This window comes from Triturus cristatus, chromosome 8 (genome assembly GCF_964204655.1).
Source record: "Triturus cristatus chromosome 8, aTriCri1.1, whole genome shotgun sequence".
Taxonomy (NCBI): Eukaryota; Metazoa; Chordata; class Amphibia; order Caudata; family Salamandridae; genus Triturus; species Triturus cristatus.
The window spans coordinates 1610236384-1610308297 of record NC_140591.1 but is presented as its reverse complement, the minus strand read 5'-3'; positions in this window follow the sequence as shown (position 1 = coordinate 1610308297).

The following is a 71914-nucleotide window of genomic DNA, read 5'->3' as shown; positions in this document are numbered from 1 at the left end:
AGGAATGTTGCTGCGCTGCCCTGCGACAAAACTACAAGGCAGGAATGCGGACCATCAATAAGATAGGGTGCATTCCTGGGCCTCATTCATGAAAATTGCTGCATCGCTGCGACAAAACAGTGTTGCAACACTTTTCACTACGCCCTTCTTGTGACACTATGGATGCGCTGTACTCACTGTATGGCACTTCATGTCTCAATTAATGATAGATACATCTGGAATCCTGACGTGTCTGTCAGCACTAAAGTCCCAAATTGCTGCAGTTGTGTCACAAGCATGACGCAACTCTAGCAATGCATGGGGCCAGCCTACCCATGTGGCACCGTGTCACCCTTACGCCTGCCATGAGGCAGGCATAAGGTACTGACACAATGGCGTCCTACAATTGTTGCAGTGAAATCTGATGGATTTCACTGCACCACTCCTAAGAGGCTTTGTTGCGTGGGAACACCCACCCTGCATACATCATACCTGATGCAGGTAAAATGTGGCATAGGGCTACACAAGGTCACACATATGCCTAGATGCGTCACATTAAAAATACAGCGCAACGTGGTGCAAGAATCACGCTGCAATTACATTAAGAAAATGATGAACTGGTGGGGTGAAACTGTCAGAAGGGGCTCCCCTTGTCTTTTTCCCCTACATTGGCGCACAATGGCTGCCATGCGCCAACGCAGGCACCCTTGCGCCATTGTGCAAGGGCGACTGTGTTGCAGAGTTGATTGATGTTTTGGCTCCATCTCTTCTTGAGACTTCTGAAGGTGGAGCTGGACAAGTGGAGGGCGGGAGTGAACCAGTGGGCTTTCTTGGAGTGTTGTTTGCCTGGTCTTTTCTTGAGGGGTGCCAGGGTGTTGGCACAGTTGGAGATCCATCGGTGGACGTTGCGTGCTGCGGTGTTGGCGTCTGTAAGAGCTGGCGGAGTGGTGGTGCTGAGGGAGTTGACGGGAAGTTCTTTGTGGCCTTGATCTAGCTGCGACAGGGGGGGCAATGATGGCGATGGTATACGGTGGGCGTGGTTAAGATGTGATTTAAACAATGATGGTCGGTACAGGAGAGTCCTGTGGTGTGGATGTAGTTGAAGTTCCTGTTGGTGGAGAAGATGGGCTTGAGCGTGTGTCAGGCTATGTGGGTTGGTGCGGTGACTAGCTGCTTGAGTCTAATGTTGGCGAGGTTTCTCAGGATGGTGGTGGTGTTCTGGCCACTGGGATTGTCCAGATGGAACTTGAGGTCTTCGAGTAGGATGTAGTCAGTGGACGTGAGAGCCTGGGGTGCGATGAGGTCTACAATGGCATCGGTGAATGGGGGTCCATGGCCCGGAGGGCCTGTAGATGAGAGTGCCGCGGAGGGTGGTGTTGGGGTTGGTCCGTATCTGGAAGTGGAGGTGTTCCATGGTCACCGTCAGGTCATTAGAGTGCATGGTCAGTCGGAGTGTGCTTTTTTAGACAATGGCAATGCCTCCTCCTGGGCACTCAGGGAATCCGTGTGAGGGAATTTGTAGCCATCGTGGATGGTGATGGCGATATCCACTCCGGAGAAGGGGTTGGTCCATGTTTCTGTGAAGAAGGCGATGTCTGAAGAGGTGGCGTCAAGGATGTCCCAGATTTCTGTTACGTGTTTGTGGAGAGACCGCACATTGAGGAGGATGCAGTTGAGCCGGTCGGCTGCGCTGTTGGTTGGCTGGGCGGTAGAAGGCGTTGGTGTGGCAGAAGGTGCATTTGCAGTTTCAACAGGGTGCAAGAGATTTCTACAGTATTGCTAGATGGCAGGCGGTGTTTCGTTCAGGGTTGATGACGAGGAGGGTGCTGGCGTCATAGCGGTGAAGTGTCTGAGAGGAAGGGTTCTTGTTGCTGGGCACGGGTCAGCGGGGACAGATGTAGATGGGCTTGCCTTTGGCGCACCAGTGGTATGCCCGCTGCACATTGCTGTACAGGAGCTGCCATTAAGTAGTGCTGCGGGGGGGACTGTACAGCTGGGAGACGGGAAATGCCGGAAAGGACACTGGAAGGGGCAGGGATGGTGAGGCACGAGCAGGGGTTGTAAATAGATTTTTTTAAATTCTTACCTCGAGGCCCGGTCCCGCGTCTTCTGTGCTCCTGCTCTCCTGTGCCTGCTTCCAGAACCAGGAAGCAGGCAGCCAGGCTCCCTCCCCTGAGCCTTCACAATGCTGCACTGAGGTGTGATTGTTCTTGAGCGCCATGACAAGGCGTTCAGCCAGGGGCTGGAGGGGTGGGCATTGCACACTTGAGTGGGTATACCACTCCGCCACTGCCCTGCTCCGTGAGTAGAGCAGCCCCACCCGCCCGCCCGCCCGCAATGGAAACAGCATGAGTACATCAGAAAGTTATCATTATGTTATGTTTCCTCTTCTTGCACTGCTTGAAAGCAGTGGGGTGACACTCTTCCGCCAGAGCGGATGAGCTGCCACCAGGGTAGCGTCACCCACAAGTGCTAGGCCTGGGCCCGACTTGACCCACATGCATTTTCCTCTACGCTTCTCACCTTCTCCTCACCTGGACATTGACAGCGTGGAGCAATCCACTGCACTCTCTCCAGATCTGTGACTCAGCCAGCAGGAGCTTCAGCCTGGCGAGATTTCACAAGCCTGGGTGCTGCAGTCGCCACCAAGTCCGCCGGGGAACCTACCAATGCAGGTGATGCATTAGGGCCCCCTTAGGCATGAAGTTGCAGCACTCCCGCCCCACAAGTTCAGTGCAGCTCAGGGGCCTCACCCTACACAGCGTCCGCCCAGCGCAACATCCTCTGGCCTGTGAAGCAGAGAGGCGCAGCCCACCATTGGTAATCTCCTTCATCACCCCGGTGTAGTGGTGGCATGTGGTATGTGATGCAGACCTCCTTACATTGGTGCGCAAGGGTGCCTCCACCGTTCACAGCTCCAAGGGGCACCAGGCGATCTTCTCACTCAGAAATGTGTCTCCATGCTACTTGGCAGACTTCACCAACAGGTAAGGGCAATCGCCGATGCCTCAATGTCTACCGCCATGGCCAAGAAACTCCAAAGCACCTCTGCATCCCACTCTGGGTCCCAGACGTAGGCCCAGTGAGGCCTCCGGGCAACGGGGACTGTCTGCGCTTTCTAGGTTTTGAATGCCATGGTGTTACAAGGAGTGCACAATGATAAGTGATTTATGGTTTTGCCCAGCGATGCACCTCTTTTCATAATTGTAGCCCTGAGACTCCGGCTGGTTATACTGGCTGTTGGGAGGTTTGGGGGGGGGTTGTTGATCTGTGCTGCACTTGGTCCTGGCTGCTCCATTCTGCATTCCATTGGTTTTGTTTCCTATTTTTCATTGGAGGTGGTCTTATAGGCTATTTTTGCCACATTGGGCTGACTAACGTGAGTGTTTTTTGCTGCCAATGGGCCTTTCATCAGTTTTCTCCCGCTAACGTCAGAATTTGTATTGCCTTCACGCTAGTGTTTGATTCTGTCGGGTGAAAAATTCCTTAGCAAGGAACAGACAGCCTCTATGGACAGAATGATTGGATAATGAGTGGGGTGTGTTTCACATGAGCATCATATGAAACTGTTGGTCAACAGACCTACCAGGGGCAGTGGTGTTGGATCCCACTTGAAGTCCTATAGCCAAATTAAAGATGCAAAATCCACCGCCGGGTTGGATTCTGGAAAGAAGCGAATAAAGAGGGGATCAGAGTGATTGAATTATGAGAGGGGTCTGTTTCACGTAAGTATCTTTGGAAACTGATGGTCACAAGACCTACTAGTAGTAGTGGTGTGAGATACCACATGTGGTCTTCAAAATAATTAAAGATGCGAAATCCACCGTCCAGTTGGATTCTAGAAAGTCCACCCTTTATTCGCTTCTTTCCAGAATCCAACCAGACAGTGGATTTCACATCTTTAATTCTTTTGAGGACCACACCCCACTCATTATTCAATCATTCTGTCCATAGAGGCTGTCCGTTCATTGTCGCAATCAGGCACAATCTTGGGTTGAACCATCAACAGATTCTGACAATCCATACCCTACATTCTCCACCCCACGGAAAATAACAGGCTTCAAAAGAGAGTCTGTGGAGATTTGCGCTCCTAGAGACGGATGTCTATTGGTTCTAACATTTTAGTTAGCAGCAGTTCTTGAACATATACCCCTTAGTTTGGGAGCTGGATTTGAAGTTGGGATTCTAGGCTCAATTCGCCGTTTTTTATTGTAATTTTGTGGGTTATGCCTTGCTCAGATGGAGGTGCCACATATTTGCAAAAATATCTATGTGAAAAGACCCAAGATGGCTGGGTCCAAGACTTACACTGGGTCTGAACAGTTCAGTTGGATAGTTTAAAAACTATATTTCCTGCTTTATTCCATGGTGAAGAAGCAGGGGGTGTTCAACTGCTGATCTCACATGGATTTGGGGGCTCCTGTGAATTTAGGGGTTGTCAAGATGACTGAAGCTGTTTGTGGTAATTGGGGCAAATGATGTATAAGAGGAGTCTGATGCTGCAGTGAGGTACCAGGATGACATCAGCCACAAACAAGGAGGGAGGAGAGGTGCAGGTGAGGTGTGGGAGGCAAAGGAGGGAGGAGAGCTGCAGGTGAGGTGTCAGCAGCAAAGAAGGAGGGAGGAGAGGTACAGGTGTGTGTTGGACAGGCCTCACAGACGACTTGCTCCCTCCCCGCTCGACAGGGCCCGAACTCCGGCCCACCTGGCATATCCCCACGACAAGCACCTGTACTCCGTCTCCCGACGGACCCTCTGCCCTCGGACCCCTACTCATCACGGGGTCCAGCCCCACCGGCTTCCCCGGCCGGGTCAAGCCGCCATCGGGGGCCCTGCACCACGCGGCCGCATGGCCTCCCCTCGACCCTAACCCCGGGCCTGGCCGGCCCCGACATCCCGGCACCACCATCCACCCAGGAGGTGAGCGGACCACTTGGCAAGTCAATGGGAGAACGAACTGTCAAGGGCTCTCCCCCGCCAGGTGCCGATCGCCCCCAGCTCCCCCAGGCACTGGATCCACCCCCTGCTGGGTGTCTGGACACCTTCATCCCGGACCCTCCGACCTCCAAGTGCGAGGGTCCGGACATCAAAGGGCACCAGCCCTATAACTGAGGCAGCTCCGGAGCAGGAAGGCAGTTGTATCCTGGAGTCGAGAGACACCGAGTGAACTCAACCTTGACGGTCTACTGGCGCTGCCGTAGCCCGCTCTTGTGAACCATCGTCCTGCCTGCTGGCGCTGCCGCGGCCTTCTGCAACAGTCATCTTCCTGGGACCTGCTGGCGCTGCCGCGGCCCGTTGTAACGACCATCCTCACCGGGACCTGCTGGCGCTGCCGCGGACCGTATATCTCCCGGGGACCTGCTGGCGCTGCCGCGGCCCGTTGTAACGACCATCCTCACCGGGACCTGCTGGCGCTGCCGCGGACCGTATATCTTCCGGGGACCTGCTGGCGCTGCCGCGGCCCGTTGTATCGACTATCCACACCGGGACCTGCTGGCGCTGCCGCGGCCCGTACCACCTAACCACCAAGCTCGAGGATTGTGAGCTCATCATCATCTCATCAGAACTACCTGATTGGTAAATAGACTGCCCCGCTACCCCCTTCCCTACCTTGCGAGACTCTAATCGAGGGGACCCCTGAGTCCAGACCTCCTTGTACCATTCAACCGTACCTTAAATAAGTGCTTATAAAGAACGCTGAACCTTATCCGTGTGTGATATCTGTCTGTGGGGGGGGGAAGTTACTTGTCTGTACGATCGCTGGAGACGGCTCTCCCCGGAGACCTCTCCTCCTGACCCCGGCCGACCCTCCCGGTCCGTCTACCTTTTCTAACATTGGTGGCCAGCGGCGCGATCCGAATCAACGCGTAATCGTACAGAGAGTAGCTCACCCCACGACAAAACACGATGTCGACCAAAGATAGCAGCTCCACCGAGAAGTTCCAAATGGAGAAATTAGAAGAATACAACCACCGCGAACTGAGACAATTTTGCATAGAACTTGGCATTGCTACCACCGGCCTGAGTACCAAGGATGATCTAAAGCGCGCTCTTGAGTCATGGACAGAAACTGGGGTCGCAGGACCCTCCGACCAAAGCAGCGTCACACCAGACCAAAACAGCATCACACCAGAGGGGAACGCCACGGCTCCCGAGGAACGGGGAACGGGCCTCTCGCAGGAGGAGATACGAGAAAGAGACAGAGTCAGATTACACGAATTAGAGATGGCACGACTCAAGATGGATGGGGAACTCAAGTTAGCTGAACAGAAACTCAACCTCGAGCATATGCGGCTTCGAGAGGAACGAGAAGAAAAGCAGAGACAGAGAGAGCTGGAAGAGAAAAAAATAACGCTCGAGCACGAGCGCCGACTGGCGGAAATAGAACTGCGCAAACAGAATAAGGAACTGGGGGTGCCTGAGCGACCACACACCCCGGGGCCAATTGAGAAAAAAGTTCACATCCCCAAGGATGTGGTCCGCGAGTATGTCCGAGAAGACGACATACAACAGTGGTTTAAAGCCTATGAGATCGCAATGACCTCCCACCGGATCGACCGGAGTGATTGGGGAGCCGGACTTTGGGGGAGATTTATCAACGAGGGTCGCGATGCCCTACTACAGCTCCCCGATCACCAAATGTCGTCCTACGACCACATGAAGGCTGCCCTCCTCGCCCGCTACGGCCTCACGCCCGAGATGTACCACCAGAGGTTCCGAGACTGCACCCGGATCCCAGGTACAACTTGGGTAGAATACGTGAACTATTTCAGCCGGGCCTTCGAGGGTTGGATCAAGGGAAGTCAGGTCACCACCTACGAACAACTCTTCAACCTTATGGTATGGGAGCACCTGTCAAACAACTGTTTCGTCGAGCTCAGGCAGCACCTACTCGACAGTAAGCTGACTGACCCCCAGCAGCTCGCCGCCGAAGCTGACCGATGGGAAAGCACCCGAGTGGGCCGGAGAGGGCCACACGAGCAGAATCGAAGCAACCAAAGCCAGCACCGTCCTCGGGGTGGAGGAGGAGGCCAGGGGCGAGGGAGAGACGCCTTGCCGGCAACCCCCGTGGCCAGCACCCCGCCTCCGGCCGGCCGGAGCAACCCCCCGTTGCGTCCTGGGTTCCGGGCCAACGTCACGTGCCACCGATGCCAGCGAGTCGGCCACTACGCCAATGACCCGAGCTGCCCGCACAACCAAACACCCAAGCCCCGCCAGGTAGCTGCCGCTGCCCTCGGGGAAGAGCAATCATCGGAGGGACCCGAAGAGTATGAGCCGGCCCAGCAAGGGTGGGAACCGGCCGCCATGGTCCTGGCATGCTTAGGGGGAAGAGACATGGTTCCGCGGGCTCCCCTACCCGCCAACACCAGAAAATACGGTCAGTGGGTAACCATTAATGGACAGAGAGCCGAGGCCTTGCGTGACACCGGCGCCAGCGTGACGGCCGTCCGCTGTCACCTGGTAAAGCCCGAGCAGATCCTGCCGAACATTCTCTGCCCCGTCCGCTCGGCGGATAACTCTGAGAGCATGTGTAAGATGGCCTGCGTCCCGTTTGAATGGGGAGGGGTCTCCGGCCTACTGAAGGTGACGGTCCGGGACGATGCCCCCGTGGACTGCCTCCTGGGGAATGACCTCGAGAGTTCCCCGTGGGCCACCGTCGAGAAAAGAGAGCACTTGGGGATGCTGGGCCTCCCGGACTGGGCCTGCGTAACCACCCGATCCATGGCCGCCCGTGCCGCCCCCCGATCAGAAGAAACCGAATGGCCAGCACCTCCGCCCCCGGTTGCCCCCGTAGAGGACAACGGCGAGTCCGACCTCCCGGACCCGACTACCGAAGAAGACGCGCAACACCAGGACCTCCCGGATCTGGCTCAGTGGCGGCAAGAAGGGGGGCCCACCCAAGAACAGTTCCGCCAGGAACAAAAGACCTGTCCCTCCCTCGAGGGACTCCGCCAACAAGCCAGCACCCAAAACGCCGGGGACACCACCGGAACCCACTGGGTCTACTGGGATAACGACCTGCTCTACAGCGAGCAAAGAATCGCCGAGCTGGGGGCCGGTCGAGTTCTGGTGGTACCGCTCCGCTTCCGAGACTTTCTGCTCAACCTGGCCCACGACGTCCCCCTGGCTGGACACCTGGGCCAGGACAAAACGTACAGTCGCCTGGTGACCCACTTTTTCTGGCCGAAAATGAGGAATGACGTCCTGAACCACTGCCGATCTTGCCCCACGTGCCAAGCCAGCGGGAAGAGTGGTCGGAAGCTGAAAGCCCCTCTGCAACCCTTCCCTGTGGTCACCACCCCGTTCGAGAGGGTGGGGATAGACATTGTGGGACCTCTGGACCCCCGCACGGCGCAAGGACACAGGTTCATCTTGGTACTAGTGGACCATGCCACCCGCTACCCCGAGGCGGTGCCCCTACGGACAGTGACCGCTCCGGTGGTTGGCCGGGCCCTGATGGGGATCTTCTCCCGGGTAGGCTTCCCCCGAGAAGTCGTCAGCGACCGAGGTACGAATTTCATATCCAAATACATGAAGTCCCTCTGGCAACAATGCGGGGTCACCTACAGATTCACGACCCCCTATCACCCCCAAGGGAACGGACTAGTGGAGCGTTTTAACCGCACTCTCAAAGGGATGATTGGGGGATTGGAAGAGCCTCTCCGTCGCCAGTGGGATGTACTGCTCCCGTGCCTCCTCTTCGCCTACCGAGAAGTTCCCCAGAAGTCCCTCGGTTTTAGCCCCTTTGAACTCCTCTACGGGCACCCTGTGCGAGGGCCCCTCAGCCTAGTCAAGGAAGGTTGGGAGATGGCCCCCCTCACGACCCCTCCAGACGTCTTCAAATACATCCTGGCCTTACGAAACCAGACCCGGCGCTTCAGGGAGATGGCCAAGGCGAACCTCGAGGCCAGCCAGGAGGACATGAAGAGGTGGTATGATCACAATGCCTCCTCCGTTGAATTCGAGCCTGGGCAGCAAGTATGGGTGATGTCCCCCACCGAACCATGTGCCTTGCAGGATAAGTGGACGGGGCCCTTCAAAGTGGTCGAGCGCAAAAGCCCCGTCACTTACCTCATCGACATGGGGTCTTCCCGGAACCCCCTTCGGGTCCTCCACACCAACCGGCTCAAACCACACTTTGTGCGATCCGAACTAAGCCTCTTGATGGCTACAGACAGTGGCACGGAAGAAGACTCCGAGCCCCTCCCGGATCTCCTGAAGACTCAGGAGAAGGACGGCTCCGTGGACGGGGTCCGGCTCTCTGACGCCCTCACTTCGGAGCAACGCCAGGACTGCCGGGACCTCCTGCTGCAGTTCGCTGCCCTGTTCTCCCTCACCCCCGGGGTCACCCCCTGGTGTCTGCACGACGTAGACACCGGGGACAGTCCCCCTGTCCGGCACCGGGCCTACCGCGTACCAGATCGGGTACGGGCCTGCATACAGGAGGAAGTGGCCAAGATGCTCACGATCGGGGTCATCAAGCCCTCGGACAGTCCCTGGGCCAGTCCGGTCGTATTAGTTCCCAAGGCCGCTGCCCCCGGCTCCGTCCCTGAACTGAGATTCTGCGTCGACTACCGGGGCTTGAACGCTGTCACCCGGACCGACGCTCATCCCATCCCCCGAGCAGACGAGCTGATCGACCGGCTGGGTGCCGCCCGCTACCTTAGTATCTTCGACCTAACGGCGGGCTACTGGCAGATCGGCCTCACACCCAGGGCCCAGGAACGGTCAGCCTTCTCTACCCCCGATGGCCACTATCAATTTAAGGTCATGCCCTTTGGCATGAAGAATGCCCCCGCCACGTTCCAACGCCTTGTGAACCAGGTCTTGGCGGGACTTGAAGAATTCAGCGCTGCCTACCTGGACGATATCGCTGTATACAGCCGCCACTGGTCCGACCACCTCCGTCACCTCCAGGAGGTCCTACACGCCCTCCAGCGGGCCGGCCTCACCATTAAGGCCGGCAAGTGCCAGATTGGCCAAGGGTCTGTGACCTACCTTGGGCACCAAGTGGGGAGCGGGCTGGTGGCCCCACTACAACTTAAGATTGCTGCCATCCAGTCCTGGCAGCCCCCCGTTACCCAGACCGAAGTCCGAGCCTTCCTGGGGCTCACCGGCTACTACCGGCGGTTCGTGAAGGACTACGGCAGCATCGTGGGGCCCCTCACGGGTCTCACATCCAAGAACCAACCGAAGCGGGTCAACTGGACTCCTGATTGTCAAGCGGCCTTCGAGGAGCTGAAGGCCGCCCTGTGCACCGCCCCGGTGCTCCAGGCCCCCGATTACAGTCGGGAATTTGTGGTGCAGACCGACGCCTCCGACCACGGCATCGGAGCCGTCCTCTCTCAGTTGAACCCCGAAGGTCATGACCAGCCGGTGGCCTTCATCAGTCGACGTCTCCTGGCCCGAGAACAGCGTTGGAGCACCATCGAGAGGGAGGCATTTGCAGTAGTGTGGGCCCTCAAAAAGCTCCGACCCTATCTCTTCGGTACCCACTTCCGGGTACAAACCGACCATCGACCCCTGCAATGGCTGATGCAGATGCGGGGGAAAACCCAAAACTCTTGCGCTGGTCCATTTCCCTGCAGGGAATGGACTTCACCGTGGAGCACCGACCAGGCCAAGACCACGCCAACGCGGATGGCCTGTCCCGCTTTTTCCGCCTCGACGAAGAGAGTCCCCAAGGAGATGGGTGACTCTCCCCGCCTTCAGCTGGGGGGGACGCATGTTGGACAGGCCTCACAGACGGCTTGCTCCCTCCCCGCTCGACAGGGCCCGAACTCCGGCCCACCTGGCATATCCCCACGACAAGCACCTGTACTCCGTCTCCCGACGGACCCTCTGCCCTCGGACCCCTACTCATCACGGGGTCCAGCCCCACCGGCTTCCCCGGCCGGGTCAAGCCGCCATCGGGGGCCCTGCACCACGCGGCCGCATGGCCTCCCCTCGACCCTAACCCCGGGCCTGGCCGGCCCCGACATCCCGGCACCACCATCCACCCAGGAGGTGAGCGGACCACTTGGCAAGTCAATGGGAGAACGAACTGTCAAGGGCTCTCCCCCGCCAGGTGCCGATCGCCCCCAGCTCCCCCAGGCACTGGCTCCACCCCCTGCTGGGTGTCTGGACACCTTCATCCCGGACCCTCCGACCTCCAAGTGCGAGGGTCCGGACATCAAAGGGCACCAGCCCTATAACTGAGGCAGCTCCGGAGCAGGAAGGCAGTTGTATCCTGGAGTCGAGAGACACCGAGTGAACTCAACCTTGACGGTCTACTGGCGCTGCCGTAGCCCGCTCTTGTGAACCATCGTCCTGCCTGCTGGCGCTGCCGCGGCCTTCTGCAACAGTCATCTTCCTGGGACCTGCTGGCGCTGCCGCGGCCCGTTGTAACGACCATCCTCACCGGGACCTGCTGGCGCTGCCGCGGACCGTATATCTCCCGGGGACCTGCTGGCGCTGCCGCGGCCCGTTGTAACGACCATCCTCACCGGGACCTGCTGGCGCTGCCGCGGACCGTATATCTTCCGGGGACCTGCTGGCGCTGCCGCGGCCCGTTGTATCGACTATCCACACCGGGACCTGCTGGCGCTGCCGCGGCCCGTACCACCTAACCACCAAGCTCGAGGATTGTGAGCTCATCATCATCTCATCAGAACTACCTGATTGGTAAATAGACTGCCCGGCTACCCCCTTCCCTACCTTGCGAGACTCTAATCGCGGGGACCCCTGAGTCCAGACCTCCTTGTACCATTCAACCGTACCTTAAATAAGTGCTTATAAAGAACGCTGAACCTTATCCGTGTGTGATATCTGTCTGTGGGGGGGGGAAGTTACTTGTCTGTACGATCGCTGGAGACGGCTCTCCCCGGAGACCTCTCCTCCTGACCCCGGCCGACCCTCCCGGTCCGTCTACCTTTTCTAACAGTGTGGTAATAGAGACAAAGGATGGAGGAGAGGTGCAGGTGAGGTGTTCAAGGCGAAGGATAGAGGAGAGGTGCAGCTGAGGTGTCATCCGCAAAAGAGGGAGGAGAGATGCAGGTGAGGTGTCAGCAGCTAAGGAGGGAGGAGAGGTGCAGGTGATGTGTCAGCAGCAGAGGAAGGAGGGGAGGTGCAGGTGAGTTGTCAGCAGAAAAGAAGGGAGGAGAGGTGCAGGTGCAGGTTAGGTGTCAGGGGCAAAGGGGGGATGAGTGGTGCAGGTGAGGTGAGGTGTCAGAGGCAAAAGAGGGAGGAGAGGTGCAGGTGAGGTGTCAGGGGCAAAGGAGGGAGGGGAGGTGCAGGTGAGGTGTCAGGGGCAAAGGAGGGAGGAGAGGTGCAGGTGAGGTGTCAGGGGCAAAGGAAGGAGGAGAGGTGCAGGTGAGGTGTCAGGGGCAAAGGAGGGAGGAGAGGTGCAGGTGAGGTGTCAGAGGCAAAGGAAGGAGGAGAGGTGCAGGTGAGGTGTCAGGGGCAAAGGAGGGAGGAGAGGTGCAGGTGAGGTGTCAGGGGCAAAGGAGGGAGGAGAGGTGCAGGTGAGGTGTCAGGGGCAAAGGAAGGAGGAGAGGTGCAGGTGAGGTGTCAGGGGCAAAGGAGGGAGGAGAGGTGCAGGTGAGGTGTCAGGGGCAAAGGGGGGGTGAGTGGTGCAGGTGAGGTGAGGTGTCAGAGGCAAAAGAGGGAGGAGAGGTGCAGGTGAGGTGTCAGGGGCAAAGGAGGTAGGAGAGGTGCAGGTGAGGTGAGGTGTCAGAGGCAAAGGAGGGAGGAGAGGTGCAGGTGAGGTGAGGTGTCAGGGGCAAAGGTGGGAGGAGAGGTGCAGGTGAGGTGTCAGGGGCAAAGGTGGGAGGAGAGGTGCAGGAGAGATGTCAGCAGCAAAGGAGGAGGGATGAGAGGTACAGGTGAGGTGTCAGCGGGAGAGGAGGGAGGAGAGGTGTGGGGGAGGTGTCAGTGTTAATATTTCCTTTGTTTCCACTGAGCACAGATGATTCATTGTATTTTGAGATGTCAAATACTCCCCTATGCATTCCAACAGAACCACTCCATTGGAGGCGAAATGATACATCAAATAGCCAATAGTATGCCCTGAGAGGGTAAATGTCCCCTGAAGCCCAGTGCATCCATATTTCTAAGAGTGAGTAATAAAATGTCTATCTGGTACACTGCTAATGCTGTTAGCAGACAGACCTAAAAATAATTCACCCAACTTGGGTTTTGCGTTATTAAAATAAAAGCAAATGTTTAAATTGTGAAGAAAGCCACCAACAAGTCAAGCAAGTCAAGCAAGTCTTTCTTCTGAAGGAGAGAACAGACGTTCTAACCCTCAGGTCACTACATTGGTGAGTCTTTGAGGATGGGTACGGTAGGAACACCAGCACTGGTGGCTGATGAGTTCTTTCACAGACCTCCACATGAGGGGCTCAAATATGTCATTGTCATGTGAGCAGAAGGTCTTTTGCAAACACAGTCAGATCTTGTGTCGTATGGCTTTCTCAGTAAAACTGTGCTTTTGTTGGACAACATAAACTTCAAAACTGTGCAAGCCTGATTCTATGCACACTATCTGAATATGCTGGCCTTAGTCCTGCTAGCTCACAGTGCACCATCTGTACCTGAAACCTTACAAGGGAACAAATGGATTGTGCAGCCTAAGAACATGACAACCCTGACCCCCCAAGGAAATTGTGTAAACAGATCTAGAACCCTTTTGTTTGAAACTCATGCTTCCCCAAGGAAATACACAAGAAATGCACAACATGGCATTTCAATATTTATTAAAGCATTGTGATTCTAGTGTAAAATACATGCCTGCAATAATCAATACATGGAAACAGAACAGTGTGATCAGCATTAAAAGAATGGTGAATATAAACAAAGCAACCATTGTGCTGTAACAGAGAATATATGCGTGGATATAAATACTGTTATATTTTGTGCTCCTGCCTAGGGCCACCTATTCTAGTGTACCTAGGGTGGATGAATCTGTCACAATCCATGTAGGGTGATCTAACGTTACCATTACCTGGAGGTAAGTGTTATCAGGGAGCCCGTCTTGGTGAAGAGCTTGGCTTCATCCCTTGCAGGTGGTAAGCAGGAATCAGCTGGGCTGAAATTCCGGCATAGGGCGACCTCACAGTGTCAGTGAAGTGCTCCTCTAACTAAACAAAGGAGTGATGTTGTTTATATAATAAACATCACCCAATTTGCTATGCCGAAGTGCCAGTCAGGCTGCCACTATTGGTTCTAGATTGTGATGAAAAGTGATGCTGTGCTTGTTGTGTACAAGGTGTGAAGGGTACCCCTATGTTTAAAAGCAGAACTGAGGGCAGAACTCAATAGGCTCTGTGATGTACGCATAATTGAACTCATCGAAGGTTCCACATGGATGGTAGCAGTAGGAGAAATCCTTGAGGTTGTGTGCCTCCCTGCCCAACCTTAATCACAACATTTGGGTTGACAGCCAGCCTTTACATAATATCAGCACCGTGGATGGTGCTGTTGTGGACACTTCTTTTGAAATGTCAGCAGCATATCACCAGAAACAGTTAAATGGGGACCCAAGAAACCACACAATGTTTTTGTCTCCGAAGGGTGAGATCCGTTATATCCGCATGCCCTTCGGTTTGGCATCCACATCCTCTGTATTCTAGAAGATGATGAATATCTTGTTTAAGGAGGTTGACAGTGAGGCATGTGTTTAGGAAGAGATGAGGACGAACATGACTTTAGGTTGAGGACAGTATTGAATATTCAGAAGGAAGATGGGATCTCACTGAGGAAGTGTAGATTTGTCCAGGATGGGGTGGACTACCTTGAGTATTATGTTTCAGTGAAAGTATTGAATCTAAAGTGCAAATCTTAAGTGCCATGGAGAATGTGTCTTTGCCCAAGGACAAGGATCAACTCCAATCCTTTTCTAGGGCTTGTTGAATACTGTGCCAAATGTGTTCCTGAGTTTCCCCACAAAAAGGCTGTATTGCATAAATTACTTAAGAAAACTTAGAAATATGTTTGAAGTGAAACATGTAGTGCAGATTTTGGCCAGATCAAACTTGATATTGTTTGCGCCCAACCTTTAAAAATGTTTGATAACAGCAATGTGGGCATCATTTTAAATGATGCCAGCAACCATGGGTTGGGAGCGGTTCTATTGTGAAAGAGGTGCAAAAGTAATGAAGAAATTATAGACTTTAAATTGAGAGCTCTGCCGGGACAAAGTTTAAATACTCAACTATCAAGAGGGAGGCTTTTGGATTGTGGTGGGAAGTTCAGTACTTTAAATATTGGATTTGGGACAGATCCCAAGACCCTGATTGATTTCAGCATCTTTGGGGGAGGGAGAGTGACTCTATGGACTGCCAATTGACAGCATCATCTTCAGGAGTGTCTCTAAGATCAGGCATCTGTCAGGCGCAAAGAAGTTTCCAGTGGACTGACTTCCTGGACTGCCAGAAGAACCTGGTAGAGGTGAAGAAGGACAAGAACCATGTTAATATTGTTTATATTGTGAGTATGGTCTGCGCGGTGCTAAGTGGAGCTTTGAGTGAAGAGGAAAGGACAGAGTGTGGAAGACGAGGTGGTGTTACAGAGAGTGACCGAGTTTGTGATGAAGAAATAGCCCAGCTTGAAGACCTTGGGTGAAGAGTTGGTCCTACTTGAGCATGTAGAGGATGAATTAACTCTGGTCAATGAACTTTCGATACGTGGGGAAGTGACGCAAAGTGCTGAACCTTGCCCATGAGGGTCAGAGAGGTGAAGGAAGGCTTCTGATGACCAAGGGTATACAGGGCTGCTGGGTGTCATGTGCAGGAGTGGGGTGTGTGTGTCCTGAGTGACAAAACACAAATGTCTGAGCTATCCTGTAAAACAGCTATGTAAGCCCCAAGAACACCTCAGAGTAATAATGTGTTGAGAGGTACACCCACATTTCCCCTTGTCTTCGTTGACTAAATATCCAAATGGAGAGAGGTCAAGCTTTTCGAGAATGTGTGCACATATATTGTGATTGATTTCTTACAGGAAGTTTTTAATCAGAGTAGGGTATTGTGATAAGTATTGTGATGAGGACGTGACAGATACTGGTACGCAACTGGTGTAGCTGAGATAAGGTGTTTTCTCTATTTGGCTGGTACCATCAGGTGGACCTTTCCTTATACGATTCCAGAATGAACAGTCCAGTTCAAAGAGATAAGGCTGGATTGAAGGATCAAGTGCAACTAATCTTGGTCAATGGTATCAAATGGAGGTCTCGAATGAATGACATTGCCATGTTGTGACCAATAAGGACCTCTCCACATATTAGTTTGGGTGTCTCACCTTTTACCCTTATTAGAGGGGGAGCTGCTCTTTTTAATTTGAATCATGGATGGATGAATCACAAGCTGGCCGAGGAGTGGGTGTTGGATGTGCGTGAGGCAGTATTGGGCAGCTGTGCATGGAGTGATGCTTCTGGGAGGAAATTGACGGTGAGAGTAAGAGACTGGGTGTGAGTTAAAAAACCTCTTCAGGCGAGAAAGGGAAGGTCGGGAACAAGAATGCAATCTTAGTTGTGCCCCATGACTGCCATGTGTTTGTGCAGGGTGAGGTGAGAATGGGTGGTGAAGACATTGATATGCCAGCTGATGAGTCTCATCCTGCACATCATGCAGGTGTTTTGCTAAATGCTACCTGCGCTGTGTTATGAGAAGGCACAAAAGTAGACCTGTTCCTTTAAAAAACTATCTTATGGGCTAAGTTTTTGTTAAGTTTGGTTCTTTTGACTCTTTGTTAGAAGACCATCCGTGTTGTAAATCTGTTCTTGCAGTTTTATTGCTTTCTTTTATTTTTTGGTGCATTCCCCTATTGTACTCATTATTTTCATGTACCCCCCATAGAACCTTTGTACGTGTTTTTGTAATTATATTTTCCCCGCTCGCTCTTATTAAGTAATCGGCTTAATCTTGATACAAATGGTATTTGAGAAGGGATATGTGTGTTTTTTTCAATCTTGTTTGCTTCACGTTCTTTTTTCTAGAATATGTCATGGGGAGAAGGGTGGCACTCTATTGCTATGACACGAGGCACGTCCATCAACGACAATCCTATCAGCCAACCTATAGATAACCCGGTCACCTTTATGTGGCAAAAAACACCCCCTCAACCATAGGTTCCTCTGATTCTTCTTCAGTAGTTTCACTGGGAGATGCCTCCTCTGAGCCCCTCACCCATAACTCAAATCCGAAATTGGTTCCCTCGAGTCAGTGTTTAAATCTTGTCTACATGAACTTAAACGTGAGGTTACGGAGATAGGCAGGCGCGTCGACGATCTGGAACACACAGTGGACACCCGCTCAGAGGAACAGTAAAATATATGGTGCAGAATGGCTACCCTAGAGGAGTAACAAATTGAAACTAAAGCAAGAAGATTTGGAAAATAGGAGTGAGAGGGGCGGAAGATTCGGACATCATGTCGTTCACAGCCGACCTCCTACAAGTGATAGGGGGGGAGGAGGGGTGACAATGCCTCTCCTCTTGCTTTGAACAGAGCCCACCAGGTGGCCTTGGCCCCTGGACTTTGTCCCAGACATTTTCATGCGGGTACACTTCTTCACCGAAAAAGAAGCCATCCTACAAGCCTCGCGTTGCAAAGCGGACCTGGTCTTCAGGGGCCACTCTGTCCAACTTTTCCGAGATCTTGCTCCTGGCACTCTATGACGGCGCTGAAACTTTAAACCTATCATGTACAGGCTATGTGAACTTAACATTCGGTACCAATGGGGCCATCCGTTTGCACTCATTTTCAAATGGGAGGGCAGACGCCAGATGGTTTGCTCTTTACAGGAGGCTAAGAAAATAAATTAGAAACCTACAATCTGAGTCAGGAGGAGCCGGCCTGCCTCGGCCACACTCATCAACCCACGAACTCCTGCGCCCAGTATGGTCCACAGTGAAATCTTCCCAGTCCAAATCACGCAGCAAAGAGTGGTACTCCCTCAAAACTAAGCAAGTTATTATTCAGCATCTCCACAACTTCGCAGGCGCATCCTCGCCTGCTCGTTCCACTTCGGCCTCTGTCTAGTGCACAGGTCTCATCAGTGGGAGCTCCGCCCTGGGTTCTTTACAGCTGCACCCTTTGGGCAATAGAACACCTACAGCATGGTCCTCTACCCTACCACAAAGCCGAGTCATACTGACCTGGTCCCAGGAACTATTGTTTCCATCCCATAGAACTCCACATATTCCTATAATGGCAATGGGGACACCACCCTGGAGGGGCCACTGAGCTCATCCTCCTGAGGCTTCTGTGGATGCAGAGGGGTCGATTTCCACTCTGACTTGTGCAGGCTGCGGAGGTTAGGACTTCATGGATCTGGCCGTCATTCCAACCTTCCCCTACTTGATTTCTCCCTTTGGAGAGTGACTCGCTAGAAGGACTTTTGCACTGTCACGTAGGTCATTCCGGGACTTGAATTGAGTTATTTGGCCCAGTTGGCCTGCTACTGTTTATACTGTCCTTTTCCTTTCTGAATGGTCGAGGGATGCAACAACACTCTCTTCTCTTGCTAGTCTCCCTGTCACTTCGTTCCATGTGACAACACTCCCTGCTATCTGCCACTGGGGTCGCTCCTCGCCCCTCCACTTTATCATTCTCTAAACCCTCCACCGAACCATGATCTCGCCTTCTTGTTGATCACATCCCCACACCTGGGCCCACAAAGGTCATTTTCGTAAGCCGGGGGAACGTATCCACCTACTCCGCCATCCCCTACTAACTATGTTCAATGACTACATATATGGCTAGCAGTCTACACATCAAAATCCTATCTCTCAATGCCCATGGATTGAACATTCCAAATAAAGGGGCATATTTACAAGCCCCTATCGCCACAGGAACACCACTTTTTTCAACGTTCCAGTGGCGATCGGGGCTTTGCCTTATTCACATGGCAGTGTTAAGCGACTTAACGTGGTTTAATGCCGCCTTGTGAATAAGGCACCCTTTCACGCTATACTTAGCCTTAAAAGGCTGGGCAATGGGTGTTGTAGTGGGCGTTTCACCGCAACACCCATTGATTTTCACTGTGCCCCATATTTACAAGGGTGGCATAAATGTGGGGCAGCACAGAATTAAGACCCGGGAAAACCTGACGAAACGTGGAGTAATGCTTTATTTCTCCTAGGTTTTGCTGTTTCTATGTGTGCTGCATTTTGCAGAATACATAGAAACAGCAAAACGCCCTAAATTATTGTTTATGTGCGGGAAGGTGTTCCCCCTGCTTGGCTTAACGCCGCACTCCATCACTTTAGTTGTAAATATGCCCCAGGAGGCATATCTTTCTTCAGGAAACCCATCGCCTGAATGCTGATACACATCGAATGTCCCACCCTAAATATCCAGTTCACCACTGGGCGTCCTCCACAACTAAAACAGCTGGGGTTGCAATATTGTGCAAGGTGGATTTTTCCTCAAAAATATTTTGTGTGGTCAATAATGGCGAAGGTCGCTTCTTAAAATTCTCGATACAGTGGAGAACCCGAACCCTCTTGTACATTTACGCTCCTAACCAAACACAGGGGGGAACAACCTTTACAACGCAACTGTTACAACGCAGTACACTTACAACGCATTTTTTACAACGCATAATCCATTACAACGCACTACACTTACAACGCATGACACTACAACGCATTTTTAAAAACTACCTTTACAACGCATTCCATTACAACGCCTACCATTACAACGCATAATATAACACTACACTTTCCAACACTTACCCTACTGTTGCACCCCCTGGAGTTAGAATAGTAATTTTTACCCCTATACTATCCAACACTTGCCCTACTGTTGCACCCCCTGGAGTTAGAATAGTAATTTTTACCCCTATACTATCCAACACTTGCCCCACTGTTGCACCCCCTGGAGTTAGAATAGTAATTTTTACCCCTATACTATCCAACACTTGCCCTACTGTTGCACCCCCTGGAGTTAGAATAGTAATTTTTACCCCTATACTATCCAACACTTGCCCTACTGTTGCACCCCCTGGAGTTAGAATAGTAATTTTTACCCCTATACTATCCAACACTTACCCTACTGTTGCACCCCCTGGAGTTAGAATAGTAATTTTTACCCCTATACTATCCAACACTTGCCCTACTGTTGCACCCCCTGGAGTTAGAATAGTAATTTTTACCCCTATACTATCCAACACTTGCCCTACTGTTGCACCCCCTGGAGCTAGAATAGTAATTTTTACCCCTATACTATCCAACACTTACCCTACTGTTGCACCCCCTGGAGTTAGAATAGTAATTTTTACCCCTATACTATCCAACACTTACCCTACTGTTGCACCCCCTGGAGTTAGAATAGTAATTTTTACCCCTATACTATCCAACACTTACCCTACTGTTGCACCCCCTGGAGTTAGAATAGTAATTTTTACCCCTATACTATCCAACACTTGCCCTACTGTTGCACCCCCTGGAGTTAGAATAGTAATTTTTACCCCTATACTATCCAACACTTACCCTACTGTTGCACCCCCTGGAGTTAGAATAGTAATTGTTACCCCTATACTATCCAACACTTACCCTACTGTTGCACCCCCTAGAGTTAGAAAAGTAATTTTTACCCCTATACTATCTAATACTTACCTTAAATGCAATGTTATATTATGCGTTGTAATGGTATGCGTTGTAAAGGTATTTTTTTTAAATGCGTTGTAGTGTCATGCGTTGTAAGTGTAGTGCGTTGTAATGGATTATGCGTTGTAAAAAATGCGTTGTAAGTGCATGCGTTGTAAAAGTGTGCGTTGTAACGTCATACATCCAACACAGGACATGTATCTTAGGGATATACTGTGGGACCAGGTGGCACAGGAGGGGGGCAACTTGGTGGTTGGGGGATACTTTAACCTAGTGTGGGACCCTGATTTTGACTAAAGTGCTACCTTTTTTCAGGCCACGGGGGCAATGTCAGCTGCTCTGAAGCAGGACTTCACTGACCTGGCCGCACGGACACTTGGCGTTACAAATATCCTGATATGCGTGACTACTCACTTTACTCACATGTTCATCACTCTTATTCCTGCATTGACTTTTTTATCTCTCACACCCCTTACTGCGGGTCGTTGAATCTGCCGAAATTTCTGACACTTCCCTCTCAGATCACGCTCACTTGGAATTTACCTTGCAACGTTGGGGGCCCTCATCGCAGTCTCATCTGCACTGATGCCCCCCCAACTGCTGAGAAATCCTGTTGATGTAGCAGAAACCAAAAAGCAGACCTCAGCGTATTTTGAGTTCAATGCCCAACCTGAGACCTTGTGTTCTACCCTATGGGGCGCCTTTAAGGCGACAAGATGAAGAGTCATGGCATCTATAGCTATTGCCTGCACAAGGGAAGCCAGATTGTTTGAATCAGGCTTGACTAAGGATTTTAAGTTTTCGGAGCACCTTCACCAGTCAACCCCATCTAGATGCCACAAAAGACAACTAGCACTGATGAGGGGCCAGCTGTGGGCACTCTGAACAAACAAGGTGGAGAAGTCCCTCCTGCCATTGAAACTGAGATATTATGAGGGGAGACAAGGTGGGCTATATCCTTGTGCTCAAACTTCGCCAACAAACAATGAATGCCCACAGATCAAAAACTAAACTTGAGAATGGCAGGTGGACCATCACTGAAAAAGCCAAGCAACACACATTCCAAACCTTCTAGAAAACCCTTTATAGGGGGGACAAATGCCCTCCATGGAAGATGTCAACTCTTTTTTTGACAACTGCTCGTGGACACCCCTCGACTCCCAACATGCACAAAGCCTGGAGGCCGCTATCATCTTGGCTGAAAAACAGCGTGACCTTCAGGAACTACCAGGGGGTAAAACTCCGCCACCAGACAGTCTCCTATTGTCCTTTTACCACAAACTTCTCCCCTATCTCCAAGACCACATACTGCAGCTCTGTAATTAATTGACGGAAGACACAGGCCTCACTCTCACCATGCCTGCTGCGGAAATAGTGCTCATCCCCAAGACGGGTAAAGAACCATCTTTATGCGCATCTTATCTTCCTATTGCTCTGTTAAACACAGACACCAAAATTTACACAAAGATCCTGGTGAACCGCCTAGATCCGTGTCTCCCCGGCCTTATTGACCCAGACATGACTGCTTCTCTCGCCATCACCAGGGAGCAGACAATATCTGCCATATCACCTACATACTCGAGAAAGCACATCGCCGTGATATCACGTATTGTCTTCTTTTGCTGGACTCGGAGAAGGCCTTTGACCGAGCTGCTTGACCCTTTTTACATGCAATCTTGCATACGATAGGTCTGGGGCCGGACATGATCTCTCGGATAATGGCATCCCACACTTCTCCCACAGCACAGATCCAGGTGAATGGACAGCTCCCCCAACCTATCCACCTGGCGAGGGGTGCTAAACAGGACTGGCCTCTCTCACCTCTGCTTTTTGCCCTGGCTGTTGAACCATTGTCATTAGCTATTCGCCAGTGTGCAAAGCATCCTCTTTGGTGGCCGCGAACACAGGTTTCTTCTCTTTGTAGACGACCTTTTGCTCACCCTTACCAAGCCTGAATCTTCCCTTCAAGGCCTAGTGAACACCCTGACGTCCTTTGAGAAAGTCTCTGGGTTTATAATTAACATGACCAAATCCCAGGCGCTGAATTTGATGATCCCTCCACAGGGCCTAACCAATTTACAGTCCCTTACCCCCTTTCAGTGGGCACCGTGCTCACTACGATATCTGGGCTTGAACTTATTCCCATCTTTGAGGACCTGGACTCATGCCAATGGGTCGGAATACAGGAGATCAATCCTGGAGGACGTACGCAGATGGAAACTGCTCCAGGTGTCCTGGTTATGCCGTCTTAACGCGGTTAAAATGTCCATCTTGCTGAAAATCCTTTACCTATTTCAGACACTGCCCATCTCCATTCCATTCTCCAAGATGCAATCCTCCGTCTCCAACGCAACCTGCACAGCTTCATTTGGGGCAGAAAACATCCAAGATTCTCGAACACAATCCTCATGGTCCCCAGAGGTCGAGGGGTTTGGCATGCCCCAATCTCCTGGAATACTACTGGGCGGCACATTTACGCTACATCTCAGAATGGGTTGTCCGCAAGAGCAACAAACACTGGTTCCATATGGACCGTACAGTAGCATGCAGACCCCTCTGGGATTTAGCCTGGCTCCCAAGGCATCTTGGACCCCACAGTGCGTATATCGCCACTCCTACTAAGACGGTCCTGGAGATCTGGGACAAAATAGCAAATAAAAGGGGTCTTACCACCTTCCTCTCTCTGAGCACACCCCCAGCCCACAACTGTGAGTTCCCCTCAGCTTTACAAAGTCATTCTTTCCATGCCTGGAGGGAGGGAGAATGTCGCTCACTGCAGGACCTTTTTCAAGGGGGTTTGGTTAGGACTTTCGATCAATGCAAAGAGGACTTTCAACTCCCTGTAGCTGTCTGACTGCAGTATTATCAATGGCAGCACTGGCTGCTTCAACCCCCCAACACACAAGGGGCGACACGACAACTTACCCCCTTTGGAACGCTGGTTAGATCCTTTGGACATAAGCCCTGATTTCACACACCTATTAGGCACCACAACACTCCAGCCCTGTACGCCTACACACCTGCCAGGCACACTGCATGCTGACTCTACAGAAGGTATCTCCCAGAAACAAAGAGAGCAGCTTTGGTGTGACATCTATCCCTAAGATATACAGAAGCATTCCCAAGTGCAAAACAGCCTACAAATTAATGACTAGGTGGTATCACACCCGCCATGCCTACAGAGAATGCTTTCCACATCCTCCCCTCACTGCTGGCGCTGCCAATCAACACCTAGTGGCTTCTTTCACATCTGGTGGTCCTGCCCCTTCCTTACACTATATTGGAAAGAAGTCCTGAGTCATATTAAAGGAACCGTTGGTTTACCCCTCCCGAGCTCCTATAATAGCATCATACTCAGCATTCCCCCTCTAACATTGACAGCAATGACGCATTGAGATTGGTGCCTTAAAACCCAAATGTTAGGTGCGGCCAAACAATTACTTGCACTCCACTGGAAGAAGCCTTCTGCTCCACCAATCGCCCAATGGTTTACACGTCTTTGGCAATTCATGGCCATGGACACATTTTCCCGCATCTGGCAGCCCCTAATTGATAATTTTTCTAGAAGGGAACACTCTTGCTTCCTACCGCCCCGGCTTGGAGGTCTTCAATTGTTTGAACCCACCTCTCCTGGAACCTGAGGTCTTATCCCACGTAGGGGGGACTGATTCTTCCCCGTAGTGCCATCGTCTCGCTTTACCCACACTCATATATATAATCTCTATAGTTCTCTCCGGGGATAACCCCACGCCTATATCTTTCCTTGGAACTAATATACTTTATATTGCTGTAACCTTGACCTAAGTTTGATTTTCCCTTCTGTTGTACTTTTTTATTCTCTTTATTACGAGTTTTCTTTTCTTTTTATTACAAGCGTGAGTCCTGTCACGCCCTCTTTGCATCCTTATTCTCTTGTTCTGCTGACCCAATGCCTAGATGACTTCATTGCCACTAATGTTATGCAGCTCTCTCCAGGGTTCATTATGGCCTATCCTTCCTTTGCCTTGATTTTTAGGACAATGTTGCAATCTGCAAATGTTGGATGTCCTGTATATACTGAATATTGCTACGTTTGTGTATGTTTTCTGGACTATCTTCAATAAAAAGAGGAAGTAAAAAAGAGAATATGTCATGGAGACTGTCATAGCTAACGTTCATGAGCAGACAGCTGATGCCCAGAGCAGAGAGCTGGTGACAAGAGAATAAACGTATCTGCTTCACATCACTTCGGCGTCATCTTCCTTTCATTGGGGTAACGCCATTAATGATAATCTGAATTTACACAAGGACCAAAGTGTGCACATGGAGCCACTTGTTGGGGAACATTAAAAATAACTTGTGCCCCTCCTCTATGGTGGTAACAAGCACGTGTAGGGAGGACCTGGCGTCTGCTTCCTTTTAAACACCACACAGTGCTTTGTTAGCTTTCACCATTGTGTCAGGGAAGATGGTGCCATCTGTGTATCAGAAGCAGGGAGCTGGATGTTTGGTCCTCTGTTTAGTCCTAGACACAGCTGTCTCTTCATTAACAGATGTGTTGTGTGTGCCAGTGGCATAACACAAAATGATGGGGCAACCCTGCAGAATGCAAAAGATACACAAATCAAACATTCACCCCCAGTCAAGGGGTCTGGGTTAAATCCATCATTTGTTTGCTCACCGTGCAACCCCAGATTAGACCCAGCCATATGCAAATCAGTCTTGACCCTGTGCCTCATGGGAACAGTGCAGCCCGAACTGACAAGCCAGGTCATCCCTGGACCGGGAACAAGCATCCTGCGACCGGTTTCAGGATATCACCCTTCATCAGCCAGGATAGCTTGAATCCAGTGGCGCATAGATCCCGGGACCCATGTCTGGGCATACCATGTGCACTTAGGGGGAGAAAGCAAAAGAAACACAAATGTAGGACGGAATGCTGAACAAATCAACCATTCACCCCCAGTCAAGAGATCTGGGTTAAATCCATTGCTGTTTTGCTCACCATGCCATCCCATGCAAAAAAACACAATGGATTTAACCCAGATCTATGACTTGGGGTGAATGTTTGATTTGTTCAGCATTCCGTCCATAATCTGTTCTTTTTTAAATTTGTCGCCCTCAGTGGGAATAGTCTGGCAGTTTGGGCTAGACTGTTCCCATGGGGAGCAGGGTCATGACTGATTTGCAAATGGCTTGGTGTTGGACCCGGCCTCGTGGCGTGGTCCTTACCCCCGTGGATTGTGCCCATTCCCCGCCCCGGCCTTCACGGGCCACCCTTCTGAACTGCACCGAGACCCTTCATCCTGAGCTGCACGAGGTCGCATACCCCTCGTGGCTCCGCCATCTTGTTGGCATCCACGTGACTCTGTGCACCAGCCAGCGCGACCCCGCTCAACCCGGCCTTGACCCCAGCGAGGCCCCGACATCGAGGCACCGCGAACTGGCCAGGGGGTGCCGCAGGAACCATTCATCGCCCCCGGCGGAGGACAGTATCGATGGGACCCCCAACTGTCCTCCCCTCTCTAGGTGTGATCGCCCTGCAACTCTCTTGGGCCTGGCGCCTCTCCTGCTGGGCGTCTGGCCACCTCCACCCGGCCTCTCCGCCCCCCCCCGGGCGCCTGAGTCCGGACATCAAAGGGCTCCAGACCTATATCTGGGGCGACCCCGCCACAGACCGGCAGTTGTATCCCGGAGTTGAGAGCCCTGCTGATTGAATCGCGGCTGACCCTACGGAGAAGAACTTTTGTCGGAACCATCATGAGCCCTGCTGACTGCGTCGCGGCTCCTTCTTGTGAACACTTTGAAGCCACCCGGAACATCGGAGCCCTGCTGACGCTGTCGCGGCCCAACCTCGCTGAAACCTCCCTCGGAGCCCTGCTGACTACGTCGCAGCTCGAGCTGAGCAGAAACCATCTTGAGAGCCCTGCTGATTTGATCGCGGCTCTCCACGAACTATACGCCAGAGCCCTGCTGACGCCGTCGCGGCTCGACTCCTCCGAGATCCGGAGGTCCTCCAGCTTGAGGATAAGAACTGGGCCCCAGGTACCCTCGTACCGCACTCCTGCCAAAGACTGTTCCGCTACCCCTACCCTTCCAAAGAGACACTGAGATTTGTGGTGGATCCCTCGATCCCTTCGTGTAAATATTGACCTCGTAACCTTTTTAATGCTGATAAAGAATTGCTTGTCTTGAGACGACCTCCTTGAGTCCTGTGTGGTGGTGTTACTGTGCTAGTACGTGATAGGAGAAGGATCTCTCAGGAGACTTCTCGGCAGCGCTCGGCTACTTCGTGCAGTGTGAGGGCCCCCCTTGGTGGTCTCACCGACTCCTCGGGGTCCGCCTTCCAACATTTGGTGGCCAGCGACGGGATCCGAGCCGAACGCAGTACGTACCAGCCAGTACCCACTAGCTACCCATCCAAGCGAACAGTAATCATGAGCAGCCAGGAAAACAACGCGACAATGGAGTTCCAGCCCGAACGGCTGGAAGAATATACGCACAAAGAATTAAAACAGTTCTGCAAGGACAAAGGCATTGCAACCACCGGCCTAGGTACCAAAGAGGAGATGCAGAAAGCTCTGAGGACCTGGCTGGAGGCCGAGGCAGGCCATTCCCAGGAAGAAGGTCCCTTGCCCCTGACTGAGGCCACATCAACCGCACTGACTCCGGTAACTGGAGGAAGAAAGAGCCTAGAAACCGGCCTCTCCGAAGAAGAAATACGAGAGCGGGAGAAGGTCCGGAACCACGAACTAGAGCTCGCACGACTGCGGCTGGACGGCGAGCTCCAGCTGGCGGAAAAGAAACTGGCCCTAGAGCAGCTACGGCTACAAGAGGAGATAGAAGAGAAGAGACGGCACCGAGAGTTGGAGGAAAAAAAACTGACCCTTGAGCACGAGCGAAGTCTCAAAGAGCTCGAAATCAAGGCCAAGAACGGGGGGACCGACACCCCCAGTACTAGAGACACCCTACCGCCTGCTGAGGCCAAGGTACATATCCCGAAAGAGGTCGTCAAGGAGTACTACAAGAATGACGACATCCAACAATCGTTCAAGGCCTACGAGGTGGCCATGACCTCTCATCGGGTGCCCCGAAAAGACTGGGGCGCGGGCCTGTGGGGGCGGTTCCTGAGTGAGGGTCGAGACACACTGCTCCAGCTGCCGGAGGAGGTGATGACCTCCTACGATCACATGAAGGAGGCCCTGCTCACCCGCTACGGGCTAACCGCGGAAATGTACCGCCAGCGGTTCAGAGACTGCAAGAAAATCCCAGGTACCACCTGGGTGGAATATGTGGACTTTTTCAGTCGGGCCCTAGAAGGGTGGATCAAATGTAGCAAAGTAACCACCTACGGGCAGCTGGTCGACCTCATCGTGTGGGAACATCTCTCCAACAATTGCTTTGTGGAACTGAGACAACACCTCCTCGACAGCAAAATGACCGACCCGCGAAAACTCGCCGTCGAGGCCGATCGATGGGTCAACTCCCGGGTCCCCCGGAACTCAATGGGGGAGTACCAGAGGAACCCCACCGGACCGCCCCGCCAACGCGGTGGAGGGGGAGGGCCGAACAGGAACCGAGACCATCCCGCCGGGGCCCCCAGGAGCCCCCCTCGAGGGCCACCGCAGCAACAACTCTCCCCGAGCCTAGCCCGAAGGGGGGCGCCCCCGGCCAGACCCGGACCACGGCCACCAGTAACGTGCTACGGCTGCCAACACACCGGACACTATGCCAGCGATCCGGTCTGCCTCCTGAACCGAAGAAACGGGGCCGGCGGGCCCCCGCCCCGACAGCTGGCGGCCGCCGCCCTGGGAGAAGGAGAAGAGGAGGAAGAGACCCTCGACCGAGGGACCACTGAATGGGAGCCGGCAGCCATGTCCCTGGTCTGCCTGGGTAGCCGAGAAATGGTACCCTGCACCCCCATCCCAAGCAACACCCAGAAGTACCGGCAGCAGGTCAAGGTCAATGGACAACGGGCCGAAGCCCTTCGTGACACCGGCGCCAGTGTCACCGCTGTCCCCTGCCACCTGGTGACCCCCGAACAGATCCTACCGAATGTGCTGTGCCCCGTCCGGACGGCCGACAACAGCGAAAGCCTGTGCCAGATGGCCCTGGTCCCCTTCGAGTGGGGAGGGGTGACGGGCCTGCTGAAGGTGACGGTACGCGATGACGCCCCCGTAGACTGCCTCCTGGGGAACGACTTGGAGAGTTCCCCCTGGGCTCAAGTAGAGCGACGAGAGCACCTCCGAATGCTGGGACTATCTGACTGGGCCTGCGCCATCACCCGGTCCATGACCGCCCGGGCCCCCCGCTCATCCTCGGCCTCCGGGGCCGCCCAGCCCGAGGGGCTCGCACCCCCTCCCGCCAGCAGCGAGGGGGAGGCGGACACCGACCCTGGACCTAGTGAATCCTCCCCCGAAGAGATTGCTTCCCCGTGCGCCCTACCAGAGCTGACACAATGGCGACACGAAGGGGGCCCCACCCGGGAGCAGTTCCAGCAAGAGCAGCAGTCCTGCCCCACTCTCGAAGGGGTCCGCCAACAAGCATCCGCCCAAACCAACGGGGACCAGACCGGCACCCACTGGGTCTACTGGGCCGAGGGCCTGCTATACAGTGAGCAAAAAGTGGCAGAACTCGGGGCCAGCCGAGTGTTGGTGGTCCCCCTCCGCTTCCGGGAGTTCCTGCTCAACCTGGCACATGATGTGCCCCTCGCCGGACACTTGGGGCAAGACAAAACGTACAGCCGTCTGGTAACCCACTTCTACTGGCCCCGGATGCGGAGAGACGTGGACAACCACTGCCGGTCCTGCCAGACCTGCCAAGCCAGCGGGAAGACGGGGGGTCGGGTCAAGGCCCCCCTCCAGCCCTTTCCAGCCGTCAGCACCCCGTTCGAACGGGTCGGAATCGATATCGTGGGGCCCCTGGACCCCCAGACCGCCCTGGGCCACCGCTTCATCCTGGTCCTCGTGGACCACGCCACCCGGTACCCGGAGGCGGTCCCGCTAAGAACTATAACGGCCCCCGTGGTAGGCCGGGCCTTAATGGGGATCTTCTCCCGAGTGGGATTTCCCCGCGAAGTGGTGAGCGACAGAGGCACGAACTTTATTTCCAGATACATGCGGTCCCTGTGGCAGCAGTGCGGGGTCACGTACAAGTTCACGACACCCTATCACCCTCAGGGGAACGGACTGGTTGAGCGGTTCAACAGAACATTAAAGGGAATGATCCAGGGCCTGGAAGAGCCCCTCAGGCGGAGATGGGATGTCCTGCTGCCGTGCCTCCTGTTTGCCTATCGGGAGGTCCCGCAGAAGTCCCTGGGGTTCAGCCCGTTTGAACTATTGTACGGACACCCGGTCCGCGGACCGCTCAGCCTGGTCAAGGAGGGCTGGGAGACGAAGCCCCAAGGCGCCCCTCCTGACGTCTACCGATACCTCCTGACCCTCCGAAACCAGACCCGCAAGTTCCGAGCCATGGCCGAAGCCAACCTCGAGGCCAGCCAGGAGGACATGAAGCGGTGGTACGATCGGAACTCCTCTACCATAGAATTCGAGCCAGGTCAGAAAGTATGGGTCATGGCCCCGGTTGAACCCGGCGCCCTCCAGGACAAGTGGACGGGGCCCTTCAAGGTAGTGGAGAAGAAAAGTCCCGTCACCTACCTGGTCGACCTGGAGTCCCCCCGGAACCCCCTCCGGGTCCTACATGCTAACAGGCTAAAACCCCACTTTGCCCGGACCGAGCTGAGCCTGCTGCTGGCGACCGACGAGGGGGGCGAGGACGACTCCGAGCCCCTGCCCGACCTCTTGCAGTCCAACGTCCATGATGGATCAATCAAAGGTGTCCAACTCGCCTCTTCCCTGACTCCGGAACAGCGCAACGACTGCCAGCAACTGCTGCAGGACTACGCAGCCCTCTTCTCCCTCACCCCGGGGGTGACCCACTGGTGCGTCCACGACGTCGACACCGGGGAGAGCCCTCCCGTGCGACACAGAGCCTACCGGGTACCCGACCGAGTGCGGGCATGCATCCAGGCCGAAGTAGCAAAGATGCTGGCCCTGGGGGTCATCGAACCCTCCGACAGCCCGTGGGCCAGCCCTGTCGTCCTGGTGCCAAAGGCCGCAGCTCCCGGCCACCCCCCGGAGTTACGATTCTGCGTGGACTACCGAGCCCTGAATGCAGTGACCAAGACGGACGCCCACCCTATACCCCGGGCCGACGAACTCATCGACCGCTTAGGGGTCGCTCGCTACCTGAGCACGCTGGACCTCACCGCCGGGTACTGGCAGATCCAGCTCACCCCCGGCGCCCAAGAAAGATCCGCCTTTTCGACCCCGGATGGGCATTACCACTTTCGGGTGATGCCCTTCGGAATGAAGAACGCCCCGGCCACTTTCCCAAGACTGGTGAACAAGGTTTTGGCCGGGCTTGAGGCCTTCAGCGCGGCCTACCTAGATGACATTGCCGTGTACAGCAACCACTGGGCAGAGCACCTCCTTCACATCAAAGCCGTCCTGGCCGCCCTCCAGCGGGCCGGGCTCACGATCAAGGCCAGCAAATGCCAGATCGGCCACGGATCCGTGACCTACCTGGGCCATCAAGTGGGGAGCGGGCAGGTGGCCACTCTCCAACCAAAAATAGATGCCATCCAGGCCTGGGAACCCCCCACTACCCAGACCGCTGTCCGGGCCTTCCTGGGTCTCACCGGATACTACCGGCGGTTTATCCGGGACTATGGGAGCATTGTTGGCCCCCTCACAGAGCTAACGTCCAAAAAGCAGCCCAAGAAGGTGCACTGGACACCCCGCTGCCAAGCAGCCTTCGACACCCTAAAGACAGCAATGTGTACTGCCCCTGTGCTGCAGGCCCCTGACTACAATAAGGAGTTCGTGGTGCAGACGGACGCCTCCGAGTATGGGATCGGGGCCGTCCTGTTCCAGGCCGATGAAAAGGGGCTCGACCGACCAGTGGCCTTCATCAGCCGACGGCTACTGCCCCGGGAGCAACGATGGAGCACCATCGAGCGTGAAGCCTTCGCTGTAGTATGGGCCCTCAAGAAGCTCCGGCCCTACCTCTTCGGTACCCACTTCCGGGTTCAGACCGACCACCGGCCCCTGCGGTGGTTGATGCAAATGCGGGGCGAGAACCCCAAGCTGCTGCGGTGGTCCATCTCGCTACAAGGGATGGACTTTGACGTTGAACACCGGCCCGGCAATGACCACGCCAACGCCGACGGCCTGTCCCGCTTCTTCCGCCTTGAAGAGGAGAATCCCCAAGGAGATGGGTGACTCTCCATGCCTTCGGCTGGGGGGGACGCCTGTTGGACCCGGCCTCGTGGCGTGGTCCTTACCCCCGTGGATTGTGCCCGTTCCCCGCCCCGGCCTTCACGGTCCACCCTTCTGAACTGCACCGAGACCCTTCATCCTGAGCTGCACGAGGTCGCATACCCCTCGTGGCTCCGCCATCTTGTTGGCATCCACGTGACTCTGTGCACCAGCCAGCGCGACCCCGCTCAACCCGGCCTCGACCCCAGCGAAGCCCCGACATCGAGGCACCACGAACTGGCCAGGGGGTGCCGCAGGAACCATTCATCGCCCCCGGCGGAGGACAGTATCGATGGGACCCCCAACTGTCCTCCCCTCTCTAGGTGTGATCGCCCTGCAACTCTCTTGGGCCTGGCGCCTCTCCTGCTGGGCGTCTGGCCACCTCCACCCGGCCTCTCCGCCCCCCCCGGGCGCCTGGGTCCGGACATCAAAGGGCTCCAGACCTATATCTGGGGCGACCCCGCCACAGACCGGCAGTTGTATCCCGGAGTCGAGAGCCCTGCTGATTGAATCGCGGCTGACCCTACGGAGAAGAACTTTTGTCGGAACCATCACGAGCCCTGCTGACTGCGTAGCGGCTCCTTCTTGTGAACACTTTGAAGCCACCCGGAACATCGGAGCCCTGCTGACGCTGTCGCGGCCCAACCTCGCTGAAACCTCCCTCGGAGCCCTGCTGATGACGTCGCGGCTCGAGCTGAGCAGAAACCATCTTGAGAGCCCTGCTGATTTGATCGCGGCTCTCCACGAACTATACGCCAGAGCCCTGCTGACGCCGTCGCGGCTCGACCCCTCCGAGATCCGGAGGTCCTCCAGCTTGAGGATAAGAACTGGGCCCCAGGTACCCTCGTACAGCACTCCTGCCAAAGACTGTCCCGCTACCCCTACCCTTCCAAAGAGACACTGAGACTTGTGGTGGATCCCTCGATCCCTTCGTGTAAATATTGACCTCGTAACCTTTTTAATGCTGATAAAGAATTGCTTGTCTTGAGACGACCTCCTTGAGTCCTGTGTGGTGGTGTTACTGTGCTAGTACGTGATAGGAGAAGGATCTCTCAGGAGACTTCTCGGCAGCGCTCGGCTACTTCGTGCAGTGTGAGGGCCCCCCTTGGTGGTCTCACCGACTCCTCGGGGTCCGCCTTCCAACACTTGGTCTAAATTGGAATGGCGTGGCGTGCAAAAAACGATGGATTTAATGCAGATTTGTTACTGTGGGTGAATGTTTAATTTGTTCAGCATTACGTCCATCATCTTTTTGCATTTTTTGCCCTAAGTGGGAAAGGTATGCCCAGACGTAGGTCCCATGCTCTATACATCACCACATGCAAGCTAGCCTGGCTGGTGAGGGGTAATATCACGAAACCGGTCGCAGGATGCTTGTTTCTGGTCCAAGGAGTACCTGGTCTGGAAGTTCGGGCTGGGCTGTTCCCATTGGGCGCAGGGTCAAGACTGATTTCCATATGGCTGGGTCTAAACTGGAATGGCATGGGGAGCACAAAACAATGGAATTAACCCAGATCTGTGACTGGGGGTGAATGCTTGATTTGTTAAGCATTCCATTCACCATCAGTTCTTTTTGCATCCCCCTGCCGAATAGGCTCAAAAGGGGCCTCCTGAATGGGTGGGTCCCCTTCAATGTAGGGGCCTGCTCAGGAAAGCAGAGTGGCTTTCTTGAGCATTTAACTCTTTCTTATTCCATGCCAATGCATGCCTTGCACGCATTCTGCAAAAAGAGGGTGAGAGAGGCCTCCTCCAACACAAGAGACCCTGGGTCCCCCCACACCACGGTGGCTGCAGCGGCCTCCGTTACGCCCTGGTGTGTGTGTCGGTCAGTGTAATGTGCTAGGATCAGCGTTCATACGGGCACTCAGGAGGCACCAGACATGGACACCATGGGGCAAGTGTTCTAGTACTGATGATCCACCTCATGGCAGAACCTCCATTGACTCGTCTGCCCGATACCATGGGTGAGTGATGAGAGTGCACGCTTGCATTGGCACTCTTTACCTATGCCATGTAAATGTACATGCTGTATGGACATGTCACAGAAGAGCAATGAGGAGGAGGTGCCGTGTACAAAGATACTTGTCTTCAGGGCTGTAGCTTCGAGGGGGGTGGTGTTTGGGGTCTTGCACCCCCAAATAAATGCATTTTTGACTTTGTAGTTGGGTCTGGGGGCCAGAGTGTTTTCTCATTGTTCTGGTTTAAGTACAAGATGACAAGATTTTAACTCAGAAATTGAAAAATAGATATATATATACTACTACAGATTTACTACTTTGTTGTAAACTAGTCTCTCTCTATGTGTATATAGAATGGTTTAAAACAAAGTAGTAGATCTGCACCTGTAGAAGTACTCCTGGAATGGATGCACATTTACTGCTTTTTGGAATCCACAAACCTTGTAGGTTCGGAAAGCAATGCTAGTCTATGGTTTGCATGCATACTACTGGCAATCAAACACACAAAAAGTGATGCGACAAATGTCTGCAAATAGTCTAACCACTGGCAATCGCTCGGGCAGCATTCCAAACCATAGTTTCTCACCCCCTGTGCCACTCGAGACAGATGGCTCGATCTAGGGTTTGGCAGAAGGAGTAAAGGCAGACAGGGAGGCGGAGGAATGTTCATCCACCACTGTGCCTTTACTCTGCCTAATTTAGAGATGTCTACCAGCCCTGCAGACATCTCTATACATTGACAGGAACCGCCGTCATAACAGTTTCTGTCAATGTAGACAAAGTTTGATGGACCGCTCCATCAAACATGGCAGTTTTATTTTTGGAAAGCAAGCTCCCAAAACAGAAGCCTGTTTTTTTTTTTTTTAAATAAAAAAATAATGACCCCCACACCATAGGAGCTTTCTCCCTTAGAGGGGGGGGGGGTCGTTAATCTTATATTTTACAGACTCTCACCACTACGATATACCTGGTGGTGATAGACAGAAAAACAATAAGCTATCCCACCATCCTAGGGTGGACGGTTGGATGTCTTACCCCTGATGGTCCTTACTTGGGTATAGGAGTTGGCCTAACGGCTACGGCGGTTGACTTTGAATCTGGGGAGCTGGGTTCAAGTCTCAGCAATGACGCTGAGCATCCTGTGATTCTGGGCAAATTACTTAATCTCCCCGTGCCTAACAAAAATGAATGTGTCCTAATGTAACGCAACGGGTGCTATGTAAAGCGCTATGATACCTGATTCGGGTCAAGTTTGCGCTATATAAAACTCTATAAAAAGAAAAGAAATGTAAAGAAGTTTTACACTGATGGAGGAGATGTTTTTCCATAGGCAAACACTTGAAGGCAATCCGACTTAGATATGGGTAGGTGAACCTTGAGTTTGGTGGACAGGATACTCTGTCACTGTTGAAAATGTACCTGTCTGCCAAACTCTGTTATGTTAATAACTTTTATAAAGCGCGGCGATTACCCAAGGGTGTCCTGGCGCTAACATATCTAACCTGAGGGAGCAAGCAGGAACTAAACTTATTCAGCAAAAAGCCAGGTCTTCAAACCCTTCCTAAAATCTAACAGGTAAGTAGAGTTTCTTAGACGAAACGGAAGGTCATTCCAGGCTTTCGCCGCGCACAGCAAAGCTTCTGCACCCCCACAAAGCTTCCCTCCTGGACGGTACAGAAACCAGCTTAGCCCCTAGCAAGCAGAGTGCTCTTTTTGGAATGTACCACTTGAACAGCTGGTTCAAGTAGTCTGGGCCTTCGCCATGCAGAGCTTTGAAGACCATGCAAAGTGATTTGAAACGCACTCGACTCCTTACTGGGAGCCAGTGCAGCTTCCTTATTTCCTTGGAGATGGAGGAGAATTTGGATGTACCGGTCAGAAGTCTCGATAGAGGCCCACCGACTGAGGCCCATCATCCCCAGAGGCCCACCTACTGAAAATCTGTACTGGCCCTGCTCCTCAAGGGAACAGTCCATCCTGCACCTTGGTCATCTTCTCCATTCACCCTGCGGCCCACTGCTTTTCTTATTAGTATGGACATTTGAGATTCACCCCCCCGGAATATCACTGCCTACGCAATGCCCCTGTATGTCTTGCAACCAACTAGCCTCTTTGGCGAAGCAATCTTCTCTTCCTCCGAAGAAGGCAGCTTCTGCATTCATAGAGGAACCAGACTAACTTCTCATCATTCACTGCTATGTTTTTCTTACGTTCCATTTTATAAAGGCAGTCTTTGGTGTCGCGAGAAGCGCGTATCAGCACCAGAGATAAGTGAAGGATATTTTCCAGTCCTCCCCATCGAGTCTCCAAGGAAGCCCAGTGGTGGCTCTCAGCTAGCAGAATAAACATGCTTTGATTCGTCGCGTTCACGTTTACATTCACCTCTGCATGCAGCTTCTTGGCCCTCCCAAGAGTGCGTTACACGAGACACGAAACCATTTCTGATCATTGGACATTGGCATTGCCTCTGCATTTTTAATATTCACAAAACAGGAAGCCGACAGTTAGAAACTTGGTGGCAGCTGACAAGAACATCAGCGGTCACTTCCGCCCTTCATTGCACGCATGCGCATTGTATGTCCTGAACGAGAGAGGAGCGCCAGTGCAGCAGCACCGACAAGGAATGGCCACAAGGGGCAGCATTACCATGGATTTGTTGGACAGACTGCTGTTCCATCTCAGCCAAGTGAGAAAAATAATTACATTGAAGAGATGGTGGTGTGGATAGCACTGAGTTAGTCACCCCTACTCTGAACTTTGGCTTGACTTTACCAATGCTTCTGATACTATTTGCAGAGGCCTCGATCAACAGCAGGAAACTCCCCGCCCTCTGCAAGGGTTCAGTCAAGGGGCTGAGGCTTGTGAAAGTAACTCATACTGCGGCCCTCAGCCAAGATAGGATTAGCTCCCACGGATTGCAATGCCCACAGACTCTGCCTTGTCAATAGCGATCATTTTTTGGAAACTCGCGATCTTCTTACGCCAACGTCTGCAGGTGATATCCTGACGCACACGGGGATCTTTCAGGACACGATGGAGCCTGCAGAAACAACACCTGTTTCTCCTTGAGCAGAAGGTGATGGTTTTCATGAAAGGAAATTAGCATATATGTAAAGTATGTAACAAATATTAATGGCCTATATGAGCACTTGGCTACGTGCCGTGCGCTTGTGTGCCGTGGGCAACAGCGATCTACTGGAGCCCACCACAGCCAATCTGTGAACACAATTTCAAGTGTTTGAGACAGAGTTTGGGGGTCTAAAATAGCCCCACAGTTTGGGATTATAGGGTTTATTATGGGGTGTAACGCTAGACCCTGCAGCTCCTGCCGTACATGGGCCCGATCGTCTTGGGGGACCGAACACCTCTGGGTGCCCGATGGATCCCAATGCCAATAAATATCTGTGATCTACAGTAGACTAAGGGGCCCCTCTTAATACTCCGCAGGGAGCCCCATTGTATGGCGAATGCACTCCTTCCCATAATCTTTTTTTATTTTAGCTGAAACTGCCAAGAAAAAGCCCATGACCACCCTGTTGAATCTTTCCACAGCACCATTACTAGAAGGGTGGTGATACACAGGTGTTTTTGTCTCCTAGATGCCATGTCTGGAAAGGAATTTAGTAAACTTTTCAGCTAAAATTTGTGGACCATTATCACTCAAAAGTGACCTGGGAATCCCTTCTACCAGGAATATTTTTTCTAAGAACGTGACTGCACCTGCTGCATCCACACGTTCACATATGTCCAACTCAGGCCACTTGGAGTACGTGTCCAATAACCCAATGATGTTCTTAGGAACCCCATTCCTATCCAAAATTGGACCTAAAATGTCACTCGTTAAAACTTCCTATGGGTGTGAAGGTATCACGGTTAGGCCTAGGGGTGGTCTAAAAACTATATGAGTCTTTTCTGCATTGGCACAATATTCACAATTCCTCACACATTTCTCCATAGCTAAATCTATTCCAGGCCTCCAGTAGGAATTTTTAACTCTTTGTTTGGATTTAACAATTCCTAAATCCCCTATGTGCATTAACCCCAGAGTTCTTTGACGGCGAATGTGCAGGGGACAACTCTGCCCCCCTGAAAAGGAACCCTGAGCTAGAGAAATATAATTCCTCCTTAAGATTCCAATGTTTATTGCATTCCTTGGAGGCCTTTCCTTTATCTGCCAACCCTGTAATACATACTCAATCACCTTGCCCAAAATGTTGTTTTTCTCATTATGAGCTTTCCATTCACTCTCGGAAATGTCCCAAATTTTACAATCCATACTGGCTATGCTATATCCATCCCACTCACGGGTTTCTGCTATCTCTCCTTGTAAAGGTGAACTGCTGAGATAGTCTGCAATCTTATTATTCCAGTAATTACTCCACCTCATATGCATAGTCAAGCAACCGAGGAGACATTCTGGCTATACGAGGTGTGGCTTTGGCTGAGCAATCAGTATTTAAAACTTTCAGCAACGCTTTATGATCTGTTCGTAGTGTGAATTTAGTGCCCCAAAGGAGCTGTGTAAATTTCCCCGTTGCCTACACGCATATTAGTATTTCCTCTTCAATAACAGAGTACTCCTCCTCTGGTGATGTCGGGATCGCGAAGCAAAGGATACTGTACTCTCTACCCTATTGCTTGAAGTTTAGGATAACTCAGCCCCTAATCCTTTCCCGCTGGCACCAGCAGTCAAAACTGTGAGAGCCTTGGAATTAAAACCTTGCAATGGAATACCCTCACACATATTATCCTTGATTCTTTCAAATTCTATGTGCAGCATCTCAATCCACTCAAAACTCTGCGGAGCTTTCGACAACTGTTGAATATTGCAGGTTTTCTCCGCAATTTGTATTATACAATTTTTGCATGAAATTCTGCGAGTCCTATAAGTGACCTTATTTCATACTTGCATGTGGGGACAGCGGTACCTCTGATAAACTCTATAATCTTCCTCTTAGGAGAGATTAAGTTTTCGCTGATTCACGTTCCAAGCATGTCACAGACTGTCTACAAAACTTGAATTTGTCCAATTCTGCAGTTAACCCATATTCCTTGAGTTTTATTAACACCTTGTATAGATTGCTATCATGTTCGTCTATTCTTTCCCCAGGATCAAAATATTGTTTTGGAAGCAAGCTACCCCAGGAAGATCCTTCAAGAGTTTGTGCATCAATGTTTGGAAGCCTGAGGTGGCTGACGTCAAACCAAAGGGCAAACGGACAAAAAACAACAACCAGTGGTGCAAGCCACTCTGCACAGGTTCAGTAATACCTTTCCATTCTAGAGTTTCCAACTCACTACAGGGGTGTGGAATTTAATAAAATTTCTACTTGTCTATGAGGCAGGTTGCTCCATAAATCTACTTGTCCTGTAACAAAATCTGCTTTTCCCTTTGCTGCCATGTTGTGCATCGACAAATCATGGCTGCAATCTCATTATATAAGAGCTCTGATATAGCCTCTCTGATTATGCCAAGGCTCATACCATAGTAGTGTTTGAATACTTGCAATCCCCTTATGTTGCCACGTTTCCGCAGATCTGCATACTGGGGCTGAAGGTAGTGGTAAGCAATAGTTCCAGGGTTAGAATGCCCTTTTGAGTCTGTGCAAACCCACTAACTTACATGTTTTAAGGGTTACCAACAACTCTTCTCTAATCTTTTCCATACTGAGAAATTGCGGAAATTTACTCCTGACAATGGCAGATGTAAACCTTCTTCCAGAGTTGGGAAAATAGTGGTTGGAGCGAAAGGGAACTTGCAAACACTCAGATTTTCACATGAGCAAATCTACACATGCATATTTGCTCGTTCTAAAATGCATTTCACAAATATTTTCTAGGAGTACTATTTCTTAACCTAATTCTGTAAATTATTGGGAATTCACGAAAGCGGTATAGCTGCACTTAATGCAAGGACATAAACCATGGGTGCATTTTTGAGACTTTCTTTAAAAATTGGGCCCCCAATTTTGTCTGGCAGTGACCATGACCTTTTGCATTTATTAAAATTCTGTCTCTCTCTCTCTGTATCTGCTGGCTTCACTGTGAGTGACAGCATTCATCTCTTTCACAAGGAGCATATGGGCACACATAGTAGATTTGTTCAGTGCCAATAACTACTGTGGCAGTGTGTGCTTTTTGAGACCAAAACCAATTTTTGCTTTTGCCAATGTTTGTTATAATGGTGCAGGCCCGGCAGCTCCCACGCCGATTAGGTTTTACAAAACCCATGCCAAAACAATTCTCACATTGACAAAACTAAAAAGCTGACCACCAATTTCAGACCTACTGGCTTTGCCAATGCTTGTTTATTTGTGTTTCCCCTAATCTTATTGAAACTCGTTACACTGATTTTCCATTATGAATATTTTTGGGAATTACTAGCATACATCAACACATGTTACTAAATGATGCTGCAAAGAAATGGTACCTGAAATGTTACAGTAGTTAAGCCCAAAAAAATGTTTCCTGCTTTTATGTTTTTTATGAACATTTTAATTTGGAAGCTAAGAATGATCAATCTTATCTTATCTTATCTTATACGGAATTTGTTAAGCGCACGGTCACCCAGAGGTTTCATGGCGCTGAGGAAACAGATAGTAGATGGTGAGTAAAAAGGCAGATGGAATAATGCTCTAACCATGCGCTTGTTTGAATAACCAGGTCTTCAACGCTCTCCTGAACTCTGTCAGCTTGGTACAATTCCGGATAGACAAGGGCAGAGAGTTCCAAGTTTTTGGGGCAAGGTGTGCGAAGCAGGATCCACCAAGTCGTTTCTTTTTAAATGTCGGCACCGTGAGGAGGGACAGATGGGCAGAACGGAGGTCGCGGGTCGGTTCATGTTTGTTTATGAGTTGATTGATGAACCTAGGGCTTTTACCGTGGAGAGCCTTGAAAATTATGCAGCCTGTCTTGAAGGTGATCCGATGGGTTATGGGGAGCCAATGGAGGGAGGCCAACAAAGGTTTGGCTGACTTCCTGCGATTGCTCTTGAATATTAATCTGGCCGCTTGATTTTGAACAATCTGCAGGCGTTTAACGATGGTGAGGGGAAGGCCCAGGTAGATAGAGTTGGAGAAATCTAATCGCGAGAGAACCAGTGCGAGTACTACCTGGATGAGAGCAGAATGGGTCAGCAGATGGGCGATTTTTTTAATCTTTCTTAGCTGGAAGAAGCAGGAGGAGATCACTGTTCCGGCCTGAGTTTTCAGTGAGAGGTCGGCACTGAGAGTGACCCCAAGGCTTTTAGCTGACTGGGAGGGGGATGGGGGAGTGCCCATTGAGGATGGCCAGAAATGGGGGCCCCAGCTGAGTGTGCTATTGCTAGGGAGTACCAACTCAGTCTTTCCTGGGCTCAGCTTAAGATGGTTCCGATCCATCCAGCTCTGAATGTGCAGCATGGTCTTTTGAAATTCCTCGACGGAATCTGGGGAGTTGAGGGGGAATACCAGCTGCAGATCGTCTGCGTAGTTGTAAATAATGACTTTTCTATTTTTCAGGGAGTACGGAAGGGGTTTAAGATATAAATTAAAAAGGAGGGGAGACAGTGAGGAGCCCTGTGGGACACCGCAGGTGGTTGGGAGTGTGGGGGCTGTGAAGTTCTCCAGCTTTACAGCCTGGGATCTGTCCGTCAAAAAGGACTTAATCCAAGCGAGAGCCGCGCCACTGAGGCGGCTTGTTCGACACGGTGTAATAGAATAGTATGGTCCACCATGCCGAACGCGGCCGATAGATCGAGAAGTACGAGGGCTTGGTGAATTCCATTGTCGGCGTTGGTCCTTAGAGTGTTCTGCATGGCGAGGATCACCGCTTCGGTGAAGTGAGCCTGGCGGAATCCCGCTTGGTTGGATTCCAGGTAATCTGATGTTTCGATAAAATTGGATAAGCAGCTGGTTACATAGGCTTCCAGCAGCTTTGCGCCGTAAGGGAGAAGGGAAATGGGGCGGTAGTTTGAGAGGTTAGAGGGATCGGCACCAGGTTTCTTGATTAGAGGGACCAGGGTGGCATTTTTAAAAGAATCGGGTACTATTCCTTGTGATAGGGAGGTGTTCAAAATGGGGAGTATGCCCTGAGGGAGTGCGGCATAGACTTCTTTCAGTATATGCGGGGGGCAGGGATCATTAGGTGAGCCCGATTTTACTCGGTTCATTAGTTCCAGTAATTTGGGTGGATCAATGGGGGGGATATCCTGAAGGGTATTAGGATTTCTACTGATGTCCGGGTAGTCTGCCACAGCATGGTTGGTTTGGATGCAGTTTTTTATGATGTCTATCTTCTCCTTGAAGAAATCGTTGAGTCGGTTGCACATCATTTGTGATGCAGGTTGAGAGGGAGAGGTTCTGGAGTCATTGCATAAATCGTTTACGACTCTGAAGATTTCCCGTGATTTGTTTTTAGCGTTGGAGATTTTGTCTGAGAAAAAAGTTGCTTTGGCAGATAGGATGGAGTCTTTATAATTTTTACGGGCTGTCTTGTATGATGCTCTGTCTATGGCGTGGTAGCCATGTCTCCATTTCCTCTCTAGTTGGCGGAGTTCTAGTTTCTGCTTTTTTAAGTCAGAGGAAAACCATCTATGGGCGTCCATACGACGGGCGCGAGAGAACATGGTAAGGGGAGCGTGTTCATTGCATGCAGAGCGGAGCCACTCGGTGTGTGCTTTGTCCATCAGATTGATGTCTGGTCCCTGGGTAGGGATGGAATTGGTCAGGGTAGAGAGGAAATCTTGGAGGTTTAGGGATCTCCATTTCCTGGCTGACCCCCCCAGGGGCGCTTGATTTTTTGGGTGACCCTGAGTGGTGATAGAGAATTTCAATAAGTAGTGGTCAGACCATATGCATGGTAAGGCCGTGGGACAGGAGGTAGAGATGTTGTGAGACCAGATGTGGTCTAGGATATGTCCCTTTTCATGGGTGGGGATCGAGACGTGTTGGAGAAAGTTTAAATTAGAAAGGAGCTCGAAAAGTTCTGTTGCATGAGGTCCAGCTTCCGAGTTATTGTACCAGTAATTGAAATCCCCTATGACCATGACCTTGTCATAGTCGACGACTAGACCTGCTATTTGCTCAGACAAGGAAGCTGGGAAGGAAGGCATAGATGTAGGTGGTCGGTAGATCAATGCTAGCGCCATGGTGCCTGTATCGGTGTCAGATTTAAAGACTAAGTTTTCCGTATCTGGTAAGTCTAGGGGAGTTAAGATGGTAAACGTATGGTCTTTATGAATAATGGCGGCAACCCCTCCCCCAGCTTTTCCTGGTTTTCTATTTGCTGACAGGATGTAATAATCTGATGGTAAGGCCGTGAGTATATCTGGCACGGAGTCTGTAGTGAGCCATGTCTCCGTGACAAATAGTATGTCAGGACTATCCGACTTCAGGAGCAGAAATATATCTAGTTGGTGTTTAACCAGAGATCTGGTGTTAAAATAGAGACATCGGAGGGTCCGGAGATTGGGTTTAGGGGGGGGTTTATTGGTTTTAGATCTTTGAGGTAAGATAGGGGTCGGTTCTTGTATGTAATGGTGAGAAAGAATATTGCTTGCCTTTAGGCGAGCGTGTGTGGTCGGATCGAGGGATTGAAGAGCGGGATTATGAAAAGAATGCAAATCGAGGGAGGAATACCTGATGAGTTCTTCATTCTGCCTGGTCCCTGGGCCCGTGCAGGCGCGGACGGGCGCAGACGGGCTTGCCTTAGGCGCGCCTTCGGCGCGCAAACGGCGCTCCCGCTGCGCTCGTCCGCTGCGCTTCCTGCCTAGGCACATGATGAAGGGGAAGGAGGGGGCGTGGTCTCAAGGGGGCGTGGCTAGCGAGCACGCCTGCGATGGCGGCCGCTGAATCTTGCTTTCAAGCTTCTGCAAATATCTGCATCAAATCAAAGAGCATTCTGGGAGCATTATACATAGCCTCATATTGCTAAACCTTGAAAACGTGTATACACATTTTTATACTGGAACCACTGTCAGTAGTGCAGTCTAAGCGTACAATATTTACTTAGAGTGCTCACCCTAATAATAAAGGCTTTCAATTAATGAATCATAAATACAAGTTTGAGCAGCATTAGCACATGGACAAAAATATTACCTAAGCTGCAGGCAGTGCCCTTACCTGATCCATAATGTGGTACTGTAAACTTGCAGCCAAAGGGTTTGTGCTGCAGGGGGTTAAGCTTACTTGTCCTATGGCCCCAAACAATATTTCCTGGGTATCAGGCTATAGGAATTCCACATCCCTGACACTTAATGGAATGTTCCTGACCTTGCGGCACCTTCCTTTAACACTATTTGGTGCACAACATTCTTCAGTCTACCCACCTGGTGAGAAAATCCTTCAGGAAAATCTCCTTTTAATTTCACACCCAGAGCCTGTTCAGATTCTTCAAACAGAAGTACTTGATCCACACTGCTGGGATTCAATACTATGTTCAAAGCTTTTTGGTTCATTCATCCTAAAACGGAAGGTCCTTCTTTGGCAGCAAACAATTTACTAATGGCTTTTCTGCCCTTAAGCTCAAAAGGTAACACACAAAACCCCAACACAGGAAATTTCAAACCCATGAACGTGACAGGATGAATGTCTGTGACTCTCAGGTGTTCACCTAATACCTCAATGCATTTTTCCCTCCATATTTTCCTATTAATCATAAAGTAGGGTGAACCTGAATCAGCTGCAATAGCGATACTAATTCTACCTATGGTCATGTTACACATTGGTTTGTTTATAGGGACCATGTCCAGATATTGTACAGGACATTACACACGCAACACTGCTTCAGCATCAGTCCCATAGTCTTTGTCTGACTGTTCAGACTCTGTTTTCTCAGAAATCAATTTCACACTCTGTGTTTTCTTATTTTTCTTACTACAGACTTTAGAAAAATGTCCAATAACTCCACAAAGTATATTTTTTTCTTTCTACACACTTTAGAATAATGTCCATTAACCCCACAAAATTGTCATTTTTTAAGGGAAGGCCAATTCGTATCTCTTGCAAGCTGATATTTACTACCACTCTTAAAACAACTTACATTCCTGTCCCTATGTGATCCTTTGTTTTTTAGTTTTCTGCTATCACCATCCTTAGCTTTATTGTTGCGTGGAATATAAACTTTACAAACCGCTTCTTTCTGTTTAAGCTCAGATGTCGAAGACACAGCATTTGTAGCTGCCTTAGCACATCTTTTAGATTGTTCACAATTTTTAACCAAAGCAATGATGTCCTTAAGAGAAGAATCGCCATTAACTCAAAGCCTGTCTTTTAAATTATAATCGTTGGTGTGCAGATGAATTTATCATGCAATGTGCCAAAATTAAAAGAAATTGGCAATTTCTTAAGAGAAGATACATAATCTTCAACAGGTTCAGATTTTTATCTTGTGTCATCTGGAAAAAATTGAACCTGTCAATCGCCGCACAGACAGGAGGTTGATAGTACCCATCAAGGTCCTCTAACACATTTAGAAAGACATCCTGTTCCCCCTTAGACCTGGCCTTTTATTCCATCTGGTTAAAAGCATGTGACCCTTCCAGACCTAAGCTGTGTAAAATAATTTTCTTCTTTCTGGAAGAAGATAATTCTTCTGACCCCTCTTCATCAATGGCAGAAATGTAATTTAAGAAGTACTCCTTCCGCTCTGGCCATTTCATTTGGGGTTCACCCGGGCACAGCAGAAAGGGTAGGGGGGCAGTAAGTGAAAATGTTTGGGCGCACATGACTACCAAAGGTTTAAAACAAGGTAGAGGTAATAAAAAATGAATTCCCTAGCGATGCCAAACCCTTCACTTCACTACCTTAAAGGATAAATTATAAACCACACTCTTTCATATTATGTACTGTAAACGGTAAGAATTCCTCATACAAGTTTCACTTTTGCATCAACACGATACGAAGGAGATAAGTTACTGTCCAACTTCTGCTTTCCAAGGGTGTGCGTGTCACTGCTGATGTTTGACACACTTAATAGGTGCGTGTATCACTGGTTCTCTAAATGGTCCACACACACCGCCGAACAGCTGTAGGAACTACGCAGCTCAAATTCCAGCCGGAATGAGGAGAACACAACAATGAAAAGAAATTACAGCCACCTTCATTTAATTGTGACACACCGTTCAAGGTGTGCGTGTCACCGTAACTGCTCTGCTAACTTCAATTAGCATGGGCACTCTATAGGTGTGCGTGTCACCGTTGCCTTATGTTGTTCATACGAGAACAACTTAAGATGGCCGCCAACATAACGTGAGGATGTCTCCTCCCAAAATGGTGATTGCATAATGATGCAACACATCCTGTGGTGACGGAAGGATACTCACGCCTCGCACCAACATCCAGGCTTGAGGAACTCCTATGCCTCCTGTGCTGTGCCTCCACCACGCACTGTACCTCCATGCGCTGCTCCCTAAATATAGTGGGCAACACGTGCGCACATGGCTCCCATGCATTTAGAAGCACACACCTGGACTACGAGATGCTAGTAAGTCACACCAGTCTCGTTCTTCATCCTGCCCACTCTCCCCCATTTCACCAGCATACAGATGCCCAGTGAAGGTGGCAACAGCCCCAGCAACCAGCCTTAAGGTGAATGACTCTGCCAACGGGCGTCCACGATGTCTCCAGAACTGCAGGTACCGTGTCCTCAGGACCCCTAGTCCTCCACTCAACCACCCACCCTCCCATCACTACTGCACCGCGTCCATCTGCGCCCTGAGTCCCAGTCACATCTCCCAGCGCTGCTGCTGTGCCTCACCACCCAACACTTAAAGTGTGTTCTCCTGCACCACCTGCAATTTCACATGCATCCTCCCATACCCACCTCACTTCCCGCATCTCACACAACCAACACACTGAACAAACATCACCACACACACCCAACCCCCATTTTACCGTAACCCCCCCCCCCGTCCAGTATATTTCTCAACACTCACTTCCTCACTAAACATGACACCAAAATTTGGGATCTGCTACACTAACGCTCCCTGGACCTGCTCGTCTTGACAGAACCAAAATCTGGCTGACTCCCTCGTCGACCCCCATCATCCCCATGGTAATTCCCCTAGAAACAAGATCGCAAGACAGGACAGGACAAACAGACTCGCAGCTGGAAATGCTATCATCGCCAAATAATCCATCCAATGCTCTGCTACTTCGGAAAGTACAAATAGCAACATGAAACCCTTGATCTTCAAACTCCTCATCACCACCATCTACACCATTAGCGGCTCACTCACCTACCGTCTCCTTGGACCACGTACCATATTCGACAGCACCATTGCTGACTTCGTCACTCCCCCGGATTCCTTGACTCCAGCACCTTCATCCTCCACTCAACTCCCACCGGAAGGAACTCACCGATCCAAACACAACCAACCTCCTTGAGGACTGTCTAACCTCGGACTAATGCAGCAAGTGGAAAGCCCCACACATGCCACCAGAGACCTACTGCACCCCTCAACAAGGCATAAACTTCCACAAACCTGCCAGACACGTCCGCTCAGCTGGACTCCTTCTTGCACACCCCCCCACATATGGAGGACCAGATCCGGCTGTCATACCTTCTCCTACCTCGCTCCTAAAGCCTGTAACGGCCTGCCCCTGCACTTCAGAGCTGCTCCCTCAGTTGTTGAATGCCACTCAAAACAGAGGACCTGACTCCGGATCTAGCCCCGGCCCGGCTGGGCCCAGACAGCTCCTGCTTCAGTGCAGGGCTGCCCTCCAGGGCGAGTCATGCGCTATGCAAATACACATAACATAACATGTTTGTGTTGGCACACTGTAAGGGTGCCATGTAAACGTACATGCCGAATGGACAAACCACAGAAGTGAGATGCAACGGAAGTGCCAAGTACACAGGTATATATGTCTTGCAAGCAACAAGCCTGTATGACGAAGCAGGGAGAATCCCTTCCGGAGAAGGAGGCGAGCTCAGTATTCATGGCAATGGAGAAACCAGGATATTTTTACATCATTCAGTGCTGTTTTTCTTGTCTTACAGTCCTGTTTATGAATGTAGTGTTTGGTTTGGTGAGGAGCGCCTATCAGTGCCAGGGATGCACGTAGGATACTTTCCAGTCCTCCCCATCCAGTCTCCGAGGCAGCCCAGTGGGGGCTCTCCGCGTGCAGAATAAACAAGCTTTGATTCCTCGCACGTGCACTTAGTTTCACCCCTACATGCTACTTTTTGGCCCTCCCAAAAGCGGGTTACGTGATACAGCGAACCGTTTCTGATCGTTTGACATTGGCATCGCCTCAGCATTTCTAATATCCGCAAAACGGAAAAACAAGCATTCGAGATTTGGCGGCAGCTGCCAAGAACACCAGCGGTCACTTCCGCCTTCATTGCACGCATGCGCATTGCACGACCTGAACCACGGAGAAGCGCCTGTGCAGCAGCACCGACATGGAACGGCCACAAGGGGCAGCATTACCATAGATTTGCTGGACAGGCTGTTCCATCTCAGTCAAGAGCAAGAGCAATTACACCATGGAAGAGGTGGCAGTGCGGATAGCACTCAGTCACCCCTACTCTGAACTTTGCCTTGACTTTACCAATGCTTTCATACTATTGGCAGATGCCTCCTTCCAAGGCAGGAAACCTTGGAATTACTGCAAGGGTTCAGTCAAGGGGCTGAGGTTTGTGAAAGTAACTCATCCGGTGCCTTGATCCAAGATAGGATTAGCTCCCAACAATTGCAGTGACCACAGACTCTGCCTTGTCAATAATAATCATTTTTTGGAAACTTGCGACTTTCTTACGCCAACGTCTGCAGGTGATATCATAACACACGGGGGATCTTTCAGGACACGATGGAGCCTGAAGAAACAACACCTGTTTCTCCTTGAGCAGAAGGTGATGGTTACTATAAAAGGAAAGTAGCATGTGTGTAACGAATATTAATGCATGCCATGTGTCTGTCCGGCATGAGCACTGGGCGAAGTGCCACGCGCTTGTGCCGCTGACCGCGGCCCCCGCAGGGGGCCACTCGGCGGTCGGCGCCTTAGTGGCCCCGGGGCCCCGGTCACCCCTCCCCACTCCCTACTTCGGGGGGGGGGGCGGGGGCAGGGATCCTGTTTGTGCCCCCCTCCGTGTCAGGGGCCGGAAGTGACGCGAAAGGCGCGTCACTTCCGGGCCCAGGTGTGAGGGGAAGGCTATTTAGCCTTCCCCCACCCTCACTGGCGACCTCTTTGTCGCCCACCTCGCCTTTTGTGACGACGAATCGGACGCAGCGTCGTTTCGCGGGGGTCGTCGTCGTTGCCTTGCTGGGGAACTCCGAATATTAGCGGTGAGTTGCCGGATTGCCCCCTCGCCCCGGCCCTGTCCCTGGGCAGTACCAGGAGACGGGGCCCTGTGGTCGGAGTGCCACGGGCGGGGGGGGACCGTGCTCGGAGCAAGGCTCGCGTTTATTTACGCTTAACGGGGCGTGCGATCATTGGGGAAGCTGTGGTTTGTTTGTTTCCCGGCCACGATGGCTAGCGCGGGTGGGCGCGAGGAGTCGATTGCGGGACGCAACTCGTGTTGATTTCGATTTAATGCGCGTGCGATCGTTGAGGAATGCTGTATTTGGCGCGTTATCCGCTGCCACTGTTTGCTAGTGCAGGAGGGGGACGCAACCGCGCCGGCTACCCGGCGTCCATCGGCATACTGGCCGCCATCTTGGGTGTGGGGCTTAGCGTTTCTCCTTCGGCGCAGGGGTCAGTGAGAGCCCCTGTCCGGCCCCGTCCTGTTCACTGAATCTCCCCGTGCATATAGGTTTATGAATACGGTGTGATGCAATCTGATACCTTCGGGGCGAGCCTCGCGCTAGAGAAAGGATTATGCGTAGGAGCAAAGTATATGGATCGAGGCTAAGGTCCTCCCCCCCCAAAGGGGTTTTGGTGTCTCATGGGTGGTCCGTCAGCGAGTCTCGGGGCCGCGGTCGCTTTTGTGTCGCGGGGTATAGCACTTAATCCCCCAGTGCCTATCGGTATGTAAAGGCGGTGCGCATCCGTGGTAAATCACTTAATCTCCCCGGGCCGATGTATGTAGGTAAATGCGGTGCTATGCGCTCCTTGCGCCTTGTAAATATGGAACACATGTCACCGGTACGAATTTAGAGCGCTCTAATAGCTTCGATAGACAAATCCGCAGTTAATATGTGTAAGCCTTTACTGCGGCCTTGCAGCGTGTTACCGGGTCACAGGGGCTTGCGCTCCTCCCCGGGTTTAGGCAGGGGGGCCGGGCTTGAGATCCGTCCATGGTTTTCAGGAGTAGAAGCCGTCAATGACCCCCGGCCCGTCGCCGCTCCGATCGCGGATCAGCGGGCGTCGTAACGCGGTGAGTCAGGGGAGAGGGGGGGGTTTTTGTACAGGCAGGTTTGCCGTCTAGGGGCAGGACATCATTACCTTTGATCCCCTGGGTCGCGTCTGCACCGGCGACTCTGGGCCAACGGCTTATCTCCCGGGGCTTGAATGTGCGAGGTGTCGCGCCGGCCGCGGTGAATTTGGGGCTAAACGAGGATTATTTAGCGGGGCCAGAACGTACAAGGTGTTGCGCCCGCTCCGGGGGTATCGGGCTGGATTATTTATCTCCCCGGACATGACTGTGCAGGGTGTCACCGACTACCCCCCCCGTGCCTGATTGTGCTATGTAAATACGGTGCCCACATGTAAGCACCGAATATACAAGGGGCGAATTCGCGCCACATAAAATGGGCAATGTGTTTCTTTTGTGGCCTGGCTCTGCCCTGTTTGATTTGTTTGGTGGGGCCGCGGTGGGGGGACGGCACCAGCAAGCATAGCGAAGGTCCGGTCCCACAGTAGGCCGTTTCGGGTGTCCCGGCAGGGAGCGGGTAGCCGCCCTCCCTCCGCTTGGCCCGCGAGTGGGCAGGTAGTTGGTAGCAAGGGCCCGATCCGGGGGGGCCAATGCATGGCGTCCGAGAGTGCCCTTGAGCAGCGAAGGGGGATCGCGGAGTTGCGTGTAGTGCCCCGGAATTTGTAATGGTCACCCTGGGCCGGGGAGGTGGCCGCCGCTTTGTGGTCGCGCCCCCCCCCCCTTTTTTTTGGGCAGCGCGGGTACTGTACAATTTTAGTGTGAGGACAGTGTGGTGGCCCCGTGCCTGAATATGTAATGTAAAGGGTGTCAGTAATCTTGCGGGCACGCTACAATAAAGCCAAATGAACGGAGAGTTGGTTGGGTTCGTTCACGCGAGACTGTGATGTTGGGGCAAATGGCCCCAAGGAAGGTAGTATGGGGGTGGGATGCTTGCCAGGTTCAAGGTGGGGATGAGGGCAGACGCGAACAGGTTTTACATGGTTAAACGTGATGTGTATGAGCACCTGTGTCCTCTCCCCCCCCCCCCCCCTCTCTCCCCCCCCCCCCTTTTTTTTTCTGGCGGTACAGCCGCGCCTTTTTCGTGTATGCTTCTCTTGCGCTTATGCTGGTTTCTCTTGCAGTACATTCGTCTGCTTTCACTGACCGGAGGCGTGTTAATCAGCGACAGAGAGACGCGAGACAAACATCATCCGCATTCGGGGCTCAGACGGGAGTAAGTACGGGCGGTTGGGGGATGGGGGTACCTCTCGGAGTAGCATGTGCCACTCAGGAGCGAAGAACTAAACACAAAGGGGGTGAATAGGCGGTTAACTTTCTCTCTTTCCCAATTGCAGATAAGAGAGAACAACTGCTAAGTGATGGACAGCCAAGGATTATCCCCCCCCCTTTTCACACCAGGGACACAGGTTGAGGAGTCCGTGCCGGACACTTCGGAGGAATCTCGGATTGCCGCTTTCTTGGAACTGACGAGGTCCAAGGGCTTAGCTTGGGCGACGGAACTATTGAAAGCCAGTACCCCCCCAGATTCTGGGATAGCGATGGACGGTCCGGCTACGGATAAGGATGTAGGGGAGGTTGCGGGCCCGTCACGGTCAAAAAGAATCCGCCGCCCCACGAGCAAAGACTTTCCGGTCGAACAACCACCGGCTCGGAATAGAGCGGCCCCTCCGCACAGGGCCTCAGCCCCCCCCCAGGCGACGGTTAGCTTGGGGACGGGGGCGCACAACGGACTGCCTGGCCCGCCCCAGGCGACATTTGCCTCGGCAGAGGATTTGGGTAAGCTTTCAGACACTCTAAAAGACTTCATGGCTGAGGTCAGATCCGGTCTGCTGCTTGCCAGGTCACCCCTAGGGGTTGGCCCGCCCGCCCCACCGCCGCCGACTGTCCTCCCGGCGCCGGGGGGCTTCACGCAGGTGTGGTGTCAGCCGCAGGCTGCGTTGGAACCTCCTCCGCGGCCCACACCCCCAGCTGCTGCTGTGGCCGAGAGCGCGGCGAGTGCGGTCGACACTACAGTAGTGGTTCCCCCAGTGGTACCGACGCCGGCACCAACGCCAGCGGTTGCACCTAAGCCTCTAGTTACCACGGCCCCGCTAGTTTCGGGCCGCTGTTCTCTCGCTTGGATGGTCCCCCTAGTGGCCAAAGAAGGGATTTGGCGCAGGGAATTTATTGATATCTTCACCCTTCTGATGCATGGGGCGGAGGGGGTAGATACCAGGAGGATGGGCAACAAGGAAGAGGACAAGCGGGTGCGGTACCATGTATATCCCACCAAAAATATTGTGACTTGGGGTCAGGCCTTTGCCATTTTTGCAGCGGTGATAGTAGAGAAATTCCCAGATGAAGGGCCTGGCCTTTTCCACTATGCAAGCGTGATTACTGAAGAGGCTGCTAAGGGTGGGGGCATGGGATGGTACCACTACGATTGTGAGTTCCGCAGACAGCGAGCAATCAGCCCAGATCTTGAATGGGACCAGTTGGAGGTCCGTTTATGGGTAAAACACATGGGCAAGCATACTGAGGGGTCTACGACGAAGTCAGGTACAGAGAGCGGTGTAAAGAGCAAGGAGAAAGAGGATAAAAAAGAAAAAAAATGGGAGAGCAGGAAGTCCTTTCGGGGCGGGCGTGGGGGGGGTCGCAGGCCTGGCTTTCGGGCACGGTCTTCTGGAACTTGCAGGCTCTTCAATGCAGGGTTCTGCTCCTGGGACAAATCATGCCGTTTCGCCCACAACTGCAGCGTGTGCGGGGCACCCCATGCCGCCACCGCATGCTCCAAGCGCGACACCCCCGACAAGCCTTCATCGAGCAAGTAGCCCGGGGGTTTCCCCCCCCCCTTCTGCGCTTTGGCCCCCTGCGTACACAGCTGCCAGCGCGCATGACCTAGCCCCTCACGATCATGTGAAAGGGCCCTCTCCCATCTGCGTAAAGAACCTCCTCAGCGCACTCCGCGGTTACACTAGCAAGGAAGGGTCCCTCATTTCCGAGGGTTTCTTAGACGGTTTCCGCATTCCTTATCAAGGCCCCTTAGTGAGCAGGGATGCGGAAAATCAGAAATCAGCTAGGGAACACCCGGAGGTAGTGCGGGATAAAATAGCAAAGGAGGTGTCTCTGGGCAGGGTGGCGGGCCCATTTTCCTCACCCCCTATGCCCCACTTTGTGATTTCTCCCCTGGGGGTGGTACCAAAAAAGGAGCCGGGGGCTTTCCGACTTATCCACAACCTATCACACCCAGAAGGGGACTCCGTGAATTCCTGGTTGGACGAAAGTAAATGCTCAGTGTCTTACTGCTCCCTAGACCTGGCAGTCGACATGATCAGGAGGGCAGGGAAGGGGGCCTGGTTGGCTAAGTCTGATATCGAATCAGCCTTCAGGCTCCTGCCAGTACACCCGGACAGCCAACACCTTCTGGGCTTCAAGTGGGGGGACCAGGTCTTTTATGATAGGTGTATGCCCATGGGATGCTCGGTGTCTTGTGCGTACTTTGAGGCGTTCAGCTCCTTCCTACAGTGGGCCTTAACAAACAGGTATGGCATTGAGGGAGTGACCCACTACCTGGATGATTTCCTTTTCATCGGGGGAGCTGACTCGCAAGATTGTGCACGGGCGCTGCAATGTTTCAAGGAATTGGCAGGACACTTGGGCGTACCTTTAGCTCCTGGTAAGACCGAGGGTCCGGCGCAGGTTTTGGTATTCTTGGGCATCGAGTTGGACACGGTAAACGGCGTGTCCCGACTCCCTGCGGATAAGGTACAGGCCCTGCGTCAGGAGATCTGCGATCTACTGGGTAGGGACAAGGCTACTCTAGGTGAAATCCAATGCCTGCTAGGGACCCTGAATTTTGCCCTAAAGGTCATACCCATGGGGAGGGTCTTTGCACGCAGGCTAGCTAGGGCGACTGCTGGTGTAAAAAAGAAACATCACTGGGTCAAGCTGGGGACAGGGCTGAAGCAGGATCTGGTGGTATGGAGCGAATTCCTCGCCTGCTTTAACGGGACAGTTATTTGGAAGCAGCCCTGGATTGATAGTCAGGAACTTTGTCTTTTCACAGATGCCTCAGGCAGGGAAGGTTTTGGGGCTATCCTGGGCGAAGAATGGTGCGCGCAGGGATGGCCCAATGTTTGGCGCAGGCGTAGGATCACCAAAAATATTACTGTGTTGGAGCTTTTCCCGATTGTTGTTGCATTACACTTCTGGCCGGCGGCACTGTCAGACAGAAAGGTGGTGTTCTGGTCTGACAACATGGCGGTCGTTCAGGCAATTAACAACCAGTCCGCCAGGTGCCGGCTGGTGCTGTGCTTATTAAGGGAGTTGGTCCGGGCTTGCCTGCGCATCAATGTGGAGTTTAAAGCCAGGCACATTGAGGGGATTCAAAATGTGGCAGCTGACGCTCTTTCTCGTTTTCAGTGGCTCCGATTCAGGGAGGCCTGGCCGCGGGCGAGAGCGCAGATGACCCCATTCCCGGACCATCTATGGAGGATCCTGCAGTGGGACTGAGCCTGAAAGCGATGGGAGAAAGAGCTCTGGCCCCAGGTACCAGGAGGCGTTACAGCGCCCACATGGCAACATTCAGAGCAACTTCTGTAGCACTGGGTACTTCAGGGGCTGCGATGGTGTCCCAGGTCCGAGCATTTCTGGTGTGGGCTAGGGGACAAGGGAAGAGCCGTTCATGGGTGGGCAGTCACTTGGCAGCCGTAAGCCACGACACTAGGTTGTCTGGCGGGGCGGATCCTACTAACTCCTATCCCATCCGGGCCGCCTTGAAGGGTTGGGCTAGGGAGGAGCCCAGGGCCCCTGATAATCGAGCGCCCATTGATTTTGAAATCCTGAAAGGCATGCTAGGGGCTCTCGAGTCAGTCACCTACTCTCATTACGAAGCCACGCTGTTTTCAGCCACATTCTGCTTAGCGTTCTTCGGGGCTTTCCGAGTCAGTGAGTTGGTGGCTAGGTCCAAGGTCGACTGTTCAGGGGATGCGCTGGGAATTTCAGATGTGTCTATCTCCGGGTCTCTGACCATTCTTTTACGCAAGTCCAAGACTGATCAGGCGGGGCGGGGGATCAGGGTGGTTCTCCAGCCTCTAGGTGACCCCAGGTTCTGCCCAGTACAATGGGTAAAGGCATTTTTGGAGCACAGACCGCCTGGCCCTGGTTATCTCCTGTTGCATTCAAATGGTACCCCTGTAACTAGATACCAGTTCGAGCAGGTAATCAGGGCTAGTTTAGCCAGGGCGGGGCTAGCACGGCCGGACAGAAGGTATTCCAGCCACTCCTTCCGCATTGGCGCTGCCACCGCCGCTCACCTGGCGGGATTAGAGGCTGCTCAGGTGAAGAAACTGGGGCGTTGGGAATCTGATTGCTATAAGGTATATGTTCGCCCGTGAGGCAGCTTTTAGTAAAGTGTTTGTGATTTATGGTGTGTATCGTTGAAATCACCCTTTCTGATTAAATAACTTGTGTGTACACCATGTCTCCTCTTTTATTAGGACGAGTGGTGTGGGTGATCGGGCATTCATTTGTCGCCCGGGCGGCCCAATGGGCATTGCACCGAAAGTGGATGCGACACTTCCCTCAGACCAAAGTGGAATGGATGGGGGTGCCGGGGATGAGATGGTTCGAACTCAGGAATAAGATCGAGCAGAGACTAAGAGCACACGGGTCCACCTTGCCCCACCTGTTGGTGATACACCTGGGCGGTAACGACCTTGTTACCCTGGGGAGACGATTGCTGTTATTAGCCATGAAGAGAGACTTAGGGGAAATCTGCAAACGTCTGGGCGGGTGTGAGATCGTGTGGTCAGAGATCATCCCCCGCAGGTCCTGGCGGGGAGCTAAATCCTTAGAAGCGGTAGAGCACTCCAGGAGGCGCATTAATGGAGCAATGCGTAAGTTCACAGCCCAAAGGGGTTTGGGCTTTATTCGCCATGAAATGATTCGGGGGAATGTAAAGGGGTACTTCGACTTGGATGGAGTACACCTCTCTCAAATAGGCATGGACCTGTTTTTATTGGATTTAAGCGAAGCATTGGTCAATAGCGGGTGCAGGTAAAGAGCTAGGTTGGTGGGGGGCCCTGGTTGCGACGGTTAGCCGCCTCCAGGGCTGTGGCGGAGTTACAGGGCGATCTGGAAGCAGGCCGGTACAAAGGGTACCTCTGCGCGGCACCACGTGGTGCCTGAGCCAAAACGAGGAGCCTCCAGAGAGGTCCCGGAAGCCGGTCGGCGCCCCGCTAGGCCTGCGGGCGGTTGTGGGCCTGAACAACCGGGGGCTTGCTATGCGACGCTCCGCCCCGAGAGGGGGGGCGTGAGTAGAATGTCAACGGCACGTGATCGAAAAAAGAATCACTTGGGGGGCAGCACTTGCGGGTCGTTCCCGTGCTGCCCGGCTCATCAGGCGGGGCAGGTGAAGTAGATGGCCGCCTGCCCTTGGATCGCCCGTAAGATAACCCACCTATTACATATCCTGGAATTATGTAATAAATCCTGCAGCATTTGTTACCCATCTACAACTGTTTCTTGTGTCTTCTTTGGGTAACCTAATTTGGGGGAGGGGGGTAAGCGGGGTGCCCCTGGGGGTACTATGCCGCTGACCGCGGCCCCCGCAGGGGGCCACTCGGCGGTCGGCGCCTTAGTGGCCCCGGGGCCCCGGTCACCCCTCCCCACTCCCTACTTCGGGGGGGGGGGGGCGGGGGCAGGGATCCTGTTTGTGCCCCCCTCCGTGTCAGGGGCCGGAAGTGACGCGAAAGGCGCGTCACTTCCGGGCCCAGGTGTGAGGGGAAGGCTATTTAGCCTTCCCCCACCCTCACTGGCGACCTCTTTGTCGCCCACCTCGCCTTTTCCCTCCCTACCGCTTACCCGGCGTGGTGTGGTGGGGTGGGGTTTTTGGCTGAACGTTTTAATGTTTTCTTTTCGTTGCAGGCGGAGTTACAGGGCGATCTGGAAGCAGGCCGGTACAAAGGGTACCTCTGCGCGGCACCACGTGGTGCCTGAGCCAAAACGAGGAGCCTCCAGAGAGGTCCCGGAAGCCGGTCGGCGCCCCGCTAGGCCTGCGGGCGGTTGTGGGCCTGAACAACCGGGGGCTTGCTATGCGACGCTCCGCCCCGAGAGGGGGGGCGTGAGTAGAATGTCAACGGCACGTGATCGAAAAAAGAATCACTTGGGGGGCAGCACTTGCGGGTCGTTCCCGTGCTGCCCGGCTCATCAGGCGGGGCAGGTGAAGTAGATGGCCGCCTGCCCTTGGATCGCCCGTAAGATAACCCACCTATTACATATCCTGGAATTATGTAATAAATCCTGCAGCATTTGTTACCCATCTACAACTGTTTCTTGTGTCTTCTTTGGGTAACCTAATTTGGGGGAGGGGGGTAAGCGGGGTGCCCCTGGGGGTACTATGTGTCGTGTGTGAGAGCGATCTGTTGGAGCCCGCCACAACCAATCTATGACCACGTGTTTAAGTGTTTGAGACAGAGTTGGGGTCTACAATAACCCCAGCCCCTTAGTTTGGGAGCTGGAGTTGAAGATGGGATTTTGGGGAATATTTACTCTCTATAAATGAAACTTTGTGAGTCGTGCTGGGCTGCAGATGGAGGTGCCAGGAGCTTTGTTCCACGGCGATGGAGCAGGGGGGGGTGTAGCTGCTCATCTCACGGGGATTTGGGGGCTCCTGTGAATGTGGGGGTTGTCTAGATCACTGAAACTCTTTCTGGTGATTGGTACATATGATGTGTAAGAGGATTCTAATACTGCAGTGAAGTGCCAGGATGACGTAAGCCGCGAAGAAGGAGGGAGAAGAGGTGTGGTGAGGTGTTAGCAGCAAATGACTAAGGAGAGGTGCAGGTGAGGTGTCAGCGGCAAAGGAGGGAGGAGAGGTGCAGGTGAGGTGTCAGCAGCAAACGAGGGAGGAGAGGTGCAGGTGAGGTGTCAGCAGTAAAGGAGGGAGGAGAGGTGCAGGTGAGGTGTCAGCGGCAAAGGAGGGAGGAGAGGTGCAGGTGAGGTGTCAGCAGCAAACGAGGGAGGAGAGGTGCAGGTGAGGTGTCAGCAGTAAAGGAGGGAGGAGAGGTGCAGGTGAGGTGTCAGAGGCAAAGGAGGGAGGAGAGGTGCAGGTGAGGTGTCTGCAGCATAGGACGCAGGAGAGATGCATATGAGGTGTCAGCAGCAAACGAGGGAGGAGAGATGCAGGCGGGGTGTCAGCAGCAAAGGAGGGAGGAGTGGTGCAGGTGAGGTGTCAGAGGCAACGGAGGGAGGAGAGATGCAGGTGAGGTGTCAGCAGCAAAGGAGGGAGGAGAGGTGCAGGTGAGGTGTCAGCAGCATAGGAGGGATGAGAGGTGCAGGGGAGGTGTCAGTTGTAAAAGAGGTAGGACAGGTACAGGGAAGGTGTCAGCGGCAAAGGAGGGAGGAGAGGTGCAGGTGAGGTGTCAGCAGCATAGGAGGGAAGGGAGGTGCAGGTGAGGTGTCAGCAGCAAAGGAGGGAGGAGAGGTGCAGGTGAGGTGTCAGCAGCATAGGAGGGAGGAGAGGTGCAGGTGAGGTGTCAGCAGCATAGGAGGGAGGAGAGGTGCAGGTGAGGTGTCAGCAGCAAAGGAGGGAGGAGTGGTGCAGGTGAGATCTCAGAGAGAAAATAGGGAGGAGAGGTGCAGGTGAGATGTCAGAGGCAAAGGAGGGAGGAGAGGTGCAGGTGAGATGTCAGCTGCAAAGGAGGGAGGAGAGGTGCCGGTGAGGTGAGGTGTCAGTGGCAAAGGAGGGAGGAGAGGTGCAGGTGAGGTGTCAGAGGCAAAGGAGGGAGGAGAGGTGCAGGTGAGGTGTCAGAGGCAAAGGAGGGAGGAGAGGTGCAGGTGAGGTGTCAGAGGCAAAGGAGGGAGGAGAGATGCAGGTGAGGTGTCAGAGGCAAAGGAGGGTGGAGAGGTGCAGGTGAGGTGTCAGCAGCAAAGGAGGGAGGAGAGGTGCAGGTGAGGTGTCAGCAGTAAAGGAGGGAGGAGAGGTGCAGGTGAGATATCAGAGGCAAAGGAGAGGGGAGAGGTGCAGATGAGGTGTCAGTAGCCAAGGAGGGAGGAGAGGTGCAGGTGAGGTCTCAGCAGCAAAGGAGGGAGGAGAGATGCAGGTGAGGTGTCAGCGGTAAAGGAGGGAGGAGAGGTGCAGGTGAGGTGTCAGAGGCAAAGGAGGGAGGAGAGGTGCAGGTGAGATGTCAGCTGCAAAGGAGGGAGGAGAGGTGCAGGTGAGGTGTCAGAGGCAAAGGAGGGAGGAGAGGTGCAGGTGAGGTGTCAGAGGCAAAGGAGGGAGGAGAGGTGCAGGTGAGGTGTCAGAGGCAAAGGAGGGAGGAGAGATGCAGGTGAGGTGTCAGAGGCAAAGGAGGGAGGAGAGGTGCAGGTGAGGTGTCAGCGGCAATGGAGGGAGGAGAGGTGCAGGTGAGGTGTCTGCAGCAAAGGAGGGTGGAGAGGAACAGGTGAGGTGTCAGCGGCAAAGAATGAGGAGGAGAGGAACAGGTGAGGTGTCAGCGGCAAAGAATGAGGGAGGAGAGATGCGTTGAGGTGTCAGTGGCAAAGGAAGGAGGAGAGGCGCAGTTGAAGTCTCAGCAGCAAAGTAGGAAGAAGAGGTGCATGTGGGGTGTCAGAGGGAAAGGAGGTGGGAGAGGTGTCAGCAGCAAAGGGGAGAAGAGAGGTGCAGGCGGGGTGTCAGCAGCAAAGGAGGAATGAGAGGTGCCCTGAGGTGTCAGCAGCAAAGGAGGGAGGAGAGGTGCAGGTGAGGTGTCAGAGGCAAAGGAGGGAGGAGAGGTGCAGGTGAGGTGTCAGCAGCAAAGGAGGAATGAGAGGTGCCCTGAGGTGTCAGCAGCAAAGGAGGGAGGAGAGGTGCAGGTGAGATGTCAGAGGCAAAGGAGGGAGGAGAGGTGCAGGTGAGGTGTTAGAAGGAAAGGAGGGAAGAGAGATGCAGGTGAGGTGTCAGCAGCAAAGGAGGGAGGAGAGGTGCAGGTGAGGTGTCAGCAGTAAAGGAGGGAGGAGAGGTGCAGGTGAGATGTCAGAGGCAAAGGAGAGGGGAGAGGTGCAGATGAGGTGTCAGTAGCCAAGGAGGGAGGAGAGGTGCAGGTGAGGTCTCAGCAGCAAAGGAGGGAGGAGAGATGCAGGTGAGGTGTCAACGGTAAAGGAGGGAGGAGAGGTGCAGGTGAGGTGTCAGCGGCAAAGGAGGGAGGAGAGGTGCAGGTGAGGTGTCAGCAGCAAACGAGGGAGGAGAGGTGCAGGTGAGGTGTCAGCAGTAAAGGAGGGAGGAGAGGTGCAGGTGAGGTGTCAGAGGCAAAGGAGGGAGGAGAGGTGCAGGTGAGGTGTCTGCAGCATAGGACGCAGGAGAGATGCATATGAGGTGTCAGCAGCAAACGAGGGAGGAGAGATGCAGGCGGGGTGTCAGCAGCAAAGGAGGGAGGAGTGGTGCAGGTGAGGTGTCAGAGGCAACGGAGGGAGGAGAGATGCAGGTGAGGTGTCAGCAGCAAAGGAGGGAGGAGAGGTGCAGGTGAGGTGTCAGCAGCATAGGAGGGATGAGAGGTGCAGGGGAGGTGTCAGTTGTAAAAGAGGTAGGACAGGTACAGGGAAGGTGTCAGCGGCAAAGGAGGGAGGAGAGGTGCAGGTGAGGTGTCAGCAGCATAGGAGGGAAGGGAGGTGCAGGTGAGGTGTCAGCAGCAAAGGAGGGAGGAGAGGTGCAGGTGAGGTGTCAGCAGCATAGGAGGGAGGAGAGGTGCAGGTGAGGTGTCAGCAGCATAGGAGGGAGGAGAGGTGCAGGTGAGGTGTCAGCAGCAAAGGAGGGAGGAGTGGTGCAGGTGAGATCTCAGAGAGAAAATAGGGAGGAGAGGTGCAGGTGAGATGTCAGAGGCAAAGGAGGGAGGAGAGGTGCAGGTGAGATGTCAGCTGCAAAGGAGGGAGGAGAGGTGCCGGTGAGGTGAGGTGTCAGTGGCAAAGGAGGGAGGAGAGGTGCAGGTGAGGTGTCAGAGGCAAAGGAGGGAGGAGAGGTGCAGGTGAGGTGTCAGAGGCAAAGGAGGGAGGAGAGGTGCAGGTGAGGTGTCAGAGGCAAAGGAGGGAGGAGAGATGCAGGTGAGGTGTCAGAGGCAAAGGAGGGTGGAGAGGTGCAGGTGAGGTGTCAGCAGCAAAGGAGGGAGGAGAGGTGCAGGTGAGGTGTCAGCAGTAAAGGAGGGAGGAGAGGTGCAGGTGAGATATCAGAGGCAAAGGAGAGGGGAGAGGTGCAGATGAGGTGTCAGTAGCCAAGGAGGGAGGAGAGGTGCAGGTGAGGTCTCAGCAGCAAAGGAGGGAGGAGAGATGCAGGTGAGGTGTCAGCGGTAAAGGAGGGAGGAGAGGTGCAGGTGAGGTGTCAGAGGCAAAGGAGGGAGGAGAGGTGCAGGTGAGATGTCAGCTGCAAAGGAGGGAGGAGAGGTGCAGGTGAGGTGTCAGAGGCAAAGGAGGGAGGAGAGGTGCAGGTGAGGTGTCAGAGGCAAAGGAGGGAGGAGAGGTGCAGGTGAGGTGTCAGAGGCAAAGGAGGGAGGAGAGATGCAGGTGAGGTGTCAGAGGCAAAGGAGGGAGGAGAGGTGCAGGTGAGGTGTCAGCGGCAATGGAGGGAGGAGAGGTGCAGGTGAGGTGTCTGCAGCAAAGGAGGGTGGAGAGGAACAGGTGAGGTGTCAGCGGCAAAGAATGAGGAGGAGAGGAACAGGTGAGGTGTCAGCGGCAAAGAATGAGGGAGGAGAGATGCGTTGAGGTGTCAGTGGCAAAGGAAGGAGGAGAGGCGCAGTTGAAGTCTCAGCAGCAAAGTAGGAAGAAGAGGTGCATGTGGGGTGTCAGAGGGAAAGGAGGTGGGAGAGGTGTCAGCAGCAAAGGGGAGAAGAGAGGTGCAGGCGGGGTGTCAGCAGCAAAGGAGGAATGAGAGGTGCCCTGAGGTGTCAGCAGCAAAGGAGGGAGGAGAGGTGCAGGTGAGGTGTCAGAGGCAAAGGAGGGAGGAGAGGTGCAGGTGAGGTGTCAGCAGCAAAGGAGGAATGAGAGGTGCCCTGAGGTGTCAGCAGCAAAGGAGGGAGGAGAGGTGCAGGTGAGATGTCAGAGGCAAAGGAGGGAGGAGAGGTGCAGGTGAGGTGTTAGAAGGAAAGGAGGGAAGAGAGATGCAGGTGAGGTGTCAGCAGCAAAGGAGGGAGGAGAGGTGCAGGTGAGGTGTCAGCAGTAAAGGAGGGAGGAGAGGTGCAGGTGAGATGTCAGAGGCAAAGGAGAGGGGAGAGGTGCAGATGAGGTGTCAGTAGCCAAGGAGGGAGGAGAGGTGCAGGTGAGGTCTCAGCAGCAAAGGAGGGAGGAGAGATGCAGGTGAGGTGTCAACGGTAAAGGAGGGAGGAGAGGTGCAGGTGAGGTGTCAGCGGCAAAGGAGGGAGGAGAGGTGCAGGTGAGGTGTCAGCAGCAAACGAGGGAGGAGAGGTGCAGGTGAGGTGTCAGCAGTAAAGGAGGGAGGAGAGGTGCAGGTGAGGTGTCAGAGGCAAAGGAGGGAGGAGAGGTGCAGGTGAGGTGTCTGCAGCATAGGACGCAGGAGAGATGCATATGAGGTGTCAGCAGCAAACGAGGGAGGAGAGATGCAGGCGGGGTGTCAGCAGCAAAGGAGGGAGGAGTGGTGCAGGTGAGGTGTCAGAGGCAACGGAGGGAGGAGAGATGCAGGTGAGGTGTCAGCAGCAAAGGAGGGAGGAGAGGTGCAGGTGAGGTGTCAGCAGCATAGGAGGGATGAGAGGTGCAGGGGAGGTGTCAGTTGTAAAAGAGGTAGGACAGGTACAGGGAAGGTGTCAGCGGCAAAGGAGGGAGGAGAGGTGCAGGTGAGGTGTCAGCAGCATAGGAGGGAAGGGAGGTGCAGGTGAGGTGTCAGCAGCAAAGGAGGGAGGAGAGGTGCAGGTGAGGTGTCAGCAGCATAGGAGGGAGGAGAGGTGCAGGTGAGGTGTCAGCAGCATAGGAGGGAGGAGAGGTGCAGGTGAGGTGTCAGCAGCAAAGGAGGGAGGAGTGGTGCAGGTGAGATCTCAGAGAGAAAATAGGGAGGAGAGGTGCAGGTGAGATGTCAGAGGCAAAGGAGGGAGGAGAGGTGCAGGTGAGATGTCAGCTGCAAAGGAGGGAGGAGAGGTGCCGGTGAGGTGAGGTGTCAGTGGCAAAGGAGGGAGGAGAGGTGCAGGTGAGGTGTCAGAGGCAAAGGAGGGAGGAGAGGTGCAGGTGAGGTGTCAGAGGCAAAGGAGGGAGGAGAGGTGCAGGTGAGGTGTCAGAGGCAAAGGAGGGAGGAGAGATGCAGGTGAGGTGTCAGAGGCAAAGGAGGGTGGAGAGGTGCAGGTGAGGTGTCAGCAGCAAAGGAGGGAGGAGAGGTGCAGGTGAGGTGTCAGCAGTAAAGGAGGGAGGAGAGGTGCAGGTGAGATATCAGAGGCAAAGGAGAGGGGAGAGGTGCAGATGAGGTGTCAGTAGCCAAGGAGGGAGGAGAGGTGCAGGTGAGGTCTCAGCAGCAAAGGAGGGAGGAGAGATGCAGGTGAGGTGTCAGCGGTAAAGGAGGGAGGAGAGGTGCAGGTGAGGTGTCAGAGGCAAAGGAGGGAGGAGAGGTGCAGGTGAGATGTCAGCTGCAAAGGAGGGAGGAGAGGTGCAGGTGAGGTGTCAGAGGCAAAGGAGGGAGGAGAGGTGCAGGTGAGGTGTCAGAGGCAAAGGAGGGAGGAGAGGTGCAGGTGAGGTGTCAGAGGCAAAGGAGGGAGGAGAGATGCAGGTGAGGTGTCAGAGGCAAAGGAGGGAGGAGAGGTGCAGGTGAGGTGTCAGCGGCAATGGAGGGAGGAGAGGTGCAGGTGAGGTGTCTGCAGCAAAGGAGGGTGGAGAGGAACAGGTGAGGTGTCAGCGGCAAAGAATGAGGAGGAGAGGAACAGGTGAGGTGTCAGCGGCAAAGAATGAGGGAGGAGAGATGCGTTGAGGTGTCAGTGGCAAAGGAAGGAGGAGAGGCGCAGTTGAAGTCTCAGCAGCAAAGTAGGAAGAAGAGGTGCATGTGGGGTGTCAGAGGGAAAGGAGGTGGGAGAGGTGTCAGCAGCAAAGGGGAGAAGAGAGGTGCAGGCGGGGTGTCAGCAGCAAAGGAGGAATGAGAGGTGCCCTGAGGTGTCAGCAGCAAAGGAGGGAGGAGAGGTGCAGGTGAGGTGTCAGAGGCAAAGGAGGGAGGAGAGGTGCAGGTGAGGTGTCAGCAGCAAAGGAGGAATGAGAGGTGCCCTGAGGTGTCAGCAGCAAAGGAGGGAGGAGAGGTGCAGGTGAGATGTCAGAGGCAAAGGAGGGAGGAGAGGTGCAGGTGAGGTGTTAGAAGGAAAGGAGGGAGGAGAGATGCAGGTGAGGTGTCAGCAGCAAAGGAGGGAGGAGAGGTGCAGGTGAGGTGTCAGCAGTAAAGGAGGGAGGAGAGGTGCAGGTGAGATGTCAGAGGCAAAGGAGAGGGGAGAGGTGCAGATGAGGTGTCAGTAGCCAAGGAGGGAGGAGAGGTGCAGGTGAGGTCTCAGCAGCAAAGGAGGGAGGAGAGATGCAGGTGAGGTGTCAACGGTAAAGGAGGGAGGAGAGGTTCACGTGAGGTGTCAGAGGCAAAGGAGGGAGGAGAGGTGCAGGTGAGGTGAGGTGTCAGCGGCAATGGAGGGAGGAGAGGTGCAGGTGAGGTGTCAGCGGTAAAGGAGGAAGGAGAGGTGCAGGTGAGGTGTCAGTGGCAAAGAATGAGGAGGAGAGGAACAGGTGAGCTGTCAGCGGCAAAGAATGAGGGAGGAGAGATGCGTTGAGGTGTCATTGGCAAAGGAAGGAGGAGAGGCGCAGTTGAAGTCTCAGCAGCAAAGTAGGAAGAAGAGGTGCATGTGGGGTGTCAGAGGGAAAGGAGGTAGGAGAGGTGTCAGCAGCAAAGGGGAGAAGAGAGGTGCAGGCGGGGTGTCAGCAGCAAAGGAGGAATGAGAGGTGCCCTGAGGTGTCAGCAGCAAAGGAGGGAGGAGAGGTGCAGGTGAGGTGTCAGAGGCAAAGGAGGGAGGAGAGGTGCAGGTGAGGTGTCAGCAGCAAAGGAGGGTGGAGAGGTGCAGGTGAGGTGTCAGCAGCAAAGGAGGAATGAGAGGTGCCCTGAGGTGTTAGAAGGAAAGGAGGGAGGAGAGGTGCAGGTGAGGTGTCAGCAGCAAAGGAGGGAGGAGAGGTGCAGGTGAGGTGTCAGCAGCAAAGGAGGGAGGAGAAGTGTAGGTGAGGTGTCAGCAGCAAAGGAGGGAGGAGAGGTGCAGGTGAGGTGTCAGCAGCAAAGGAGGGAGGAGTGGTGCAGGTGAGATGTCAGAGAGAAAGGAGGGAGGAGAGGTGCAGGTGAGATGTCAGAAGCAAAGGAGGGAGGAGAGGTGCAGGTAAGGTGTTAGAAGGAAAGGAGGGAGGAGAGGTGCAGGTGAGGTCTCAGCAGCAAAGGAGGGTGGAGAGGTGCAGGTGAGGTCTCAGCAGCAAAGGAGGGAGGAGAGGTGCAGGTGAGATGTCAGAGGCAAAGGAGAGGGGAGAGGTGCAGATGAGGTGTCAGTAGCCAAGGAGGGAGGAGAGGTGCAGGTGAGGTCTCAGCAGCAAAGGAGGGAGGAGAGGTGTCAGAGGTAAAAGAGGGAGGACAGGTAAGGAGTCTTTTAAATTGAGGCCAACGCCACTGGAATTATGTGGCTGCAAACTTTTCCACATAATCATGGATTTGCCACACCAGAATTTGATACGTAATTTGCAGATCTCACCACTTTCTAGCTGAAATGCATCAAAGGTGTCAAGGGTATTTCTGTGCCCTGCCGCATAAGTTGCAAATGCTAATTGGTCATTTTGGGGTTCCTGATGACTATATTCAGCTGTAACACTGGAACTAATAAGGTCAACTTTGCAGAGACGGTTTTTATAGTTGTGAAAATGATAACACAACCAAATAATACTGTGATGTATCGAGGCACGATGTGTCACTGAGTTTGGTTTTCATTGTCACATAATTGCAATAACCTTCCTTGCAACTTGGTTCTTCACTGCCACATAATTCCAGTGGCTCTGAGTGAGGCTGCCGCAGGGCAGAAGATGCTCTGCTTGGGAATGTGCCAGCATGGATTGGGACTTTGGTAACACAGCCGCATGATAATTATGGACGGGGCATATTCTTTCATAACAGGATTTAGGAAGTGATAAACTCATTCTCTCGTTAGCATTGATTCTTAATTGAAAATATCTGGTTCGTGCTGGAGACTACAGTGCTTGTTTGAGAGACATAATAGCACCAGCTCTTGCTGGATAAACATTCTGCTAAGTCACTAACGTTAACCATGCTGAACAGCGGCCACACTGGTGTACAACATGGATAAAACACATTAGCAAAGCCAATAGCTCTTGCATAGGTGAGGCCTATTGGCTTTGCCAATGCTTGTTTGTGGGTTTCCATTACGGTCCCCTCTGACTCAGTCTATAAATCACTTTCCAGAATTGTTTCCACCTCTCACTGACAGCTTCCTAGAATGAAGTTTATTGTAAGGTCTTCGCTGTAAATTCACATGGGCTAGCCGTGATATCTGCTCCCAGTTGGCCCATCGTGCTGTGTTCTATGACTAGTTGTAAATATGTCTGGATGTTATGTTCTTCAATTCTTGAGTTTTTGTGAGGCGTGTCATGCTTTGTCCTGGTTCCATTATCTCATCAGCCTGGTTAAGCCTTAAGCTCGGCCAGGCTACCAAAGGGTGAGCCAGGGAGCCTTCGGGTCACGCCAGACTCTCTCTGCTTTAATTGCACACGTCTCCCAGGAGAGCGACTGTACACATATGAGCGAGATTAGAGAAGTATCTTCAGCAGTCCTCATCCACACACCAGGGTTGCCAAGAAATCGTTTTCTCTGCCAGGTAGAGACATAAACTTGTTCTGTGAACACATCTCTGCTCATACCCCTTTCCTGAAGTTCCCAGATTCCCTCCGGAGCACGTTACATGATACAGAAACTCATTTCTAATCATTGAAATTGGCACCGGGCGCGCAGTTTTAGTATTCCTGTAACCAGAGACCCAACGTTCTAAACTTGGAGGAGGCGCCAAGAACATCTGTGGCCACTTCCGGTGCTCGCTGGAAGCGCGCGCGGGATGACATTAGCAGAGATTCATTCGGGGCTGGGACGGAGCGCCAGGTCGGAGGTATCACCTCCTTTCTTCAAATTTAACTCTTCAAAGTATTCCAGCAAGAACTGTTCCCGAGGAAATTGTTCTAACCGAGGCAAACTGGACAAGTTCAGATAGAAAACATTTATTTTATTAGCCGTAGTCTCACAACCTCTGAGAGAGTTGTAGGGGTGTTGACTGTGATGAGTGGGAGATATAGGTGGGGAAAGGGTACCGCAATCTACTTACACAACAACGTGATGGACAGAGGCGTAGCTAGAGCTTGTGGCGCCCGGGGCTATCCCTCAGATTGCCGCCCCTGGGGGGGGGGGGGGGGGGGGTGCTGGGGAAAAAGGACCGAGAGACACGTAGTATCGCCGCTAATAGTCACCTTGATCATGCAAGTTACATGCACATACAGCACACGATCCAAGGCTACACAGTTTAATACACTGGTGACCGGCAGTACAAAGGAGAACACACAGACCGCCACCCTGCAGGATTTCAGGAAGGGCCTAAAACCATGGTTATTCGATTGAAGTCAATCATCAGCAGCACCGCCCCCACCGCCAGCGCCTAGATACCCTTACAGGTGATAAGTAGCGCTATGCAAATCCTGTGTGTTTGATTGATTGAGACCCGATTTCCACACATCGTTTGTGCGCTATATTAGTTTTATCTGTAAATCTGTACGTCTTTGCAAGTTAAGTGACCTCTTCAATGGAGATTGTGCTGTCTATAAATGACAGTGCGCGAACACACCATGCTTTACTGATATATGTGCAACATTGTGAGTTCAGTGATGAAGCATTGATGGCAGCGACGCCACTCTGAAAACTGTTCGAGCACCACTGGGTGTTCCCAATCCTGTTTCTCTTGGTTATTACCTTCTCTAACTCAACGAAATTCTAGTCCCCCTCCCATATGAATGTGTCACAAGCCCTCTGGACATTATTAAGGCAGGTATTGTCCTGATAATGTGGTAACCAGATATTTTTCTCATTTGCATTTTTAAAGAAAGAGCGCATGTTGTGTGTGTTTTTAGTGTCTCACCAGAGTGGCCAAAAATAGAAGCCTGCTGTGGTAGGCCCTTAAAATTTTCAGAGCTCAATACAGTTTTTGACAATTCTATGTTTATTCGTAAATTGTCTGGATTCCTCCTTGCACAATTGTTGGCATGCACAGGCCTCTTTTGCGTTTCCTTTTTAAACTGTTTTTTATCCTCCTGTCATTTATAAGACATGATACGTTGGCACGACATTAATGAGCACCATTTAGCCTTATCTCCTTGATATAATCTTTTACTAGAGTTTAGTAAAGTTATTGTGACACATCGGCTCCTGGGGTTGCAGTAAATTTCACGGAACCTGACAGGAGACTGGAGAGCTGCACGTGATACCTAGTTTGTCTGTCAGATTCGCCAGATTAGTGCCACACTGACACACTCTAGTCTAGCCAGTCGAAAAAATAACTGAATAAAGAGACAAGAAAATATTTGCGCCAAACGGAAATTTTGAAGCAAAAGTGTTTTTTTCTCAACGCAGGCACTAGGGTCATAAAAACAGGCAGCACAGTCCACAGGCACGCATAGGCTCTGAGTGGCAGCATGTCCTGTGTTATTAGTGGTTGAGGTTGTGTTTTTTTTAAACATGCAAGCGCGTCCCATGACACATTACAGTTGGCGCAGAGAAAGAGCACTGTGCCCTGTTAGCCACCGCGCTGCTTTTGCTCACACCCATTCCCAGCGTCTCGAGCTGGAATGCGGCTGCTTTTAAAACTGCGATGTAAACACAAATTTAATCTGGGGTTGCTGATCAATCTGCCACAATCCTTTCAGGTCTCAGTATCTCTCACAGGCGCATCTCCACAAGCTCGTCAGCTCAAATACTTTAGCTGTAACTCTAAACCTATAACACAAACCCTAATCACAAACCTGCAGTAATACCCAATCGAAACACTTGTGTTCATCCAAACCTTAAAACTAACCTGCAATCTAAGCATAATCATACATTTATCTCTAAACCTATTGTTAATCCATGCAATGCTAATAATTCCAGTCCTCGTTCCACCCCTATCCCATTCATCTAACCATCACCCTCATCCTAGTTGTAACCTAATTCTTTCTAACACTAATATTAACTGTCCCTCCAACTCAAACACTAATACCAGCTTTAAGGCAACCCCTATCTCGTGCCCTAACTCGAGAATAGCAGATCTTGTTTCAGTGCAAGATTTGTGCATGCTGTGGTGCCTTATGTTAAAAACAAGATCTGCAAACTTTAGTCCAGTCTCTAGATGTCACCAGGTAGGTATGTGAAACTGCCCTACTCACTGGCCTATCGAGCCTGGCTTCCCCAACATTATTATTAATCTCAGCAGCAAGGCTTACTGCAAACAGGGAAAAGGACAGACCACAGCTCATCAGTTAGAGAATGTCTGAGCTCGCTCCCAGTAGAGAAACACTGCATACTCAGGACAGTGTGTATAACCTTCAAAGCCCTTCACCAACCTACCTAGCATCAGCAATTACACGTCACTGGGCAAAACAGAAACCCCAGAAACAAAGAAGCACTGATGCTTGTAGCTCTGAAATTCTACATACAAAAATCGCATGGCCTTATTTAGAGATTTGTGAATGGAATACTCTGCCACACAGTGGCACACATCCTGTGCTCTGTATACAAAGGCTATAGGCTACCATGCACCTGTAATACATTTGTGTCTGAGTATCAGATCGGTCAAACTCCAAAGTAGGCCCTTACTCCATCTCAATAACAGCGCCCAGAATATGGATTTTTTATTTATCCAATAAAACTCCATTTTCATGCATCATAACACCTAATACTAACACTTACGTTTGTGACATTTAATTGCAGCTCTCTCCAGCACCTGCACCGCCACATATGCAGTGTCATTCTTAAATCAAATATTGTAGGGTGAAGAACAAACTGACGGCTTAACGTTCACTATAAGACAACATGTCTTTGCTAACATGGATTTATATGACTTGTATGAATTTCCCAAAATATGTATCTACAAATTGCAAAATGCTCTGACGTCATCCTTAACATTTCTTTGTAAATATGTATGTTTATTATTTGGAATCATTTCTCACATTTTTTTGTAAAAAATAAATAAATGTAGAGTACTTAAACGTCGTCTGCATGTGGTATACATTTTCAAATAAAGAAATAAAAACGTAGAAATTACCAGCATTCGCAGGGTTCTATACTTTATGGAATGTTCTCCGACAACCCACTGTACAACCGGCGGCCATGTCTACATTTCTGCAGTTTCAGGGCAATGCCTACAATGTTCTGCTCATGGTTTGTGCACAACGAGGGGCGCAGCTGGCACCGGAAGTACAGCTAACAACAGGCCGGACATAAAGGAAGGCAGAGTTAGTCACATATGAACTAGGGAATGGCGGAGTGAAAAAGGTGGGAGTGGCTCACCCCAGCCCCCACCTCCTCGCCAGTCTTCCGCCGTGGTTGGGAAGGCTTTGACTGCGTGCCCTGCCATCTGTCCCTCTTCTCTCTCTGCTGTACTCTCACATAGGATGAAGCCCACTCTCCCTTATGCTGCCGATCCGCAGCCAGCAGCCGGCTCGCTCAGGCCTGGTCCAAGAATACTCCCACCTCACCAACCGCCTACCTTGTTTGTGAAGGAGAGGAACTTGACAGAAAAGTTGTTTGGCCTCTGATTCACCTGGACAAGTTGCAGGACTGGGGCAGAGGAGACACGAACACCCCTTCTATACCTGGCAGCATTCCCTCATTGCTGTCAATATGCTGAGTCAAAGGCGTCAGACCGGCCCCGCTCCTACCGCGCACGAGGGGCAGGGTGTCAAAAGAGGCAGCATGCCACCCGGCAGTGCGCGGGAGGTTGGCATTGCCCAGGAGACTAGATGTTCTGACCTCGGTGACCCGGTCGCGCAAGCACCACACCTCCACCACTATGTTAGGTGGTGGTGCGTGCAGCGTGCATCAGTGTGTGTGCACTACAGGCAGCAGTTGCAAGCAGGTGAGCTTGCTTGCACTTTAAACGGGGACGCGCGCACGGCACTGCCGGCCTGCCAAGTATCACCCATCAGGCGTGACTTTAACGCATTTCAGTGTGGTGTTCCGCATCACCGCACTGAAATGCATTGTCACGCATTTTAATGCCGTCTCTCTGGTGTCCCAGCGCTGCAGTACTGGCCACGCCAGACTGCTAACCTGCGCGCATGTGACCTGCGCTAGCTCTGCTGCTCCCCGCAGGCTTGCCGCCCGGGAGCTGCTACCAGCACAGGCTCAGTTAAGTAACAGTTAATCTTTGGCGCACTCACCACTGCTGCTACAAATGTATCTAGCTGGCTCCAGGCTGCTGCATTGAAATTGATTCCCGCCTGCGGTGCCGGCGCAGCTGCTTAGCTGCCAAGGTTTCAGATAGCCATGTGTGACATTTTCATAATTTCAGTGTAATTATGAGTGACATTTCAACGACTATGAGTGACACTCATGCGAGCAAAACCAAGCATTAAAGACAAAGGAGACATATAGATATCAGAAATGAAACCTATATTGTGTAATATCTATAACAATGATGTGCACAAAGTCTAAGATATCTATAAAAATGATGTGCACAATGTCTAAGGAAACTGTACCAACCAATTACAATATGTTTCATTTGTATGACTTTGCTATGCCCTAACTTTAATAAAAAAGAATAAAATAAA